The 66149-nt window shown below is 34.2% G+C and overlaps 2 protein-coding genes and 1 long non-coding RNA gene across 3 annotated transcripts; 1 reads left to right on the forward strand and 2 right to left on the reverse strand.

Annotated features, from left to right (window-relative positions):
* Positions 1-36217: 36217 nt before the first annotated feature.
* On the reverse strand, positions 36218-36731 carry LOC121807714. The gene is made up of 2 exons (XR_006052021.1): positions 36563-36731; positions 36218-36469 (listed from the first exon to the last, which is right to left on the reverse strand). It is a non-coding gene; the product is annotated as an uncharacterized LOC121807714 (long non-coding RNA).
* Positions 36732-59268: 22537 nt separating this feature from the next.
* On the forward strand, positions 59269-60695 carry LOC121808983. Its single transcript, XM_042209537.1, has 3 exons — positions 59269-59884; positions 60004-60167; positions 60255-60695. The coding sequence occupies exons 1-3, from the start codon at positions 59269-59271 to the stop codon at positions 60693-60695; spliced, it is 1221 nt and encodes a 406-aa protein (XP_042065471.1).
* A 1935-nt stretch (positions 60696-62630) lies between these two features.
* LOC121808984 lies at positions 62631-63533 on the reverse strand. Its single transcript, XM_042209538.1, has one exon. The coding sequence runs from the start codon at positions 63531-63533 to the stop codon at positions 62631-62633; it is 903 nt and encodes a 300-aa protein (XP_042065472.1).
* Positions 63534-66149: the final 2616 nt, after the last annotated feature.

Genomic DNA, 66149 nt, shown 5'->3' on the forward strand with positions numbered 1-66149 from the left:
CAAAATACATGTGTTGGAAACATAGATGCACAATACATATATTGTACATCATACTTAAACTATACACAAAATATACACTCGTACACAATAAACAAACTGAACACACTACAAAAAAAATAACATAATATATACTCAATGTATACTATACAGACAATATACATGCTCTGCACACACTTCACACAAAGTATACATACACTACAAAAAGTATTCCTAAACATATTATACATTCCACGTAAAATTCACACACTATACACAAAATACACTGCGCGTAAAATTCACACACTGTACACAAAATATACATAGTGTCCGCACACTACAAAACACAATACATATACATACAATACATCATAGCACAAAGTACAAAGTATATACAACACTCAAATACGCACACTTTATGCACATACATATTAAACAATCACTACACACACACTATACACAAAATAAATACAGAAAATATAAACATTATAGAAACACCACTTAGTATACATATGCTACACATAGTAATATATACTATACAACAAATGTACATATAAAATACTATATTTATACATACGTACCACATACTATAAACATTAAACATAGTATAAATAAAATCACTACACATTAAATGGATGATAAAATACATAAACACAATATAAATAAAATACACTACACGCTAAATGGATTGCACATACCACACGCATTATACAGAAAATACACACTAGTGCGCAATTCACAAAATAAACACATACACAAAAGAAAATAACACACTTTACACACAATATATAGAAAAAATACACTTTTTATACACTATACAATACACAATTTATACATACGTCGCACATACTACAAACATTAACCACGGTACACAAAAGACACAAAGACAATATAAATAAAACATATACACACTATTACTACATAAAATGAACATACTACGCACTAAACAAAAAATAACACACACTTGATACACATTACGTACTATATGCATACTATATATCATAACACAAAGTTCAAATTGCACACAAAGTATATATACCACGCACAATATACTTACAACGCACATGCTGCTTACTACACAAAAAAACACATGTTCTATACAGACCATACACACGCAAGACATTATAGACATACTACACACACTATACACAAAACACATGCGCATGCACGCATAAACAAAATACATGTGTTGGAAACATAGATGCACAATACATATATTGTACATCATACTTAAACTATACACAAAATGTACACTCGTACACAATAAACAAACTGAACACACTACAAAAAAAATAACATAATATATACTCAATGTATACTATACAGACAATATACATGCTCTGCACACACTTCACACAAAGTATACATACACTACAAAAAGTATTCCTAAACATATTATACATTACACGTAAAATTCACACACTATACACAAAATACACTGCGCGTAAAATTCACACACTGTACACAAAATATACATAGTGTCCGCACACTACAAAACACAATACATATACATACAATACATCATAGCACAAAGTACAAAGTATATACAACACTCAAATACGCACACTTTATGCACATACATATTAAACAATCACTACACACACACTATACACAAAATAAATACAGAAAATATAAACATTATAGAAACACCACTTAGTATACATATGCTACACATAGTAATATATACTATACAACAAATGTACATATAAAATACTATATTTATACATACGTACCACATACTATAAACATTAAACATAGTATAAATAAAATCACTACACATTAAATGGACGATAAAATACATAAACACAATATAAATAAAATACACTACACGCTAAATGGATTGCACATACCACCCGCATTATACACAAAATACACACTAGTGCGCAATTCACAAAATAAACACATACACAAAAGAAAATAACACACTTTACACACAATATATAGAAAAAATACACTTTTTATACACTATACAATACACAATTTATACATACGTCGCACATACTACAAACATTAACCACGGTACACAAAAGACACAAAGACAATATAAATAAAACACATACACACTATTACTACATAAAATGAACATACTACGCACTAAACAAAAAATAACACACACTTGATACACATTACATACTATATGCATACTATATATCATAACACAAAGTTCAAATTGCACACAAAGTATATATACCACGCACAATATACTTACAACGCACATGCTGCTTACTACACAAAAAAACACACATTCTATACAGACCATACACACGCAAGACATTATAGACATACTACACACACTATACACAAAACACATGCGCATGCACGCATAAACAAAATACATGTGTTGGAAACATAGATGCACAATACATATATTGTACATCATACTTAAACTATACACAAAATATACACTCGTACACAATAAACAAACTGAACACACTACAAAAAAAAATAACAAAATATACTCAATGTATACTATACACACAATATACATGCCCTGCACACACTTCACACAAAGTATACATACACTACAAAAAGTATTCCTAAACATATTATACATTACACGTAAAATTCACACACTGTACACAAAATACACAGTATGTAAAATTCACACACTATACACAAAATACATATAGTGTCCACACACAACAAAACACACTACATATATATACAATACATTGACACAAAGTACAAAGTATTACAACACTCAAATACGCACACTTTATACAATACATATTAAACAATCACTACACACACTATACACAAAATAAATACAAAGAATACAAACATTATAGAAACACCACTTAGTATACATATGCTACACATATTAATATATACTATACAACAAATGTACATATAAAATACTATATTTATACATACGTACCACATACTATAAACATTAAACATAGTATAAATAAAATCACTACACATTAAATGGACGATAAAATACATAAACACAATATAAATAAAATACACTACACGCTAAATGGATTGCACATACCACACGCATTATACACAAAATACACACTAGTACGCAATTCACAAAATAAACACACAAACAAAAGAAAATAACACACTTTACACACAATATATAGACAAAATACACTTTTTATACACTATACAATACACAATACACAATTTATACATACGTCGCACATACTACAAACATTAACCACGGTACACAAAAGACACAAAGACAATATAAATAAAACACATACACACTATTACTACCTAAAATGAACATACTACGCACTAAACAAAAAATAACACACACTTGATACACATTACGTACTATATGCATACTATATATCATAACACAAAGTTCAAATTGCACACAAAGTATATATACCACGCACAATATACTTACAACGCACATGCTGCTTACTACACAAAAAAACACACATTCTATACAGACCATACACACGCAAGACATTATAGACATACTACACACACTATACACAAAACACATGCGCATGCACGCATAAACAAAATACATGTGTTGGAAACATAGATGCACAATACATATATTGTACATCATACTTAAACTATACACAAAATATACACTCGTACACAATAAACAAACTGAACACACTACAAAAAAAAATAACAAAATATACTCAATGTATACTATACAGACAATATACATGCTCTGCACACACTTCACACAAAGTATACATACACTACAAAAAGTATTCCTAAACATATTATACATTACACGTAAAATTCACACACTATACACAAAATACACTGCACGTAAAATTCACACACTGTACACAAAATATACATAGTGTCCGCACACTACAAAACACAATACATATACATACAATACATAATAGCACAAAGTACAAAGTATATACAACACTCAAATATGCACACTTTATGCACATACATATTAAACAATCACTACACACACACTATACACAAAATAAATACAGAAAATACAAACATTATAGAAACACCACTTAGTATACATATGCTACACATATTAATATATACTATACAACAAATGTACATATAATACTTGCTGCTTAGCGGACAAAACCAATGCCTCAAAATTCAAAATCAAAAGTTACCACAAGATCAAAAGCTGTCATGCCACAATTCCCAAGAATTCACAAAAGAACAAAAGTTGCCTCCAAGGGGACCACCACTTCTCAAAATGATCAGCACGTAGCATTTGGTGTAATCATCTGCAATATAATAATGTTGTAATAGTTAGGAAAGTTTTCCTATAAATAGCTTGTAAATCTAAGAGGAAAAGGCACACCGGTCTTAGAGTTTTCAGACCATTACTCTCTTCCTCCTCCCTCTGTAACCCTTGAAGTTTTAAGCCAAGTTAGTTTTCAAAACTCATACTTTGTCTTATTTACTATCTTTCATATTGCCTAGTTTATCATGTTTAATCAATACACCATCCAAGTGGAGACCATTTTGATATACTTGCCCAGCTGCAAGATGATCTTGGTGGATTTTCCATTGGATTTCAATACTGTGGAAACCATTTTGATATACTTGCCCAGTTGCAAGATGATCTCGGTGGATTTTCCATACGTTCTTTACTTGTCATCATATCTCTTCATTCATATTTCTTATTCAAATAACGGAATAATTAATCTGGGAATGATTCAAAGTGGTATCAGAGCCATTTCGATGGCGGTAATGTATATTAACCGGTTTTCTATGTTTACTTGTCATGTAACTCAAAGCAGAATAGATGAGGACTATTTTAGATCTGAACCTAGTAAAAGAAGCGTTGGAATTCAGGATTGGTAAACTTGTAAATCGGTTGGTAAGCCTTGAATTTAGGTGTTCCACGTATAGTGTTCCCCTGCGACCAGCTTCTTTCTACTAAAACAGATCCTTTTAAAAACCCTTATCCCTCTGTTTGTCCATGGCCAGTAAATTGGTAAACCTGTTAAGACCCAAAACTGAAAAGAAATATGATAAAAATATTGTTTCAAGTAATGAGATTCATGCACCCATTAATTACTCAGATTGGAGTATCCCCAAAGAAAAGGTTGAAAATTTTTATAACATAGGACTTATAGATTTTAGGACCGCCTTTTCAATAAGGACTCATGAAGAAACTAGAAGTATCTTGCGCAAATCGGAAAGCTTTCCTCTCCTCAATAAAGATTCTATAAAAAAATATATAGAAAAAGGCCATAGGTACGCCCATTTTGGTCTCGCCCAAGTTGCTGTCAAACCTTTAGTCCATATAGGAGTTGACACACCCATTTACCTAGCTTTAAGAGACAAAAGACTGAAGAAATATCAAACGTCAATTTTAGCTATGGTCCAAACTAATATTTGTAATGGCCCAATATACTTCAATTGCTCCCCAAACTTTTCTGTTGATCTAACAGACCCCATGATTTTAGAATCCCTTGTTCTTGATATTCAGATACAGGGAAACGAGTTTCATAATTGTAAGAATTTTGCTGTCATGTTCAGAGCCTACCTTAGGCTTATGTCTTCGAACTTGAACCCTAAATTTAGTAAGAACCCTTTCGTGAAAGGAGAAACTATTCTCTTACAAATAGATGCTGAACAATCCACGACATACACTCCTAAACGTCTTAAATGGAATCAAATGACAATCCCAAGTCAGTTCATCATAAAAGAACCTCAATTCCCCAGTGATATTGAAAGGAGAGAACCATCTCAAATAATTGAAGAACCTGATGGTACTGTAACAGTTAAATTTGATAGGACAAATTCTTTCTCAAACTATAGTAGAAGTTTTAGATATGAGAATAGTAGAGCATCCTGTTCGGATATTCCTAGTCCCTCAGAACGAAACTGGACGTTCAAAACACCTATACCACAGCCAAATTCTACGTCTGAAGAAAATATAAGTGACCCTTACTCACCCACTAGAAGTACTATGGTCATAACTCTTAATGAAGAATTTACCCCAGATATGGAGTATTTGAATAAAGAATTAAGTTCTCCTTTTTACAAAGAAAAAGAAAGATGGTTTAATAAATTAGATAATAAGATTAGAATCAAAATAAAGAATGAATGGATAGATGAAATGAAGAAAATAAAATCGAACTTTCTTTTTTATGATTTTATAGCAATATACCTCTCTTCAGAAGGATGGTATGATTGTTTCAAAAAACCTACCATTGAAGTTAATTCAAGTCTTATAAAAAAATGGTGTTTGTCAAGTAATGATACTATAATTTCGGCAGTTCATCCTCCTCTTCAATCTTTAAAAATTCAAACTTATAAAGGAGAAATTATTGCAGACCCTTGTAAACAAACTAAAAAGCCTAATGAAAAGGATCCTGCTGAAAACGAAGAATTACAGAGGATTATCCAGCAAAATAATTATTCAAACCAAATTCTTAACACTATTGCTAACCAATTAGATACTATTTCCACCAAGAGTCCTTCACCAGTCAAACAGAGTATCCTGAACGATACTTCTTAACAGGTTTACCAATTTACTGGCCATGGACAAACAAAGGGATAAGGGTTTTTAAAAGGATCTGTTTTAGTAGAAAGAAGCTGGTCGCAGGGGAACACTATACGTGGAACACCTAAATTCAAGGCTTACCAACCGATTTACAAGTTTACCAATCCTGAATTCCAACGCTTCTTTTACTAGGTTCAGATCTAAAATAGTCCTCATCTATTCTGCTTTGAGTTACATGACAAGTAAACATAGAAAACCGGTTAATATACATTACCGCCATCGAAATGGCTCTGATACCACTTTGAATCTGTCACGCCCGCATTTTCTAAGGATAGAAAACACGGTTGATCGCGACTAGGGGAGGATTAAAGAAGCGGGGAAGAAAGGGGAAAAACAACACAACTCGACCATAACTTGAAACAACTGGGAATAGCTCGAATAAAATCAGAGTATCTCAACAATCAACAACTCAAAAGAAACAATATTTAGCGGAAGCATTTCGAGAGTAGAATAATGCTCTGTATGAAGACACAACCTATTCTAGACATTTGATAGACATTCTTCACTTTTATGCTCAACACCCACCGCGCTCGTCACTGCTCAACCTGCATATTTTTAAAAAAGAAATGCAGGGCTGAGTACTTGATGCACTCAGTGGACTCATGCCGAAAACATTTTATAAAAAGTATTTATCATGCCACCATTGAGTGACCTTGGGGTTTTAACTTTAGAAATCGCCCAAGACACTAAAATCATTTCCATCGTAAAACTCGTGACTGCAGTCATTTTCCCATAGATGTCTACCGTATCTGATCCATTGATGACAAGGAATGTGGCCACATCCCAAGTCACTAGACCGGCCGACCCAAAAGACGGCTCACGATCTCCATAGGTGTACACTAGCCTGAATAGGGACTCACTCCCTAGACAGACCCGAATTCGATTATCCATTGATGGCAAAAGCCACATCAGATAGGTTCCATAGAATAAAACAAAACACGGCATGACAAATATTCATATCATTTTCACATAAAAAATATACTTAGGGCATTGCCCTTATTTAAAAAGAAAGCCCACCTCGTTCGTTAAATTTTCTGAATTTGAATTCTTTACTTCGACTTCAAATTGATTCTCGGAAAATTCCCTTCCTTAAGTCCATGCTTCCCGTCTTTCAATTATTGTTGAGGCTGCCCGAGCTTGACCCAACAAAATGAATGCTTCAGCCCACTTAACTCATTAACAACTTGGCCCAAAATGAATAAATCCTCCAATTTTAATTTATTAGCCCAATTTCTCTAAACAATACAAAGGCCTAATCTTTAACTCTTGTCTCCAAATTGAGGCCCAATACTCCCATTCCATCTCCTTCACGCCATCTCTCTTTCTCTCCATCTTCACCATTTCACACCATATCGCAACCCTCAATTCCGTCGCCATCCTCAACTCGCCGGAGATGGCGACTGCCGCTGCCACCGTCGGGTCCCCTGCACCTCGTTTTCCATCTCCAAAATCAGCCACCGCCGTCGTCTCCTCCGCGGAAAAACGCCGACGCAGCAAGGGGGATGGGCAGTCGTTGCTCAGCCGCTGCCGCTGTGGTTAATAACCCGCTGCTGCTCCACATCGAGACAACCGCTGTCCGCCGTGCAGCCATCGTCGCGACCGTAAACTCTTCATCTTTTCCGTTTCAATTGCACAGCGTTGTCTTGCTTTCTCCACCGTCGTCGTGGGCTGCGCAGTCCGCTCGCCGCTGCTGTCACGGTGCAGTCGATGTCGCATCGCCGCTGCTGCTCGTGTCTCTCTGTCGCCGCTGCCTCCAAGCTCGTCGCTGAACGGTCGCACACGGCTGCTGTCAGCCGCTGTTCGGTTGTCGCCGCTGATCCGTCGCCTTCGGTATTGCTTCAGCCGCAACAATCTTCTTTGGAGTGCGACGCCAACCATTCATCTCCGTCATCTCTCTTCTATCTCCAAACTGAACAAGCTCGTTGCCGTCGTTCACATGGCGCTGAAGTCCTTTCTTCTCTAATCTGTTATGCTACTCTTGATGAAACTCTCCCCTCTCTAACTCTCTATTTTCTATGAAGTTGATTCCAAAATACCCCAACGTGGAGTCGTGGGCAGATTTATGTAAATTGAGGAGTTGTATTCTGTTGGGATTTGGCTTATTTGTTCCAATTTCCAAGGCATGGCTAATAACCGATTGTTGAGGAGAGGTTTCGACGGTTTTCACGTCAACACAAGTAGGGCTAGAAATTAGTATGTGACTTGGGCTCAAACAAATGGGTTTCGAATTGGGCTTCAAAAGGAATAGTTCCAAAAAGAATTGGGCTTGGGAATAAATAAATTGAGATAGAAAAGAATACTTGTTATAGGCCCAAAATGATATATTTTTTTCTCGACAAACAAAACAAAGCCGAAATATTTCCAGATGCACAAACAATGTCACTACGAGAACAAATGAAAAGGGTAGAAAAAGTCGGGGTGTTACAATCTACTCATCTTAACAAAAATTTCGTCCCGAAATTTGATTACGTTTTTCGAATATAGAATTTCTCCATCATCTTGTCTTCAAAATTTCGAGCAGCTTCCTCATATCGTTTAATTAACAATTGTAGTTGAAAGTCACATCGCTGCCACCCTTAATAAATTACGTGAGATTAGACTATATTAAATTAAATCGCGCACTTCGCATCATCCCTCCTTGTCTTGCACCCTCTTTTGCGTTTGAACTTCATTTCATCTTCGCTATCCTCCACTACTTGAAATCTTCATCGTATTCTTTTTGTTCTTGTCGTTCAGGGAAAACGTAGGAAATAGTAAAATAGTTCACACATCAAGCTTGCTCCAACGTTTCACTCAATTCCAAGAAAGAGTTTCATGGTCGCCTCCATTCGCACTCTCGATCTCCTTGCCTCGTCGTGCCTTGACAAATTAGGGGTTCACCCCAACCTTTCAGATTCTAGCTCGTTTTCGTCACTCGGGAAAGTGATAGATTAATTCAACTTAAAACTACGGTTCGCGCATACCCAGTCTAGCCTACAACATAAGCACTATATGTTCGCAACATACTTCATCATCTCACATCTCAACATCTACCACAATTAACGTCATTCATACCATAAGATAAACACACAATATTTTCACATCACATAGCAAAACACTTTCGAACTTCACATTTATATTCAAAACTTTTGAAACAAAATTTTCTTTACACTTTCACACTTTCCTTAAAAATTTCCACATCTCACTTTTAAGGTAAAAGTTTTGACTCAAAACTAAAACGTACTTTCGCATCAACTTTCATCCTTCGTATAAAACACTTCATAGAATAACGCATCATACTTTGCACCTCATAACATAAATATCATCATACTTTCATAGCTCAATTTTCCAAACGAAAAAGTTAAAACTATTTTTCTCGAAACTCAAATATTTTCGAATAATTCATAAACACAGTATTTCCATTGATCATTTTTTTTTCATAAAAGATAAATCACCCCATTGCATAACATACATCTTTCTATCACCATAGATTTTCATCTTCTCGCAAAACACACACCCACATATATATATCATCGCTCCTCTATCCCATTGTAAAACATACTTTGTTTTCATAACCATAGCTCTTCTATCCCATTGTAAAACAAACTTTGTTTTCATAACCATAGCTCATATATCCCATTGTAAAACATACTTTGTTTTTCCTAACCATAGTTTCTCTTCTCCTTTCCTGAAAACTTTCTCATAAATTTTTTTCATAAAATTAAATTACCTCTTTCTTGATTGAGCGTGGCGAAGCGGGATGTTGAGCCTTCAATGCATAATTATTATTATCATTATTATTATTATCACTATTATTTTAGTCTAGCGAAACAAGTCTAGACTAAGACTGAAAAAGACTCTCGGGTCCAGAGCGGAAAGAAAAATTGCTCTGATACCACTCTGTCACGCCCGCATTTTCTAAGGATAGAAAACACGGTTGATCGCGACTAGGGGAGGATTAAAGAAGCGGGGAAGAAAGGGGAAAAACAACACAACTCGACCATAACTTGAAACAACTGGGAATAGCTCGAATAAAATCAGAGTATCTCAACAATCAACAACTCAAAAGAAACAATATTTAGCGGAAGCATTTCGAGAGTAGAATAATGCTCTGTATGAAGACACAACCTATTCTAGACATTTGATAGACATTCTTCACTTTTATGCTCAACACCCACCGCGCTCGTCACTGCTCAACCTGCACATTTTTAAAAAAGAAATGCAGGGCTGAGTACTTGATGCACTCAGTGGACTCATGCCGAAAACATTTTATAAAAAGTATTTATCATGCCACCATTGAGTGACCTTGGGGTTTTAACTTTAGAAATCGCCCAAGACACTAAAATCATTTCCATCGTAAAACTCGTGACTGCAGTCATTTTCCCATAGATGTCTACCGTATCTGATCCATTGATGACAAGGAATGTGGCCACATCCCAAGTCACTAGACCGGCCGACCCAAAAGACGGCTCACGATCTCCATAGGTGTACACTAGCCTGAATAGGGACTCACTCCCTAGACAGACCCGAATTCGATTATCCATTGATGGCAAAAGCCACATCAGATAGGTTCCATAGAATAAAACAAAACACGGCATGACAAATATTCATATCATTTTCACATAAAAAGTATACTTAGGGCATTGCCCTTATTTAAAAAGAAAGCCCACCTCGTTCGTTAAATTTTCTGAATTTGAATTCTTTACTTCGACTTCAAATTGATTCTCGGAAAATTCCCTTCCTTAAGTCCATGCTTCCCGTCTTTCAATTATTGTTGAGGCTGCCCGAGCTTGACCCAACAAAATGAATGCTTCAGCCCACTTAACTCATTAACAACTTGGCCCAAAATGAATAAATCCTCCAATTTTAATTTATTATCCCAATTTCTCTAAACAATACAAAGGCCTAATCTTTAACTCTTGTCTCCAAATTGAGGCCCAATACTCCCATTCCATCTCCTTCACGCCATCTCTCTTTCTCTCCATCTTCACCATTTCACACAATATCGCAACCCTCAATTCCGTCGCCATCCTCAACTCGCCGGAGATGGCGACTGCCGCTGCCACCGTCGGGTCCCCTGCACCTCGTTTTCCATCTCCAAAATCAGCCACCGCCGTCGTCTCCTCCGCGGAAAAACGCCGACGCAGCAAGGGGGATGGGCAGTCGTTGCTCAGCCGCTGCCGCTGTGGTTAATAACCCGCTGCTGCTCCACATCGAGACAACCGCTGTCCGCCGTGCAGCCATCGTCGCGACCGTAAACTCTTCATCTTTTCCGTTTCAATTGCACAGCGTTGTCTTGCTTTCTCCACCGTCGTCGTGGGCTGCGCAGTCCGCTCGCCGCTGCTGTCACGGTGCAGTCGATGTCGCATCGCCGCTGCTGCTCGTGTCTCTCTGTCGCCGCTGCCTCCAAGCTCGTCGCTGAACGGTCGCACACGGCTGCTGTCAGCCGCTGTTCGGTTGTCGCCGCTGATCCGTCGCCTTCGGTATTGCTTCAGCCGCAACAATCTTCTTTGGAGTGCGACGCCAACCATTCATCTCCGTCATCTCTCTTCTATCTCCAAACTGAACAAGCTCGTTGCCGTCGTTCACATGGCGCTGAAGTCCTTTCTTCTCTAATCTGTTATGCTACTCTTGATGAAACTCTCCCCTCTCTAACTCTCTATTTTCTATGAAGTTGATTCCAAAATACCCCAACGTGGAGTCGTGGGCAGATTTATGTAAATTGAGGAGTTGTATTCTGTTGGGATTTGGCTTATTTGTTCCAATTTCCAAGGCATGGCTAATAACCGATTGTTGAGGAGAGGTTTCGACGGTTTTCACGTCAACACAAGTAGGGCTAGAAATTAGTATGTGACTTGGGCTCAAACAAATGGGTTTCGAATTGGGCTTCAAAAGAAATAGTTCCAAAAAGAATTGGGCTTGGGAATAAATAAATTGAGATAGAAAAGAATACTTGTTATAGGCCCAAAATGATATATTTTTTTCTCGACAAACAAAACAAAGCCGAAATATTTCCAGATGCACAAACAATGTCACTACGAGAACAAATGAAAAGGGTAGAAAAAGTCGGGGTGTTACAGAATCATTCCCAGATTAATTATTCCGTTATTTGAATAAGAAATATGAATGAAGAGATATGATGACAAGTAAAGAACGTATGGAAAATCCACCGAGATCATCTTGCAACTGGGCAAGTATATCAAAATGGTTTCCACAGCATTGAAATCCAATGGAAAATCCACCAAGATCATCTTGCAGCTGGGCAAGTATATCAAAATGGTCTCCACTTGGATGGTGTATTGATTAAACATGATAAACTAGGCAATATGAAAGATAGTAAATAAGACAAAGTATGAGTTTTGAAAACTAACTTGGCTTAAAACTTCAAGGGTTACAGAGGGAGGAGGAAGAGAGCAATGGTCTGAAAACTCTAAGACCGGTGTGCCTTTTCCTCTTAGATTTACAAGCTATTTATAGGAAAACTTTCCTAACTATTACAACATTATTATATTGCAGATGATTACACCAAATGCTACGTGCTGATCATTTTGAGAAGTGGTGGTCCCCTTGGAGGCAACTTTTGTTCTTTTGTGAATTCTTGGGAATTGTGGCATGACAGCTTTTGATCTTGTGGTAACTTTTGATTTTGAATTTTGAGGCATTAGTTTTGTCCGCTAAGCAGCAAGTATTATATGGATAATTCTAATTCTCCTTTTGCATGCTTCAATAATTTGTTCTCTTTGCCAATCTTCATCATTATCCCAACAACAAAAAGATTTGCTTCTGCTCCGTCTAATTTTATGGAAAACTCTGATCCTTCTTCTTTGCTCTCTGATTTCTGCTTCTAATCTTTTTATTTCTATACCATAATCATTATTATATAAGCCGTTTCTTCTTGGCATATCTATGCAGCAAGTATTATGTGGATAATCTTGATTCTTCTGTTTTGCTCTTTGATCGCTGTTTCCCTGAAAATTTAAAATTCATAAGGGTCTTGATCCCTTATAGGGTCTGAGGAGACAGATTCTTCAGATTTTGATCTTGAAGAGACAGACTTTTGCGCCAGATATTCAAAGAATTCTTTCTTGATATTATCTGGAAGATGATCCATATAACTTCCAATTTTCGGTTCTGGACTGCTGGCTGTTCCTGTTTTTTCTTTTCCTTTATCATTTTTTTGATAAACCACTTTTTCACCAGTGTTTAAAAAATGCCTAATGGCCAGTTCAGTTCCAATATGATTTTGGAACCTCGACCACCATTTGACTTTATAGACCCTTGTCAAAGAATAAGGGGTAGGGTCTGGATAAATTTTTTCAAAATTGAAATCCCATGCAAAAATCCAAGGAATCTTGAATTCAGCGTGGAAGATGATGAACTTTTGATAATTTTTTAGAGTTGAAAACTCTGCAAAGACCTTAAAACCTTCTTGAATTTGAAGAGGAAGAATTTGGATAGAAGACCCCATTTTTCTCCACCAATCAACAAACCAGACAGGAGGTTGTTTATCACAGTTGTGGTGGAAAGTTATGAACCAAGAGTGGTTGAAGGGTCTAACTAGAAAAGCTCTAAACCAAGCATTCTTATAATCAATGTAATTATACCCCTGAGCTGGGTGGTTGACTGGGAATATTTTGAATTCATTTTGACCACCAAAAGTGGTGAGAGTATGTACTCTTTTGATAACACATTTTGAGTATTCAATTTCTTTAGATCTATTGTAATTATGAGTTATTTCTACTGAATCAGAATCCACTAGAATAAACTCATAATACTTTTGATCTTTCAAACGATCGTCGGATTCCCAAAATTGGGAAGGATTTGGAAAATGATTTCTAATAAAATCTTTTTGAGAAAGAGTCGCTGGATATTCAGAAAAAGAAGTCATCCCACAATCATCATGCCAATCTTTGGCAGTATATTTGTATACCTCAGGAGTGTTTGGGATTTGGATATTAGTGGGTTTTGGCAGGTTTGAGGCAAGAACCGTTTTATAGGGAATTTCTGGTATATTTTGGATTGGAGAGAATCTGTTTGGGATAATTTGATTGGATTTTTGAGGAGTGACAGGAGTTGTGGGTGAAACAAGGGCTTTTGAGGTATGTTTTGCAGCGAAGACTTCATAATCTTTAGCACTTTGTATTTTCTTCCTTGTAGAGTCCATTACTGTTCCCTTGTAAAAATTCTCTAGTTAGAAAATCAGGTAGAGAATTGTTTTCTCCTTTTATAAATTCAATTTCAAAATCAAAAACAGAAAGAATAGCTTGCCATCTGGCAAATATTTGTTTTGAAACAATATTTTGAACATCTTTCGTAAGAACTTCTTTTGCTGATTTGCAATCTATTCTGAGTAAGAACTTTTTATTGTAAAGGTCATCTTGAAATTTTGAAATGCATAAAACTATGGATAAAATTTCTTTTTTGATAACGGAATAATTTATCTGTGTATTATTCCAGATTCCCGAGTGGTATCTAACTAATTGTTCTTTTGAATTAATTTTTTGTTTTAAAATTCCTCCATAACCTAGATTTGAGGCATCTGTTTCTATGATCATAAAGGCTTTTGATAATATTAGTGTGTTCTTCTGTCCAATTAGGGGGGTCTTTCCTAAGCCTTTGGTAAAGAGGTTTACAGGTCTCCCTAAGATTAGGAAAAAAGTCTGAAATGTAATTCATGCATCCTAAGAATCTCTGTAATTAATTTTTATCTTTGATTTCATCAGGGAATTTATCTGTAAAGGAAATCGACCTACTAATAGGTTTGAAAGTTCCTTTACTAATTTCATGTCCTAAAAATCTAATATTGGTTTGGAATAATTTTAATTTGGGGGTGGATATAGCTAATCCATTTTTTTCTATGGTTTTTAAGAGAGTGTCCAAATGTTTGATATGTTGATCAATATCTTGGGAGAAGATTAAAATATCATCGATATAGACAATACTAAAATGACTAAGAGGATTCATGATATCATTCATGATTTTTTAAAATTCTGAAGGGGCATTTTTTAGGCCAAAAGGCATGACATTCCATTCATAATGTCCGAAAGGAACTGTGAAGGCTGTTTTATATCTATCTTTTTCAGAGATTTGGATTTGCCAAAATCCAGACTTAAGGTCAAATTTGGAAAAAATCTTAGCATTAAAGTGTCTTCCTATTAAATCCCTTTTGTTGGGGATAGGGTACCTAATCCACTGTAGAACTTTATTAAGAGGTTTGTAATTTATGACAAGCCTAGGTGTTCCTCTTTCAAGCTCTGCTTGTTTAATAACATAGAAGGCAGAACAACTCCAAGGAGATTTTGAAGGTCTTATAAGTTTTTTATCTAATAATTCTTTAATCTCCTTTTTACAAATTTCTAAGAGTTCTTGGTTCATTTGGATAGGTCTTGATTTTGTCGGGATATTATCTTCATTGAAACCCTTTTCATAAGGTAGTTCAATGACATGGTGCTTTCTATCCCAGAAGGCATTAGGTATTTCATTACAAACTCGTTTGACAAAGTTATTTTCGATTTCTTTAATCTTTGATATGATCTTAGGAGTTCTAAGTTGGTCTTCAATTCTTTGAAAAGGTAATTCTTCTTTTAGAAAATTAATTTGTTTTCGTTTTTGGGTAATATTATTAATTTGTCTAAATATAGAGTTATTCTGAAGATTAAGAATTTCTTGCTTTTTAATGGGAGAGATGAATTTAAAATTTATTTCTCTTCCCTGAACTTTGGAGGTAATACCACTATCACTGACATAGAAAGGATAATTTTGAGTTAGGAAAGGCGTTCCAAGAATCATATTATATGTGATATCTTCAACAATAGTAAAGATATTCTTGAAACAGTAGCCATTATTACAAATATGAGCTTTAGAGAGTTTGTATTTAATTTTTAGTAGGTTATTGTTAGCAGTATAAAGTTTTTCTTTGGATTTGTCACAATACTTAGTAGGGACTATTCCTTCTCTGATAATATTATGGTCAGCTCCTGAATCAACTAGGGCCATAATACTGGTTTTGAAGTCATTAACAGCAAGGGTGATGCCATTTTTGATATTCAATTTCTCGGATGACTTTTATAAAATTATTTTCTGGATCAAGATCCTTCCAGTTACCAATTTCTTTATTATTTTCAATAATAGAGAGTCTTGTTTCTATTTCAAAGTCCTTTTCTTTTAATTCATAAAATTCTTTATTGATTTGTTTTTTAAGGCTATTAATTTCACTCTGGAGGTCTTTTGTTGTTATTTGTTTAGATATGCTTTGATAGGGATATTTGTCCCAAAGTTTATTCAGACTAAATTGTTCACTGATATTTATCTTTTTGGAAGTAGAAGGTTCTTCAAGAATTAAATCTTTTAATTTATTAAGGTAATTATCTCTTATATCGGTATCTGGGATTTCTTGGATAAGGTCAAAGATGACTTCTTTCTTTTCTTTAGAGATGACTTGGATACAATTTTTGCAAATATCTTTTTCATGTTCAAAACTACTATGATAATCACTTTCGTCAGAGGTATTTAGCATTTTTTCTATTTCTTGATTGGATTCACTTTCTGAGTTAGAAGAGTTATCCTTTTCTCTTAAAAGATTATTGATTTGTTTGCTTATTAGTCTAATGTTCTTCTTCTTTTTCTTCCAACATTGTTCTTCAGTGTGTCCTAATTTTTTACAATACCAACATTTTATATCACTTTTCCCCTTATCATTGGTCGGTTTATAAGTTCTTTTAGGTTTTGTTCTTCTAAATTTATTTTTGTAAGGTTTATATTCAGACTTTTGTGATTCTTTTTTAAACTTTCTATTCTTCCTTTTAATTCTAGAAGAAGGGGCTTCAATCTTTTCAATCCCAAACATTTCACAGAAGCATCTTAATTCACTCTTCTCTTTTTGTTTATCTTTTCTATTTTTGTTTTGTATCTTTATTTCCATACATAGGGCTAAGCCTTCTTTCTTGATGAAAGCAAATAATTGCCCGAACGTAATATTTTCAAAAGGAATATTCTCAGAATCTATATCATCTTTGATTTTCTGTATTATTCTTTCACTAAAAAGTTTGGGTAATCCTGCAATGAACCTTTCTTTCCAGAAAGCTTGATTGCAATCATTCCTTTTGAGAACCTGTGTTATGAAGACATCTTTATACCACCTATAATCAGATAAGGAGGGGCATCTAAGATTGGTCGGGACAATAGAAGAACTATTATATTCCTCTCTTGGGTTTCCTATAAAATACATTGAAATAGTGACTACCAGGAAGTCACAAGCATCGCTTGTTTCTTTTATTTCTCCGTCTTGGTCTTCAATACTCACAACATGGTTTAAAATTTGTTCCTTGCTTCCAAGATCTAAGGCATTATCCCACCAATTTTTTAATTGGCCGGTAAAACCATTAACAAGAAGGATACAAGCTTCTTTTTCAGAAATTCCATTGTACCTATAAGCAATTTTTGCCATTCCCATTTCTTGTAAAGTATTAAGGATTTCATATTCAGATTTTCCATCTATGTTCCATTCTGTTATTGCATTTCCATCATAACTAGATTTATGAAATTGTCCTCTTTCTTCATAAAGCATATCTGCAGGTGAAGGTCTATTGTAATAATTTTTATTGTTGTTAAACCTTTTCCCTTTAAATATTCTGTTTATCTTAAAGGGGGAGTTATCAGATTTTTTGAAAACTTCTTCTAAATTTTTAACAGAATCATTCTCCGTGTCAGAAGAAGAAAAACTTGTTTGTTCAGAACTTGATTCATGATTTTCTCTGATGACATTAGTATTAGAGGTACTTGGCTCACTAAGTTTTTCAGAAATTTTTGTTAATAATTTCTCTGTCTTTGGGTTAAAAGTTACACTCTTATTTTTAAAAATATCATTACTCTTAAAAAAAGGTTTAGAAGTATCGTTCAGGATACTCTGTTTGACTGGTGAACTCCCTCTGTCCCATAAAAATTTATGCACTTTCCATTTTCTTTTGGCCCACAAAAATATGTGCATTCCATTTTTGGAAAGTTATCCCAATTATTACCTTCATACATCAACTTATTTACAATTTGTACCACTATTAAACACTACTAATAATATGGATCTCCCTATCCACTAACAATACTTTAATTAACATTTTCCTCCTCTCTATTATTTTACCAATTCTGCATTAATTTCTGTGCCACATCAATTTGCTCATATTTTTATGGGATGGGGGAGTAACACTTTATTAGATACTGATAATTTGGAAATAAATGACAGTTTTGGTTAACAAAGCCTAAAATTAAGGTAGTTAATGTGTGAGGTTATTAGTCACTCATATGTGCACTTCCCAATTTAGTCCATCCCTTAAAAATATGGATAGTTTCCTTTTATGGAAAGTTGTTCCTAGCTCAATACCCATATATATCAATTTATTTACAACTTATACAACTATGACGCATCATTACAAATCATTAAACACTAATCCTCCCATGCTTACCAATTATGCATTAATTTCTGTGTTATAATTTCATTAAGTACTTCATTCTTTAAAAAATAAATTAGTTTCATTGATAAACAATGTAGTTTTAATCCAAGATAAATATAACTTCACGGAACACTATATATGTTGCATCTTCTAATAAATTTGATGGACAACCTTTTTTAGAAACCTATTCGACCACAATACCTAGGTAAAAGTAGTAAAGTTTTGAACTTTAAATAAACAAACTTCCTCGTCAACTCCCACACACAAAGAAATCAAGATAAAAAACTTAACCATTACGCCCTACGCCACTCAACCTCTCAACCCCTCTCGAAACCTCAAATAATTGAAGAAACTATAATTGTAACAGATTTCCAACAACTCCTTTAATTGTGACACCTGATAAATTTTTAGAAGTCTGTAAAAAAGAAATTAAAGACTTATTAGAAAAGAAACTAATAAGACCTTCAAATTCCCCTTGGAGCTGTTCAGCTTTTTATGTGATGAAACAAGCTGAACTTGAGAGAGGAACACCTAGGCTTGTCATTAATTATAAACCTCTCAATAAAGTTTTGCAGTGGATCAGACATCCAATTCCGAATAAAAGGGATCTCATCAATAGACTTTATAATGCCAAAATATTTTCTATGTTTGATCTCAAATCAGGTTTCTGGCAGATTCAAATAGCCGAAAAAGATAGGTACAAAACTGCCTTTACTGTTCCCTTTGGACATTACGAATGGAAAGTAATGCCCTTCGGTCTCAAAAATACTCCTTCAGAATTTCAAAAAATCATGAATGACATTCTAAATCCTAATAGTCAATTTAGCATTGTTTATATAAATGATGTCTTAATCTTTTCCCAGGATCTAGACCAACATATAAAACATTTAGGAATTTTTTTAAAAACCATTGAGAAAAATGGATTAGTTATCTCTACACCTAAAATGAAACTCTTCCAAATTAATATTAGGTTTCTAGGTCATGAGATTGACAAAGGAAGTTTCAGACCCATTAGTAGGTCTATATCTTTCATAGATAAATTTTCCGACGAAATCAAAGATAAAACCCAATTACAAAGATTTCTATGATGTCTGAATTACATTTCAGATTTCTTTCCTAATCTTAGAGAAACTTGTAAGCCTCTCTATCAAAGACTTAGGAAAAACCCTTCAAATTGGACAGAAGAACATACTAATGTTGTTAAAACCATAAAGCAACAGATCAAAACTCTCCCTTGCTTAGGTATTCCTAATCCTAAAGCCTTCATGATTGTTGAAACTGATGCTTCAAACATAGGTTATGGAGGAATATTAAAACAGAAATTGGATTCAAAAGAACAATTAATAAGGTATCATTCTGGTATCTGGAATAATGCACAAATAAATTATTCCGTTATTAAAAAAGAAATTTTATCCATAGTTTTATGCATTCAAAAATTCCAAGATGACCTTTATAACAAAAAAATTTTAATTAGAATTGATTGCAAATTTGCAAAAGAAGTCCTTACAAAAGATGTTCAAAATATTGTTTCAAAACAAATATTTGCCAGATGGCAAGCCATTTTATCTGTCTTTGATTTTGAAATTGAGTTTATTAAAGGAGAAAACAATTCTCTACCTGATTTTCTAACTAGAGAATTCTTACAAGGGCACAGTGATGAACTCTAAGACAACAAAGTGTGAAAGACTATGAAGTCTTCTCTTCAAAATCAACTTCAAAAGCCCTGGTTTCATCCTTGACTCCAACAACTCCTCAAAGACCCAATCAAAGACACCTTTCCAATCAAATTGTTCCTAATAGGTTCTCTCCAATTCAAAACATTCCATAAATCCCTTATAATACTGTCCTGACCTCAAACCTTCCAAAACCCACAAATGTCCAAATCCCGAATATGCCTGAAATTCATAAATATATTGCCAAAGATGAACATGAAGATTGTGGAATGACCACTTTCACGGAATTTCCAGCAAATTTCTCTAAAAAAGATTATATCAGAAATCGTTTCCCAAATCCATTTCAACTCTGGGAATCGGATGATTTTCAAAAAGATCAAAAGTATTATGAGTTAATTTTAATTGATTCTGATTCTGTTGAAATAACTCATAATTATAACAAATCCAAAGAGGTGGAATTTTCTAAATGTATTATCAAAAGGATTCACACTCCAACCACCTTTGGTGGCCAAAATGAATTCAAAATTTTCCCTATTAACCACCCGACTCAGGGGTATCATTACATAGATTACAAAAATGCTTGGTTTAGAGCCTTTTTGCTCAGACCTTTCAACCATTCTTGGTTTTTCTCATTTCATCATAATTGTAATAAAAATCATCCAATCTGGTTTATAGATTGGTGGAAAAAGATGGGTTCTTCAATCCAAATTCTTCCCTCCCAGGTCAAGAAAGGATTTGAAGTATTTGCTGAATTTTCAACTCTCAAAAATTACCAAAAATTCATCATATTTCATGTAGAATTTAAAGTTTCTTGGATTATGGCATGAGACTTTAATTTTGAAAAAATGTATCCAGACCCCGTTCCTTTCTCTTTGACAAGAGTTTTTAGAATTAAATGGTGGGGCCGGTTTCAAGAAAATATTGCTTCTGAGACACTCAGACAGTTCCTAACCACAGGAGAAAAGGTGATTTATCAAAGGGACAAAGGAAAAGGAAAAGTTGAAGCATCCAAGGAATTAATGCTTCAGAACCAAAAGTTGACAATTACATGGATAGTCTCCCTGATAATATCAAAAATGAGTTCTTTGAATACCTTGCTCAAAAGTCTGTCTCCTCAAAATCAAAATCTGATGAGTCTGTCTCTTCTGATCCTATTGGGGGTCAAGACCCCTTTGATTTCTGATGACAGGATTCTTTAGAAAAAAGAGCACCGAAGCATATTCTAGATTTCTCATTGATGAAATCAGAATTCAAACCAATATTGTTGAATCTCTCTATGGAATAGCAAAAAAAGCTCTGGAATTCCATCCGGAAGAAGTAGATTGTCCGTACCTTTTGGAAATAATTGATAGAATTCATCATAGAAACCTTAGAATCAAGCAAATGAAAAGAAATCTCAAAATAATTTTCACTATTACTGCAGCTTGATTGTGATCATCATTCAGGATGCATCCTCTTTCTCATTTTAATTTTGGCAAAGAAATCATAAGATTAGAACAAGCAATAAAAGACGAAGAAGAAAGTCTCCAGGTTTACTATGAAGTAAGTTATCGAAGAAATCACCATTTCGATTATTATTATGATGATGAAGAGTTCAGACATGCTCAGTATATCAAGAGATGCAAGAATAAAATCCTAAGGCTCCACCATATCATGGCAGCATGATATGGTCCATTTTCAAAAGAATGTTCAAAGGTCAAGAATGACGGCCATCTTCTTCAAAAGATACACCACGTTTCCACCAATAATGTAATTTACTGTTTGTAATAGTTGTTTGCCACTGTATAAATCATTGTGGTTTACGTCATTGCTGACGCTTATGTAAATTATTAAGCTCCTATGTAGCCAGGGATGTTGGCTATAAATATGAGGTTTTCAAAGGAGAGAAGCACCCCGGTCTTTGAGTTTTCGGACCATTGCTCTTCTCCCTCCTTCCCTCTGTAACCTTGAAGTTTAATCCAAAGTTAGTTTTCAAAATCTCTTTTCTTTCATACTGTTTTCTTACATTATGCAAACTGTTTTCAATATGTCTTTTATACTCCACATGCTGTTAAATAACGGAATAATTTATCATAACATTTTAATCACAAACAATACGGTTTTGACCAATACGTTATTACACAACAAGGCTTTTGCCAATACGCGTTCTAACAACAAGGTTTTAACCAACAAGTTTGGTGATTCAAAGCTATCAAGAAAGATATATTAAAATAAAAATATTGAGTAGAGAATGAATATAATAAAATAAAGGATAAAGTGGAAATAACGATATTTCCATTTTAGAAAATGTAATAATTAGAATAAGATATTAAAAATATGCACTATTGTCGAATAAAGGGAGTATATACTCCACCGTCCTATAAAAATATGTGCAATTTCCATTTTCGTCTGTCCCATAAAAAAAGTGTATATACTCCCTCTGTCCCATAAAAATTTATGCACTTTCCATTTTCTTTTGGCCCACAAAAATATGTGCATTCCATTTTTGGAAAGTTATCCCAATTATTACCTTCATACATCAACTTATTTACAATTTGTACCACTATTAAACACTACTAATAATATGGATCTCCCTATCCACTAACAATACTTTAATTAACATTTTCCTCCTCTCTATTATTTTACCAATTCTGCATTAATTTCTGTGCCACATCAATTTGCTCATATTTTTATGGGATGGGGGAGTAACACTTTATTAGATACTGATAATTTGGAAATAAATGACAGTTTTGGTTAACAAAGCCTAAAATTAAGGTAGTTAATGTGTGAGGTTATTAGTCACTCATATGTGCACTTCCCAATTTAGTCCATCCCTTAAAAATATGGATAGTTTCCTTTTATGGAAAGTTGTTCCTAACTCAATACCCATATATATCAATTTATTTACAACTTATACAACTATGACGCATCATTACAAATCATTAAACACTAATCCTCCCATGCTTACCAATTATGCATTAATTTCTGTGTTATAATTTCATTAAGTACTTCATTCTTTAAAAAATAAATTAGTTTCATTGATAAACAATGTAGTTTTAATCCAAGATAAATATAACTTCACGGAACACTATATATGTTGCATCTTCTAATAAATTTTTGATGGACAACCTTTTTTAGAAACCTATTCGACCACAATACCTAGGTAAAAGTAGTAAAGTTTTGAACTTTAAATAAACAAACTTCCTCGTCAACTCCCACACACAAAGAAATCAAGATAAAAAACTTAACCATTACGCCCTACGCCACTCAACCTCTCAACCCCTCTCGAAACCTCAAATAATTGAAGAAACTATAATTGTAACAGATTTCCAACAACTCCTTTAATTGTGACACCTGATAAATTTTTAGAAGTCTGTAAAAAAGAAATTAAAGACTTATTAGAAAAGAAACTAATAAGACCTTCAAATTCCCCTTGGAGCTGTTCAGCTTTTTATGTGATGAAACAAGCTGAACTTGAGAGAGGAACACCTAGGCTTGTCATTAATTATAAACCTCTCAATAAAGTTTTGCAGTGGATCAGACATCCAATTCCGAATAAAAGGGATCTCATCAATAGACTTTATAATGCCAAAATATTTTCTATGTTTGATCTCAAATCAGGTTTCTGGCAGATTCAAATAGCCGAAAAAGATAGGTACAAAACTGCCTTTACTGTTCCCTTTGGACATTACGAATGGAAAGTAATGCCCTTCGGTCTCAAAAATACTCCTTCAGAATTTCAAAAAATCATGAATGACATTCTAAATCCTAATAGTCAATTTAGCATTGTTTATATAAATGATTTCTTAATCTTTTCCCAGGATCTAGACCAACATATAAAACATTTAGGAATTTTTTTAAAAACCATTGAGAAAAATGGATTAGTTATCTCTACACCTAAAATGAAACTCTTCCAAATTAATATTAGGTTTCTAGGTCATGAGATTGACAAAGGAAGTTTCAGACCCATTAGTAGGTCTATATCTTTCACAGATAAATTTTCCGACGAAATCAAAGATAAAACCCAATTACAAAGATTTCTAGGATGTCTGAATTACATTTCAGATTTCTTTCCTAATCTTAGAGAAACTTGTAAGCCTCTCTATCAAAGACTTAGCACGGAAGAGTTTTTACTTCTTGTTTTATGGTTTTGATAATATTAGTGTGTTCTTATGTCCAATTAGGGGGGTCTTTCCTAAGCCTTTGGTAAAGAGGTTTACAGGTCTCCCTAAGATTAGGAAAAAAGTCTGAAATGTAATTCATGCATCCTAAGAATCTCTGTAATTGATTTTTATCTTTGATTTCATCAGGGAATTTATCTGTAAAGGAAATCGACCTACTAATAGGTTTGAAAGTTCCTTTACTAATTTCATGTCCTAAAAATCTAATATTGGTTTGAAATAATTTTAATTTGGGGGTGGATATAGCTAATCCATTTTTTTCTATGGTTTTTAAGAGAGTGTCCAAATGTTTGATATGTTGATCAATATCTTGGGAGAAGATTAAAATATCATCGATATAGACAATACTAAAATGACTAAGAGGATTCATGATATCATTCATGATTTTTTGAAATTCTGAAGGGGTATTTTTTAGGCCAAAAGGCATGACATTCCATTCATAATGTCCGAAAGGAACTGTGAAGGCTGTTTTATATCTATCTTTTTCAGAGATTTGGATTTGCCAAAATCCAGACTTAAGGTCAAATTTGGAAATAATCTTAGCATTAAAGAGTCTTCCTATTATATCCCTTTTGTTGGGGATAGGGTACCTAATCCACTGTAGAACTTTATTAAGAGGTTTGTAATTTATGACAAGCCTAGGTGTTCCTCTTTCAAGCTCTGCTTGTTTAATAACATAGAAGGCATAACAACTCCAAGGAGATTTTGAAGGTCTTATAAGTTTTTTATCTAATAATTCTTTAATCTCCTTTTTACAAATTTCTAAGAGTTCTTGGTTCATTTGGATAGGTCTTGATTTTGTCGGGATATTATCTTCATTGAAACCCTTTTCATAAGGTAGTTCAATGACATGGTGCTTTCTATCCCAGAAGGCATTAGGTATTTCATTACAAACTCGTTTGACAAAGTTATCTTCGATTTCTTTAATCTTTGATATGATCTTAGGAGTTCTAAGTTGGTCTTCAATTCTTTGAAAAGGTAATTCTTCTTTTAGAAAATTAATTTGTTTTCGTTTTTGGGTAATATTATTAATTTGTCTAAATATAGAGTTATTCTGAAGATTAAGAATTTCTTGCTTTTTAATGGGAGAGATGAATTTAAAATTTATTTCTCTTCCCTGAACTTTGGTGGTAATACCACTATCACTGACATAGAAAGGATAAATTTGAGTTAGGAAAGGCGTTCCAAGAATCATATTATATGTGATATCTTCAACAATAGTAAAGATATTCTTGAAACAGTAGCCATTATTACAAATATGAGCTTTAGAGAGTTTGTATTTAATTTTTAGTAGGTTATTGTTAGCAGTATAAAGTTTTTCTTTGGATTTGTCACAATACTTAGTAGGGACTATTCCTTCTCTGATAATATTATGGTCAGCTCCTGAATCAACTAGGGCCATAATACTGGTTTTGAAGTCATTAACAGCAAGGGTGATATTAATATGCCATTTTTGATATTCAATTTCTCGGATGACTTTTATAGAATTATTTTCTGGATCAAGATCCTTCCAGTTACCAATTTCTTTATTATTTTCAATAATAGAGAGTCTTGTTTCTATTTCAAAGTCCTTTTCTTTTAATTCATAAAATTCTTTATTGATTTGTTTTTTAAGGCTATTAATTTCACTCTGGAGGTCTTTTGTTGTTATTTGTTTAGATATGCTTTGATAGGGATATTTGTCCCAAAGTTTATTCAGACTAAATTGTTCACTGATATTTATCTTTTTGGAAGTAGAAGGTTCTTCAAGAATTAAATCTTTTAATTTGTTAAGGTAATTATCTCTTATATCGGTATCTGGGATTTCTTGGATAAGGTCAAAGATGACTTCTTTCTTTTCTTTAGAGATGACTTGGATACAATTTTTGCAAATATCTTTTTTATGTTCAAAACTACTATGATAATCACTTTCGTCAGAGGTATTTAGCATTTTTTCTATTTCTTGATCGGATTCACTTTCTGAGTTAGAAGAGTTATCCTTTTCTCTTAAAAGATTATTGATTTGTTTGCTTATTAGTCTAATGTTCTTCTTCTTTTTCTTCCAACATTGTTCTTAAGTGTGTCCTGATTTTTTACAATACCAACATTTTATATCACTTTTCCCCTTATCATTGGTCGGTTTATAAGTTCTTTTAGGTTTTGTTCTTCTAAATTTATTTTTGTAAGGTTTATATTCAGACTTTTGTGTTTTGTGTATAGTGTGTGTAGTGCGTATTTGAGTGTTGTATATACTTTGTACTTTGTGTCAATGTATTGTATATATGTAGTGTGTTTTGTTGTGTGTGGACACTATATGTATTTTGTGTATAGTGTGTGAATTTTACATACTGTGTATTTTGTGTATAGTATGTGAATTTTACGTGTAATGTATAATATGTTTAGGAATACTTTTTGTAGTGTATGTATACTTTGTGTGAAGTGTGTGCAGGGCATGTATATTGTGTGTATAGTATACATTGAGTATATTTTGTTATTTTTTTTTGTAGTGTGTTCAGTTTGTTTATTGTGTACGAGTGTATATTTTGTGTATAGTTTAAGTATGATGTACAATATATGTATTGTGCATCTATGTTTCCAACACATGTATTTTGTTTATGCGTGCATGCGCATGTGTTTTGTGTATAGTGTGTGTAGTATGTCTATAATGTCTTGCGTGTGTATGGTATGTATAGAATGTGTGTTTTTTTGTGTAGTAAGCAGCATGTGCGTTGTAAGTATATTGTGCGTGGTATATATACTTTGTGTGCAATTTGAACTTTGTGTTATGATATATAGTATGCATATAGTACGTAATGTGTATCAAGTGTGTGTTATTTTTTGTTTAGTGCGTAGTATGTTCATTTTAGGTAGTAATAGTGTGTATGTGTTTTATTTATATTGTCTTTGTGTCTTTTGTGTATCGTGGTTAATGTTTGTAGTATGTGCGACGTATGTATAAATTGTGTATTGTATAGTGTATAAAAAGTGTATTTTGTCTATATATTGTGTGTAAAGTGTGTTATTTTCTTTTGTGTGTGTGTTTATTTTGTGAATTGCGTACTAGTGTGTATTTTGTGTATAATGCGTGTGGTATGTGCAATCCATTTAGCGTGTAGTGTATTTTATTTATATTGAGTTTATGTATTTTATCGTCCATTTAATGTGTAGTGTATTTTATTTATACTATGTTTAATGTTTATAGTATGTGGTACGTATGTATAAATATAGTATTTTATATGTACATTTGTTGTATAGTATATATTAATATGTGTAGCATATGTATACGAAGTGGTGTTTCTATAATGTTTGTATTCTTTGTATTTATTTTGTGTATAGTGTGTGTAGTGATTGTTTAATATGTATGTGTATAAAGTGTGCGTATTTGAGTGTTGTATATACTTTGTACTTTGTGTCAATGTATTGTATGTATATGTAGTGTGTTTTGTTGTTTGTGGACACTATATGTATTTTGTGTATAGTGTGTGAATTTTACATACTGTGTATTTTGTGTATAGTGTGTGAATTTTACGTGTAATGTATAATATGCTTAGGAATACTTTTTGTAGTGTATGTATACTTTGTGTGAAGTGTGTGCAGGGCATGTATATACTTACAATGCACATGCTGCTTACTACACAAAAAAACACACATTCTATACAGACCATACACACGCAAGACATTATAGACATACTACACACACTATACACAAAACACATGCGCATGCACGCATAAACAAAATACATGTGTTGGAAACATAGATGCACAATACATATATTGTACATCATACTTAAACTATACACAAAATATACACTCGTACACAATAAACAAACTGAACACACTACAAAAAAAAATAACAAAATATACTCAATGTATACTATACACACAATATACATGCCCTGCACACACTTCACACAAAGTATACATACACTACAAAAAGTATTCCTAAGCATATTATACATTACACGTAAAATTCACACACTATACACAAAATACACAGTATGTAAAATTCACACACTATACACAAAATACATATAGTGTCCACACACAACAAAACACACTACGTATACATACAATACATTGACACAAAGTACAAAGTATATACAACACTCAAATACGCACACTTTATACACATACATATTAAACAATCACTACACACACTATACACAAAATAAATTTTGGGTACTAAAAGACTTCTAAATTTACTGGCCATAGTCGAAAGGAGGGATAGATTAAGATTAGGAGATGGTTTAGATCTAAGAAACTGGTCGCAGGGGAACACTATGCGTGGAACACCTAAAATGGCTTACCAACCGTCTTACAAGTTTGCCAAACCTGAATTCCAACGTTTCTTTGACTAAGGTTATTCCTAAGGATAATCTGATCATCTCAATTTCACGTATTAAGACAGTTGAATTTATAGGTCTAATAACATCCATTACCGCCATTAAAATGGATAAAAACATTGTTCCAAGTACGGAAACTCATGCCCCTATAGATTATTCTAATTGGAGCATCCCTAATGAAAAAATAGAAAACTACTATGATATAGGACTTATTGATTTCAAAACTGCCTTTTCTATAAGAATTCATGAAGAAACTAGAAGCATATTGCAAAAATCGGAAAGCTTTCCTCTTCTTAATGGAGGATCAATAAAAAGATATAGGGAACAGAAATATAGATATGCACATTTTGGTCTTGCCCAAATTGCTGTCAAACCCTTAGTCCACATAGGAGTTGATGCTCCCATTTTGCTTGTTCTAAGAGATAAAAGACTCAAAGATTACAAAACTTCTATTTTAGCCATGGTTCAAACAAACATATGTAATGGTCCCATCTACTTTAACTGCTGTCCAAATTTCTCTGTCGATCTCACAGACCCCATGATCCTTGAATCTCTCATCCTTGATGTTCAAATTCAAGGGGATAAGTTTCATGTATGCAAAAACTTTGCTGTCATGTTTAGAGTCTATCTTAGACTAATGACGTCTAATCTGAATCCCAAATTCAGCAGGAATCCCTTTTCAAAAGGAGAAACTATCCTTCTTCAGGTTGATGCTGAGCAATCTTCAACCTATACTCCTAAAAAATTAAAATGGGATGAAATTACTATCCCAAGTCAGTTTACTATAATAGAACCGCAGGCTCCTAGAAATTTAGAAAAAACGGAACCATCTCAGATCATTGAAGAACCAAATGGCACTATAACTGTCAAATTTGATAGAACAAATTCTTTCTCAACCTTTAGAAACAATAGGAGTTTCAACTACGAAAGTAGTAGAGCCTCCTGTTCTGACATGCCTAGCACATCTGAAAGAAATTGGACCTTCAAAACTCCCATACCTCGACCAAATTCCCCTACGGAACAAAACATAGATGACCCTTACTCACCTACCAGGAGTACTATGGTCATAACTACCAATAAAGAATTTGAACCGGACATGGAGTATCTTAAGAAAGAATTAAGCAATCCCATCTACAAAGAAAAAGAAAGATGGTTCAATGAATTAAATGATAGAATTAAGAGTGAAATAAAAGAGAAATGGATGAGAGAAATGAAAAAGATCAAATCAAATTTCCTTTTTTATGATTTCATAGCAATTCATCTATCCTCGGAAGGATGGTATAATTGTTTCAAAAAACCAGCCATAGAAGTTGGATCAAGCCTTATGAAAAGATGGTATTCTTCTGAAAAAGATATAGTTATTTCAGCTGTCCATCCCCCTCTTCAAGCTCTGAAAATTCAAACAGCTAAAGGAGAGATTATTGCTGACCCTTTCAAAAGAACTAATGTTACTGACCCTGAGGAAAACAGAGAATTCCGGAAAATTATCCAACAAAGTAATTTTTCAAACCAAATTCTTGGTACCATTGCAGAACAACTAGATACTATTTCATCAAAGTTATTTACTGTTAATAAACAAAGCATCCTTAACGATACTTCCAAACCTTTTTTCAAAAGCAATGATAATTTGAAAAATAAGAATATTTCCTTCAATTCAAAAACAGAGGAAATTCTTAATAAGATCTCTGGAAATCTTGCCGGGCCAAGCAAGTCAACTACGAATGTTATTCAACATTGCCACGAGTCTAGTACTGAACAGTCAAGCTACTCTTCCTCTGAAAAGGAAGATAATTTTGCTGAAAAATTAGAAGATGTTTTCAAAGAGTCTAGTAACTCCCCTCTTAAAATAAATAAAATTTTCAAGGGAAAAAGATTTAACAGTAATAAACCTTATTACAGTAGGTCTTCGCCAGCAGATCTGCTGTATGAAGAAAGAGGTCAATTTCATAGGTCCAGTTATGATGGAACCTCAATTACTGAATGGAATATTGATGGAAAACCTGAATATGAAATTCTCAATACTTTACAAGAAATGAGAATGGCAAAAATGGCATTTAGATATGCGGGTATTTCTGAAAAAGAAGCTTGTGTCCTCCTTGTTAATGGTTTTACAGGCCAACTTAAAAATTGGTGGGATAATGCGTTAAGCCTAGAAAGCAAGGAAGAAATTCTTAATCATATTGTTAATGCCGAAGATCAAGATGGTGAAACACATGAAACAAGCGATGCTTGTGATTTCCTTATTATTACCATCTCCATGTATTTTGTCGGAAACCCTAGGGAAGAATATAATAGCTCCTCTATGGTTTTAAATAACCTAAGATGCCCTTCCTTATCCGATTACAGATGGTATAAAGATGTCTTCATAACTCATGTCCTCAAAAGAAATGATTGTAATCAAGCCTTTTGGAAAGAAAGATTCATAGCAGGATTACCCAAATTGTTTAGTGAAAGAATAATACAAAAACTTAAAGATGATATTGATTTTGAAAATATCCCTTTTGAAAATACAACTTTTGGTCAATTATTTGCTTTTATCAAAAAAGAAGGATTAGCCCTTTGTATGGAAATAAAAATACAAAACAAATATAGGAAGGACAAACAAAATGCCAAAAACGAATTAGGGTGTTTCTGTGAAATGTTTGGAATAGAAAAAATTGAGGCCCCTTCGTCTAAAAGCAAAAAGAAAATTAGAAAATTCAAGAAAGATACTCAAAAGCATGATTATTATAGAACGTCACGAAGTAATTTTACAAAATCAAAAAGAAAATTCAGACCAACTAAGGAAAAGGACAGGGATAAGATAAAATGTGAATATTGCAAAAAGATGGGTCACACCGAAGAACGATGTTGGAAGAAAAGAAATAAGAACATTAGACTACTAAGTAAACAGATTAATAACCTTCTAAGAGAAGAAAATAGTTCCTCCAATTCTGAAAGTGAGTCAGAAATGGAAGAAATTCAAAACACCTCTAGAAGTAGTAATTACCATAGTAGTAATGAAAATGAAAAAGATATTTGCAAAACTTGCATCAATACCATTTCTAAAGAAAAGAAGGAAGCTATTCTTGATCTCCTTCACCAAATCCTTGACACTGAAACTAGGGATGATTATCTTAACAAGTTAAAAGACTTAATTCTTGAAGAGCCATCTACTTCTAAGAAGGTTAATATAAAAGAAGATTTCAGCCTAAACAAACTTTGGGATAAATATCCTTATCAAAGTATATCAAAACAAATAACTACAAAAGACCTTCAAAGGGAAATTAATAATCTTAAAAAACAAATTAATGAAGAATTCTATAAACTTAAAGAAAAGGATTTTGAATTAGAAACAAGACTTTCTATCATTGAAAATAATACAGAAGTTAACAATTGGGAAAATCCGGAACAGAATTCAGAAAATAATTCCATAAAAGTCATCCAAGAAATGAATTATCAAAAATGGCATGTTAATGTAACTCTGGTTATCAATGACTTCAAAACCAACATAATGGCGCTAGTTGATTCGGGTGCTGACCAGAATATTATTAGAGAAGGAGTTGTTCCTACTAAATATTGTGACAAAACAAAAGAAAAACTTTACACAGCCAATAATAACCCCTTAAGAATCAGATACAAACTTTCCAAAACCCATGTCTGCAATAATGGTTATTGTTTCAGGAATATTTTTACAATTGTTGAAGATATCACTTACAATATGATTCTGGGAACACCTTTCCTAACTCAAATATATCCTTTTAGTGTTGATGATAGTGGCATTACTACCAATATCCAAGGAAGAAAATTAAAATTTAATTTCATTTCCCCCATTTTGAAACAAGAAATCCTTAACCTTCAAAGAAGTTCTATCTTTAAACAAATCAATAAGATAACCCAAAAACAAAAACAAATAAGTTATCTTAAAGAAGAAATTCCTTTCCAAAAAATTGAAGAGCAACTCAAAGGTCCCAGATTTGTTTCAAAAATCAAGGAAATAGAAAATAGTTTTATCAAAAGGGTTTGTAATGAAGTCCCCAATGCTTTCTGGGAAAGAAAGCATCATGTGATTAATTTACCTTATGAAGAAGATTTCCACGAAAGTAAAATCCCTACAAAGTCAAGACCCATTCAAATGAATCAAGAACTTCTTGAAGTTTGTAAAAAAGAAGTTAAAGACCTTCTTGATAAGAAACTTATTAGACCCTCAAATTCTCCCTGGAGCTGTTCTGCTTTCTATGTCATGAAACAAGCAGAATTAGAAAGGGGAACTCCCCGTCTTGTTATTAATTATAAACCCCTCAATAATGTTTTACAATGGATTAGGCATCCAATTCCTAATAAAAGAGATCTGATAAACAGGCTTTATAATGCAAAAATATTTTCCAAATTCGATCTTAAATCCGGGTTTTGGCAAATTCAAATCGCTGAGAAGGATAGATATAAAACAGCCTTCACAGTTCCCTTTGGACATTACGAATGGAATGTAATGCCTTTCGGTCTCAAAAATGCTCCTTCGGAATTTCAAAAAATTATGAATGATATCTTAAATCCTCATAGTCAATTTAGCATTGTCTACATAGATGATGTTTTGATCTTTTCCCAAGATCTTGATCAACATATAAAATATTTAGGAATCTTCTTAAGAACCATTGAAAGAAATGGATTAGTTATTTCTACTCCAAAAATGAAACTTTTCCAAACTAATATAAGATTCTTAGGTCATGAGATTGAAAAGGGAGCTTTTAGACCCATCAGTAGATCCATATCCTTTACAGACAAATTTCCTGATGAGATAAAAGAGAAGAATCAATTACAAAGATTTTTAGGATGTTTAAATTACATCTCAGATTTCTTTCCCAACCTTAGGGAGACTTGTAAACCTCTCTATCAAAGACTTAGGAAAAATCCTTCAAATTGGACAGAAGAACATACCAATGTGGTTAAAATCATAAAACAGCAGGTCAAAACTCTACCTTGTTTAGGTATTCCTAATCCAAAAGCCTTCATGATTATTGAAACAGATGCTTCAAACATAGGCTATGGGGGGATATTAAAACAAAAGCTGGATTCAAAAGAGCAACTGGTAAGATACCATTCTGGTATCTGGAATAATGCGCAAATGAATTATTCTGTTATCAAAAAAGAAATTTTGTCCATAGTTTTATGCATTCAAAAATTTCAAGACGACCTTTATAACAAAAGATTTTTAATCAGAATTGATTGCAAATCTGCAAAAGAAGTCCTCACAAAAGATGTTCAAAATATTGTCTCAAAACAAATATTTGCCAGATGGCAAGCCATTTTATCTTTCTTTGATTTTGAAATTGAGTTCATAAAAGGAGAAAATAATTCTCTACCTGATTTCCTAACCAGAGAATTTTTACAAGGTCGCAATGACGGACTCTAGGATGTCCAAGAAACAAAGTGTCAAAGATTATGAAATCTTCCCCTCAAACAAAACCTCAAAGGCCTTGGTTTCATCCTCGGCTCCCCTCACTCCTCAAAAACCCAATCAAAGACACCTTTCAAATCAAATTATTTCAAACAGATTTTCCCCACTTCAAAATACTCCCGAAATCCCTTATAATACTGTCCTTACCTCAAATATTCCAAAGGCCGCTAATATTCAAATCCTTAATGCTCCTGAAGAATTCAAATATTTTCCAAAAGAGTGGCATGAAGATTGTGGGATGACCCCTTTCACTGATTTTCCAGCCAAACTCTCTCAAACTGATTTCATTAGAAACCGTTTTCCAAATCCTTCCCAACTCTGGGAATCAGATGATTGCCTAAAGGACCAAAAGTATTATGAGTTTATTCTTGTTGATTCTGATTCAGTGGAAATAACTCATAATTACAACAGATCCAAAGAGATTGAGTATTCAAAATGCATTATCAAAAAAGTCCATACCACAACCACCTTTGGTGGCCTTAGTGAATTCAAAACCTTCAATCACCCAGCTCAGGGGTATAATTATATCGACTATAAGAATGCTTGGTTCAGAGCTTTCTTATTAAGATATTATAACCACTCCTGGTTCATGGCCTTTCACCATAACTGTGAGAAACAATTTCCAATCTGGTTTTCTGATTGGTGGAGGAAAATGGGATCTTCCATCCAAATTCTTCCTCTTGAAGTTCAAAAGGGTTTTCACGCCTTTGCGGAATACTCTACCCTCAAAAATTTTCAAAAATTTGTCATGTTCCATGCTGAGTTCAAAATACCCTGGATCTTTTCCTGGGATTTTAACTTTGAGAAAATCTACCCGGATCCTTCTCCTTACTCTTTAACAAGAGTCTTCAGAATCAAATGGTGGGCTAGGTTTCAAAATCATATTGGAACTGAATTGGCTGTCAAAAAATTCTTTACCACTGGTGAAAAGGCGGTTTTCCAAAGAGAACAAAAAGGAAAAGACAAAGCAGAAAAACCAGAAAAATCTAGCAAAACAGAATCAAAACCTGGAAGTTTCATGGATAATCTCCCAGAACATCTCAAAAGGGATTTCTTTGAATTTTTGGCTCAAAAGTCTGTCTCTTCAAAGTCCAGATCTGAAGAATCGGTCTCTTCTGATCCTATTGGGGGTCAAGACCCCTTTGATTTTTGATGACAGGTTACTTTAGAAGAAAGAATACTGAAGCCTATTCTAGGTTTCTTGTTGACAATATCAAAATTGATACCGATATGGTTACCTCTCTCTCAGAAATAGCATTGTTCTCGAAGCTCCTCCTGAAGAAGTGGATTTTCCTTTTATTAGAGAAACCATTGATGAAATTTTTCATAGAGTCAATAGGATCAAAAGGATGAAAAGAACTCTCAAAATTATCTCCATTATGACTGCAGCCTGATTGATGCATCCCTTCCAACGGTTCGATTTTAGATCAGAACTCAGATGGCTCCAGGCGGCGATTATTAATGAAGAAAGATGTCTTGAAGAAATGTATAAGCACCGCTTCAAAAGAAGTCATCATATGGATGTCACGACCGCCCATACTGACGCGGCGATCGCGACTAAAACATGCAAGGTAGACTTTTATCGAAAACTTAATTACTTAAATGATGAAGAAAACGTTATATATATATATATATATATATAATTTTAAAGAAACTTAGAGTTATACTACTACTATTAAACAAAAACAGCTTATGAAAAACATTTTAAAAAGGAAGCAGCGGAAAACCACAATTTAGAACTCATCCAACTCCTAAGAAAATAACATTTAGTTTAAGTTGTGAAAAACATCATTTTCAAGTAACATTGTAACAACTCGTTTCAAGCCTAACACAACCAAAACATGCTTGACATAGTACGGAAAAGATTTATGATAAAGAAACATAGTTCAGAAAAACACAGCAGCGGAAATAAGGTTCAAAGAGAGAGTCAAGGATCACGCCTATGTATGAAGACACGACGCATCCTAAGGCTAGCTCAACATCCTCCGCAACATCCTGCTCAACCTGCACATAAGAAAATAATATGCAGGGCTGAGTACTTGATGTACTCAATGGGCTCATGCCGAAAACATTTTAATTTAATTATGTCACCCATACCAGTGATCTCGAGTTTTAGATAGCAGAAAAATATCACGAGAACACAAAACTTTTCAAGACTGGCCAGTCAATTTATCTCCCCACTTTCCACATCATTCCATCAATCACAAACATCATCACGATGAGACGAAAGTGTGGCCACACTATTCGCCCCCGAGACCGGCCGACTAGCAAGGACGGCTCACGATCCCACCAGTGTACACAGCCTGATAGGGTTTGCGGCCCTACTCAGACCCGAATTCATTTCACAACACAGCCCTATAGCCTAACGGAGCAAGCTCAGACGAACTAGGCATCAGGCAACATTCTCACAAACAAAAACATGGCATGACATAATAGTTAAACCACCCTTATAACTCCACGTAATATTTTCGGAAAATAAAGAAGTTTGAAAAGAAAGCCCACCTCGTTCGCTTAACAATTCAATTCCAACTTATGCAACTTTCGTTCCTCGAGCTCACGTATACTCAATCACCCTTGCCAACGACAACACAATCAGTCTTTCATAAACTTATATTTTCATGCATGTCCTATTGTTCCTTTTTATCGTTCTCTTACCCATCCCAACATTCATCAACACAAGAAAGACATGTCATAATACTTTTCTCAACGAGTCACACAAAATCACGTCATAGGATGCTTTCTCAAATCACACATGCATCATATAATTCATCAAAACTTAGCACAAATGATATTTTCGTAAAACAGCAAAACTGGCAGAACTGCGCGGTTGGTTTGTAAAAATCACCAAAAATTCACCCGACCTCATATGAAGCTGAAATTTGGTCACAACACAGTAGACACATTAAAGTTCATCCAGGTAAAGTTTCACGCTCAAATCATCCAGGTAAAGTTTCACACTAATACAACACTCTGGTCGGAACATAAAAATTCTGGCAGTATTGCGCAGTCCATTTTAAAAATTCACCATAAATTCATACGATGTCCAAAGAAGCTGAAATTATTACACGACTCAGAAAACACTTCACACTTTCATATGGTTTAAGAATCACATCAAACGGAGGTCATTTAGTTGGTCAAACAGAATACGAAACTTTCTGGTCGAGAACACACGTTTCAGGCAGAATTGCGCAGTCGACTTCAAACATTTTTCAAAAATTCATTTTTCAACATAATGGGCTGAAATTTACATGAGACTCAGAAAACACCTTGAAATTTACTCAGTAAAATGTTCACATCAAAATTCGACCGTTTGATAGGTCAATTACACATCAGAAGCTACTGGTCGAAAGTCACAGTTATCAGACTCACAATTTCGAAATTAAGGTTTCCTTCTCAATCACCCAAACATAAATTCTCATGCTTATAACACACATTCATGCTTGATAAGACTCTCTTAAACATGTTTGCACATAAACTTACATCATTCACCAAAGATTCAAAACAAACATCACACAATTCAATCGAAAACGTATAACTATCAAAGTTCTCAAGCAAACTCACTTTTCCCCCCGATTAAATTTGCGATCTACGATTCCTACACCCACTACATGCATGTAGGATTCAAGAACATGGTTCAAACAAAAAGAATGAGGAAAAGTGAAGCCAATATACCTTCTTTGACAAGAATGAATCGGTAGATGCAAGAAACAATGCGATTCGTCGGAGATTCTTGAAAATTAACTTCAATGGATGCAAGAACAAGGATTGGATGGAGGAGGAAGAGTGGGAGAGGGGAGAAAAACGTGTAGGGAGGGAGAGAGAGAGAGGTGGACGAAAATGGTGAGTAGAATGGTGGCTAGGGTTTGTTTAGGTGCTACTTATAGTCTAGGTTTAAGTCCATGAATAAATTAATTAATTAATTGTGGAGGAATAAAATATAGGCAAATAAATAAAAAAAATTCCACAATTATAAAAGGCCTAATTATCAAAAATTATGGCTGCAATTAAACAAGGAATTATTTGATATTTACTTGGAGAGAAATAAATCCACAATTTAGGAAATAAAGACAATGAATATTCCATAAACAAGGGAACAAAATAAATTAAATCTCCAAGTAAGAAAAATAATTGGGGGGGGGCCGAAAATTCCATGGAGGAATGCACAAGGAAATTATTTAAATCCTCCAAAAATTAGTGAAGGGGCCAAAAATTTATTAGGCTTAAATAGCCAAGGAAATATTTCAATTCTTTATTTATTTTGGGTGAAGAAATAAAATGTGACATGATTTAATTGGATTTAATTCAAAAGAAAGGAGTCAACAAGGCACCAATTAAATCAAAGAAAAATAATTCATCCTCCTATTTTAATTAGGGGATTTTTGAAACTCCCAAAGGTAATAGGCTAGAGTTCGAATTTCATGTATTACAATTTAGGGATCATTTGGTTTGGATTTAATTTGGATAAATATCCCAAGCAATTAATTAAATCCAAGAAATGAAATACTAATTCAATAATTAGAAAGGGCCGAAAATTCCAAATGACTTGGCTTGAAAATATTAATGCATGATCCTAATAATTATTTCCCCACATTGGAAAATATAAAATATCAATCACTTCATTCCACATCACCCACGACCATTATTTCACGAAATTCACTTAATCACATATAAACAAAAGTTTCATAATCGAAATTCCAAATTAATACATATAAAAAGGGTCAAAAGTTTGGGATGTTACAATGGATTTCTACTATGATGATGAAGAATGGAGACGTTGTCAATACATCAAACGTTGCAAAAACAGGATTCGGCTTATCAATATCATATTGGCTGCATAATTGCTTCATGGGTCACCCTCTTCAAAAGCTCTCTTCTCAAATGTCAAAAGTTACGGCTATCTTTCAAAAGTGATTTCAAAAGCTTCTCAAAAGTCAGAAAAGACGGCTACTTTCTATTATAGTTATGTAAAAGCGTGTGAATAGTGAATAGTGAATAGTGACTTTTTGTAATAGTACTATGTAAATTAGTGTGATTTTCGTCACTGCTTACGTATTTGTAAGATACTGTTCTCCTATGTAGCCAGGGTTGTTGGCTATAAATAAGAGGTCTGGAATGTAGAAAAGCACACCGAGTTCTGATCTCAGACTCATTGCTCTTCTCCCTCCTTCCCTCTGCTACCTTTTCAAGTTTTAATCCAAAGTGAGTTTTTCACAATTTCATATCTTCATACTGCGATTTAACTTCATTTTCCATATAAGTTATAATCTGTATTTTCCTTTTCAAATGTGTTTTCATCTGTGTTTTCTTAATCAAATGACTTCCGATAACAGAATAATTCATAATAACTCTTTCATAAACAATATGATGTTAACCAATACGTTATTACACAACACGGCCACGACCAATACGTGTTTTAACAACAAGGTTATAATCATAATGTTCATGTTCAAAATAAAACTGGAACAAGATTTAATCATAATGTTCATACTCAAAATACATCTGGGACAAGATGGTATCAGAGCCATTTTAATGGCGGTAAATATAAAGAGTTATGTTATAAAATAAGCTTATATGATATGACATTTCTATGATGTTGGACTGACCAAAATGATCCTATTTTTATTTCATTTAGTACCTTATAAAGATCGTATAGTGAAACTTTGTAGGTCATTTGGATTGAAATTATTTACTTGTCGGGCAAATACACTAAAATATAAACAGTTATGTTATAAAATAAACTTATATGACATGACATTTCTATGATGTTGTAATAACCAAATTATCCTATTTTTTATGTCATTTAGTACCTAACAAAGATTGTAAAATGAAAGTTTGTAGGTCATTTGGATTGAAATGGTTTACTTGTTGGCCAAGTAAACCCAAATATAAAGAGTTAATTTTCAAAATAAGCTAATACGTTATGACATTTCTATGATGTTGTAATGACCAAAAGATCCTATTTTTTTATGTCATTTAGTACATAACAAAGATTGTATAATGAAAGTTTGTAGGTCATTTGGATTGAAATGGTTTACTTGTTGGCCAAGTAAACCCAAATTCAAAGAGTTATGTTATAAAATAAACTTATTCGATATTACATTTTTATGATGTTGTAATGACCAAAATGATCCTATTTTTATGTCATTTAGTATAATGAAAGTTTGTACGTCATTTGGATTGAAATGGTTTACTTGTTGGCCAAGTAAACCCAAATTCAAAGAGTTATGTTATAAAATAAACTTATTCGATATTACATTTTTATGATGTTGTAATGACCAAAATGATCCTATTTTTATGTCATTTAGTACCTAACACATATTGTATAATGAAAGTTTGTAGGTAATTTGGATTGAAATGGTTTACTTGTTGGCCAAGTAATCCCAAATATAAAGAGTTATGTTTCAAAATAAGCTTTTACGTTATGACATTTCTATGATGTTGTAATGACCAAAAGATCTTATTTTTATGTCATTTAGTACCTAACAAAGATTTTAAAATGAAAGTTTGTAGTTCAGTTGGATTGAAATGGTTTACTTGTTGGCCAAGTAAATCCAAATATAAAGAGTTAAGTTTCAAAATAAGCTTATACGTTATGACATTTCTATGATGTTGTAATGAACAAAAGATCCTATTTTTTTATGTCATTTAGTACCTAACAAAGATTGTATAATGAAAGTTGGCAGATCATTTGGATTGAAATGGTTTACTTGTTTGCCAAGTAAACCCAAATATAAAGAGTTATGTTATAAAATAAGCTTATATGATATGACATTTCTATGATGTTGGACTGACCAAAATGATCCTATTTTTATTTCATTTAGTACCTTATAAAGATCGTATAGTGAAACTTTGTAGGTCATTTGGATTGAAATTATTTACTTGTCGGGCAAATACACTAAAATATAAACAGTTATGTTATAAAATAAACTTATATGACATGACATTTCTATGATGTTGTAATAACCAAATTATCCTATTTTTTATGTCATTTAGTACCTAACAAAGATTGTAAAATGAAAGTTTGTAGGTCATTTGGATTGAAATGGTTTACTTGTTGGCCAAGTAAACCCAAATATAAAGAGTTAATTTTCAAAATAAGCTAATACGTTATGATATTTCTATGATGTTGTAATGACCAAAAGATCCTATTTTTTTATGTCATTTAGTACATAACAAAGATTGTATAATGAAAGTTTGTAGGTCATTTGGATTGAAATGGTTTACTTGTTGGCCAACTAAACCCAAATTCAAAGAGTTATGTTATAAAATAAACTTATTCGATATTACATTTTTATGATGTTGTAATGACCAAAATGATCCTATTTTTATGTCATTTAGTATAATGAAAGTTTGTACGTCATTTGGATTGAAATGGTTTACTTGTTGGCCAAGTAAACCCAAATTCAAAGAGTTATGTTATAAAATAAACTTATTCGATATTACATTTTTATGATGTTGTAATGACCAAAATGATCCTATTTTTATGTCATTTAGTACCTAACACATATTGTATAATGAAAGTTTGTAGGTAATTTGGATTGAAATAGTGTACTGGTTGGGCAAGTAAACCAAAATATAAAGAGTTATGTTTCAAAATAAGCTTTTACGTTATGACATTTCTATGATGTTGTAATGACCAAAAGATCTTATTTTTATGTCATTTAGTACCTAACAAAGATTTTAAAATGAAAGTTTGTAGTTCAGTTGGATTGAAATGGTTTACTTGTTGGCCAAGTAAATCCAAATATAAAGAGTTAAGTTTCAAAATAAGCTTATACGTTATGACATTTCTATGATGTTGTAATGAACAAAAGATCCTATTTTTTTATGTCATTTAGTACCTAACAAAGATTGTATAATGAAAGTTGGCAGATCATTTGGATTGAAATGGTTTACTTGTTTGCCAAGTAAACCCAAATATAAAGAGTTATGTTATAAAATAAGCTTATATGATATGACATTTCTATGATGTTGGACTGACCAAAATGATCCTATTTTTATTTCATTTAGTACCTTATAAAGATCGTATAGTGAAACTTTGTAGGTCATTTGGATTGAAATTATTTACTTGTCGGGCAAATACACTAAAATATAAACAGTTATGTTATAAAATAAACTTATATGACATGACATTTCTATGATGTTGTAATAACCAAATTATCCTATTTTTTATGTCATTTAGTACCTAACAAAGATTGTAAAATGAAAGTTTGTAGGTCATTTGGATTGAAATGGTTTACTTGTTGGCCAAGTAAACCCAAATATAAAGAGTTAATTTTCAAAATAAGCTAATACGTTATGATATTTCTATGATGTTGTAATGACCAAAAGATCCTATTTTTTTATGTCATTTAGTACATAACAAAGATTGTATAATGAAAGTTTGTAGGTCATTTGGATTGAAATGGTTTACTTGTTGGCCAAGTAAACCCAAATTCAAAGAGTTATGTTATAAAATAAACTTATTCGATATTACATTTTTATGATGTTGTAATGACCAAAATGATCCTATTTTTACGTCATTTAGTACCTAACACATATTGTATAATGAAAGTTTGTAGGTAATTTGGATTGAAATGGTTTACTTGTTGGCCAAGTAAACCCAAATTCAAAGAGTTATGTTATAAAATAAACTTATTCGATATTACATTTTTATGATGTTGTAATGACCAAAATGATCCTATTTTTTTATGTCATTTAGTATAATGAAAGTTTGTAGGTCATTTGGATTGAAATGGTTTACTTGTTGGCCAAGTAAACCCAAATTCAAAGAGTTATGTTATAAAATAAACTTATTCGATATTACATTTTTATGATGTTGTAATGACCAAAATGATCCTATTTTTATGTCATTTAGTACCTAACACATATTGTATAATGAAAGTTTGTAGGTAATTTGGATTGAAATGGTTTACTGGTTGGGCAAGTAAACCAAAATATAAAGAGTTATGTTTCAAAATAAGCTTATACGTTATGACATTTCTATGATGTTGTAATGACCAAAAGATCTTATTTTTATGTCATTTAGTACCTAACAAAGATTGTAAAATGAAAGTTTGTAGTTCATTTGGATTGAAATGGTTTACTCTTATTTTGAAACATAACTCTTTATATTTTGGTTTACTTGCCCAACAAGTAAACTATTTCAATCCAAATCACCTACCAACTTTCATTAGACAATATGTGTTAGGTACTAAATGACATAAAAATAGGATCATTTTGGTCATTACAACATCATAAAAATGTAATATAGAATAAGTTTATTTTATAACACAAATCTTTGAATTTGGGTTTACTTGGCCAACAAGTAAATCATTTCAATCCAAATGACCTACAAACTTTCATTATACAATCTTTGTTAGGTACTAAATGACATAAAATAATAGGATCTTTTGGTCATTACAACATCATAGAAATGTCATAACGTATTAGCTTATTTTGAAACACAAGTCTTTATATTTGGGTTTACTTGGCCAACAAGTAAACCATTTCAATCCAAAGATCTACCAACTTTCATTATACAATCTTTGTTAGGTACTAAATGACATAAAAAATAGGATCCATTGGTCATTACAAAATCGTAGAAATGTCATATCGTATAAGTTTATTTTATAACATAACTCTTTATATTTTTGTTTACTTGGCCAACAAGTAAACCATTTCAATCCAAATGGACTACAAATTTTCATTATAAAATCTTTGTTTGGTACTGCAAGACATAAAAATAGGATCATTTTGATAAATAGAACATCATCGAAATGTCATAACTTATAAGCTTATTTTGAAACATAACTCTTTGAATTTGGGTTTGCTTGGCCAACAAGTAAATCCATTTCAATCCAAATGTAATATTTTGGTTATTACAACATCATAGAAATGACATAAAAATAGGATAATTTGGTTATTACAACATCATAGAAATGTCATAACGTATAAGCTTATTTTGAAACATAACTCTTTATATTTTGGTTTACTTGCCCAACAAGTAAACTATTTCAATCCAAATCACCTACAAACTTTCATTAGACAATATGTGTTAGGTACTAAATGACATAAAAATAGGATCATTTTGGTCATTACAACATCATAAAAATGTAATATCGAATAAGTTTATTTTATAACACAACTCTTTGAATTTGGGTTTACTTGGCCAACAAGTAAATCATTTCAATCCAAATGACCTACAAACTTTCATTATACAATCTTTGTTAGGTACTAAATGACATAAAATAATAGGATCTTTTGGTCATTACAACATCATAGAAATGTCATAACGTATTAGCTTATTTTGAAACACAAGTCTTTATATTTGGGTTTACTTGGCCAACAAGTAAACCATTTCAATCCAAAGATCTACCAACTTTCATTATACAATCTTTGTTAGGTACTAAATGACATAAAAAATAGGATCCATTGGTCATTACAAAATCGTAGAAATGTCATATCGTATAAGTTTATTTTATAACATAACTCTTTATGTTTTTGTTTACTTGGCCAACAAGTAAACCATTTCAATCCAAATGAACTACAAACTTTCATTATAAAATCTTTGTTTGGTACTGCAAGACATAAAAATAGGATCATTTTGATCAATAGAACATCATCGAAATGTCATAACTTATAAGCTTATTTTGAAACATAACTCTTTGAATTTGGGTTTGCTTGGCCAACAAGTAAATCCATTTCAATCCAAATGTAATATTTTAGTTATTACAACATCATAGAAATGACATAAAAAATAGGATAATTTGGTTATTACAACATCATAGAAATGTCATAACGTATAAGCTTATTTTGAAACATAACTCTTTATATTTTGGTTTACTTGCCCAACAAGTAAACTATTTCAATCCAAATGACGTACAAACTTTCATTTTACAATCTTTGTTAGGTACTAAATGACATAAAAATATGATCTTTTGGTCATTACAACATCATAGAAATGTAATATCGTATAAGCTTATTTTATAACATAACTATTTACATTTTGGTTTACTTCCCCAACAAGTAAACTATTTCAATCCAAATCACCTACAAACTTTCATTATACAATATGTGTTAGGTACTAAATGACATAAAAATAGGATCATTTTGGTCATTACAACATCATAAAAATGTAATATCGAATAAGTTTATTTTATAACATAACTCTGTGGTGAAAAGGTGATTTTCCAAAAGGACAAGAAAGAGAAGAGTAAGGCAGAAAGAACAAAGAAGGCCAGTACCTCGGAGCCAAATAATTTTCTGGAAAACCTTCCAGAACATATCAAGAAAGATTACTTTGATTTTATGGCTCAAAAGTCTGTCTTTTCAAAATCCAGGTCTGAAGAATCGGTCTCTTCTGATCCTATTGGGGGTCAGGACCCCTTTGATTTTTGATGACATGTTTCTTTAGAAAGAAGAATACTGAAGCCTATTCTAGGTTTCTCATTGATAATATCAAGATTGATACCAAAATGGTTATCTCCCTTTCAAAGATTGCAAAGATTGTTCTTGAAGTCCCTCCGGAAGAAGTGGATTTTCCATTTCTTAGAGAAACCATTAATGACATTTTTCATAGAATCAATATAATCAAAAGGATGAAAAGAACTCTCAAAATTATCTCCATTATTACTGTAGCCTGACCGATGCATCCTTTTCAACGGTTCGATTTTAGATCAGAACTCGGATGGCTCCAGGCAGCAATTCTTAATGAAGAAAGATGTTTGGAAGAAATGTACAAATACCGAATAAGCAATAAGAGGTTTTCTCATTGATAATAATGAGCCCTATATCATAGAAACCATTAATGACGTAAGCAGTGACGTAAAACACAATAATTTACATAGTGGGAAAACTATTACAAACATTTATTTACAAAAGAGTGGCTACGTGGTGATTTCTTCTGGAGTAGCTGTCATTTTTTACTTTTGAGATGATAGCTTTTTTGAAGAAGGTGGCTCATAAAGCAATTATGCAGCCAATATGATGTTAATCCGCCGAATCTTATCTTTACAATTCTTGATGTATTGGCAATTTCTCCATTCTTCATTATCATGGTAGAAATCCATATGTTGATTTCTTCTTATTCGGTATTTGTACATTTCTTCCAAACATCTTTCTTCATTAAGAATTGTTGCCTGGAGCCATCCGAGTTCTGATCTAAAATCGAACCGTTGAAAAAGATGCATCGGTCAGGCTACAGTAATAATGGAGATAATTTTGAGAGTTCTTTTCATCCTTTTGATTCTATTGATTCTATGAAAAATGTCATTAATGGTTTCTCTAAGAAATGGAAAATCCACTTCTTCCGGAGGGACTTCAAGAACAATCTTTGCAATCTCTGAAAGGGAGATAACCATTTCGGTATCAATCTTGATATTATCAATGAGAAACCTAGAATAGGCTTCAGTATTCTTCTTTCTAAAGAAACTTGTCATCAAAAATCAAAGGGGTCCTGACCCCCAATAGGATCAGAAGAGACCGATTCTTCAGACCTAGATTTTGAAGAGACAGACTTTTGAGCCATAAAATCAAAGAAATCTTTCTTGATATGTTCTGGAAGGTTTTCTAGAAAATTATTTGGCTCCGAGGTACTGGCCTTCTTTGTTCTTTCTGCCTTACTCTTCTCTTTCTTTGTCCTTTTGGAAAATCACCTTTTCACCAGTGGTGAAAAATTGTTTGACAGCAGATTCATCTCCAATATGATTTTGGAACTTAGCCCACCATTTAACTTTATAGACCCTTGTCAAGGAGAAAGGAGTAGGATCTGGAAATATTTTTTCAAAATTGAAATCCCATGCAAAAATCCAAGGGACTTTGAATTCCGCATGGAACATGATGAATTTCTGGAAATTTTTGAGAGTAGAATATTCAGCAAAAGTATGAAACCCTTGTTGAACATCAGAGGGGAGAATTTGGATTGAAAATCCCATTTTTCTCCACCAATCAGGGAACTAAACGGGGAACTATTTTTCACAATTATGATGAAAGCTTATGAACCAAGAGTGATTATAATATCTCAATAAGAAAGCTCTGAACCAAGCATTCTTATAATCGATATAATTGTACCCTTGAGCTGGGTGGTTAAAAATTTTGAACTCATTGAGACCACCAAAAGTGGTTGTGGTAAGGACTCTTTTGATAATACATTTTGAATACTCAATTTCTTTGGATCTGTTGTAAATATGAGTTATTTCAACTGAGTCAGAGTCAATTAAAATAAACTCATAGTACTTCTGATCTTTTAAACAATCATCAGATTCCCAGAGTTGGGAAGTATTTGAAAACCGGTTTCTTATGAAATCAATTTGAGAGGGTTTGGCAGGAAACTCAGAGAAAGGAGTCGTCCCACAATCTTCATGCCAGTCTTTAGAAAAGTACTTGAACTGATCAGGCATGTTTGGTATTTGAATATTAGTGGATTTCGGAATATCTGAGGTAAGAGCAGTTTTATAAGGTATTTCAAGGGAATTTAGAAGAGGGGAAAACCTGTTAGAAAGAATTTGATTGGGTTTTTGAGGAGTTGTTGGGGTCGAGGAAGAGACCAGGGCTTTTGAGGTTGCTTTTGAAGGGAAGACTTCATAGTCTTTGATACTTTGTCTCTTGGATGTCCTACAGTTTGTCATTGTGACCTTGAAGAAATTCTCTAGTCTGAAAATCAGGTAGAGAATTATTTTCTCCTTTAATGAACTCAATTTCAAAATCGAATACGGATAAAATGGCTTGCCATCTGGCAAAAATGTATTTTGAAACAATATTTTGGACATCTTTGGTAAGGACTTCTTTTGCGGATTTGCAATCAATCCTTATTAAGAATTTTTTGTTGTAAAGGTCATCTTGGAATTTTTGGATGCATAAAACGATGGATAAGATTTCTTTTTTAATAACGGAATAATTTATCTGTGCATTATTCCAGATACCAGAATGGTACCTGACAAGATTTTCTTTTGAATCTAATCTTTGTTTTAAAATTCCTCCATAACCAATGTTTGAAGTGTCTGTTTCAATGATCATAAAGGCTTCTGGATTGGGGATGCCAATACATGGAAGAGTCTTGACTTGTTGTTTGATAGTTTTGACAACATTAGTATGTTCTTCTGTCCAATTTAAGGGGTTTTTCTTAAGCCTTTGATAAAGAGGTTTACAAGTTTCTCTAAGGTTGGGAAAGAAATCTGAGATGTAGTTCAAACATCCTAAGAACCTTTGCAATTGGGTTTTATCTTTAATTTCATCAGGAAATTTGTCTGTGAAGGTAATAGACCTACTGATGGGTATAAAGGTCCCTTTGTCAATCTCGTAACCTAGGAACCTAATATTAGTTTGAAAGAGTTTCATCTTTGGGGTGGAGATGACTAAACCATTTTTCTCGATAGACTTTAGGAAAATTCCTAAATGTCTTATGTGTTGGTCAAGATCTTGAGAAAAGACGAGAACATCATCAATATAGACAATGCAGAATTGACTATATGGATTTAAAATGTCATTCATGATCTTTTGGAATTCAGAGGGGGCATTTTTTAAACCAAAGGGCATTACATTCCATTCATAATGTCCAAAGGGAACTGTGAAAGCTGTCTTATATCTATCCTTCTCAGCAATTTGAATTTGCCAGAATCCTGACTTAAGATCGAATTTGGAGAATATTTTGGAACTATAAAGTCTATTTATGAGGTCTCTCTTATTTGGGATTGGATGTCTAATCCATTGTAAAACCGCATTGAGAGGTTTGTAATTAATAACCAGTCTGGAAGTTCCTCTTTCTAATTCTGCCTGTTTCATAACATAAAAAGCTGAATAGCTCCATGGAGAATTTGAAGGCCTAATAAGTTTTTTATCTAATAAGTCTTTAATTTCTTTTTTACAAACTTCAAGAAGTTCTTGGTTCATTTGAATGGGCCTTGATTTCGTAGGAATTTTACTTTCATGAAAACCTTCTTCATAAGGTAAATAAATCACATGGTGTTTTCTTTCCCAAAAAGCATTGGGGACTTCATTACAAACCTTTTGGATAAAATTATTTTCTATTTCTTTAATTTTTGAAGTAAATTTAGAAGTTTCGAGTTGCTCTTTAATCCTTTGGAAAGGAATTTCTTCTTTTAGATAGCCTATTTGTTTTTGTTTCTGGGTTATCTTATTGATCTGTCTAAAAGTAGAGCTATTTTAAAGATTAAGGATTTCTTGTTTTCGAATAGGAGAAATGAATTTAAATTTTATTTTTCTTCCTTGGACATTGGTAGTGATGCCATTATCATCGACATAGAAGGGATAGATTTGAGTTAGGAAGGGTGTTCCTAGAATCATATTATAAGTAATATCTTCAACAATTGTGAAAATATTTTTGAAACAATATCCTTCATTACAGATATGGGCTTTGGAGAGTTTGTATCTAATTCTCAAAGGGTTATTATTGGCTGTATAAAGTTTTTCTTTGGTTTTATCGCAATATTTAGTAGGAACAATTCCTTCTCTAACTATGTTATGATCAGCTCCTGAATCAACCAAAGCCATAATATTAGTTTTGAAATCATTTATAACAAGAGTTATGTTAACATGTCATTTTTGATAAATTACCTCTTGGATGACTTTTATGGAGTTATTTGCTGAATCTTGTTCCGGAATTTCCCAATTATTTACTTCTGCATTATTCTCAATGACAGAAAGTCTTGTTTCCAACTCAAAATTCTTTTCTTTTAATCCATAAAATTCTTTATTAACTTGTTTCTTAAGATTGTTAATCTCACTCTAGAGGTCTTTCGTTGTTATTTGTTTTGATATACTTTGATAAGGATATTTATCCCATAGTTTGTTTAAACTAAATTGTTCCTTGATATTAATCTTTTTGGAAGTAGAAGGTTCCTCAAGAATTAAGTCTTTTAACTTATTAAGATATTCATCCCTTGTTTCAGTGTCAGGAATTTGATGGACGAGATCAAGAATAGCTTCTTTATTTTCTTTGGAAATGACATTGATGCAAATTTTGTAAATATCCTTTTCATTTCAACACTACTATGATAATTACTACTTTCAGAAATGTTTTGAATTTCTTCAATTTCTGACTCATTTTCTGAGTTTGAGGAATTATTTTCTTCTCTTAACATGTTATTAATTTGTTTACTTAATAGCCTGATGTTTTTCTTCTTTTTCTTCCAACATTGGTCTTCAGTGTGACCCGATTTTTTGCAGTACCAACATTTTATTTCATTTCTATCTTTATTATTAGTTGGTTTAAATTTTCTTATAGGCTTTGTTCTTCTAAAATTACCTTGGGGTGGTTTGTAATTATCTTGCCTTTGCGATTCTTTTTTGAATTTTCTAGTTTTCCTTTTGATCTTAGAAGAAGGAGCTTCAATTTTTTCGATCCCGAACATTTCACAGAAACATCCTAATTCATTTTTCTCCTTTTGTTTGTCTTTTCTATATTTGTTCTGTATTTTTATTTCGATACAAAGGGCTAGCCCTTCTTTTTTGACAAAAGCAAATAATTGGCCAAACGTTATATTTTCAAAAGGGATATTTTCAGAGTTAATATCATTTTTGAGTTTTTGTATTATTCTTTCGCTAAAAAGTTTAGGTAATCCTGCTATGAATCTTTCTTTCCAAAAGGCTTGGTTACAATAACTTCTCTTGTGGACATGAGTTAAAAAGACATCTTTGTACCATCTGTAATCAGATAAGGAAGGACACCTAAGGTTGTTTAAAACCATAGAAGAGCTATTATACTCTTCCCTAGGATTTCCTACGAAATACATTGGAATGGTGACAACAAGAAAGTCACAAGCGTCGCTTGCTTCTTGTATATCTCCATCTTGATCTTCAATATTAACAACATGATTAAGTATTTCTTCTTTGCTTTCCAAACTTAAAGCGTTATCCCACCAATTTTTAAGTTGACCTGTAAAGCCATTAACAAGGAGGACACAAGCTTCTTTTTCAGAAATACCTGCGTATCTATACGCCATCTTTGCCATTCCCATTTCTTGTAAAGTATTGAGAATTTCATATTCAGGTTTTCCATCAATATTCCACTAGGTAATTGAAGTTCCGTCATAACTGGATTTATAAAATTGACCTCTTTCTTCGTAGAGTAAGTCTGCCGGCGAAGGTCTATTATAATAAGGTTTACTGCTGTTAAATTTTTCCCTTTGAAAATTTTATTTATTTTGAGAGGGGAGTTATTAGAATCTTTGAAAACATCTTCTAATTTTTCAACAAAATTATCTTCCTTTTCAGATGAAGAGTAACTTGATTGCTCAGTACTCGACTCATGGCTCTTATGAATAACATTTGTAGTTGACTTACTTGATTCACCAAGGTTTTCAGAGAGTTTTTTAAGAATGTTCTCTGTTTTTGAATTAAAAGAAAAATTCTTATTTTTTAAAATTTCATTACTTTTGAAAAAAGGTTTGGAAGTATCATTAAGGATACTTTGTCTGTTAGCAGGAAACTTATTTGAAGAAATAGTATCTAATTGATTTGCAATAGTATGAAGAATCTGGTTTGCATAATTATTTTGTTGAATGATTTTTCGGAATTCACTATTTTCTTCAGGGTCATTCACTTTAGTTCATTTGAAAGGGTCAGCAATAATTTCTCCTTTGGAAGTTTGTATTTTGAAGGATTGAAGAGGGGGATGAATTGCTGTAAAAATATCATTATTTTCAGAAGAACACCATTTTCTCATAAGGTTTGAGCCGACTTTAATAGCCGGTTTTTTAAAATAACTATACCATCCTTCTGATGATAGGTATATTGCAATGAAATCATAGAAAAGGAAATTTGTTTTAATTCTTATCATTTCTTTCATCCATTCATCTATTAGTTTATTTTTAACTTTAATGTTTAACTTATTGAACCATTTTTCTTTTTCTTTATAGAAAGGATTGTTTAATTCTTCGTTTAAATAAGCCATATCAGGTTTAAATTCTTCATTAAAAGTTATGACCATAGTACTTCTAGTAGGTGAGTAAGGATCATTTGGATTGAAATGATTTACCTGTTGGCCAAGTAAACCCAAATATAAAGAGTTATGTTTCAATATAAGCTTATACGTTATGACATTTCGATGAGGTTCTATTGACCAAAATGATCCTATTTTTATGTCAAACAGTACCTAACAAAGATTGTATAATGAAAGTTGTAGGTCATTTGGATTGAAAGGGTTTACTTGTTGGGCAAGTAAACCCAAATATAAAGAGTTATGTTATAAAATAAACTATTTGGGTTTACTTGGCCAACAAGTAAACCATTTCAATCCAAATGACCTACAAACTTTCATTATACAATATGTGTTAGGTACTAAATAACATAAAAATAGGATCATTTTGGTCATAACAACATCATAAAAATGTAATACCATATAAGTTTATTTTATAACATAACTCTTTATATTTAGGTTTACTTGCCCAACAAGTAACCCTTTCAATCCAAATGACTTACAAACTTTCATTATACTATCTTTGTTAGGTACTAAATGACATAAAAATAGGATCATTTGGTCATTACAACATCATAGAAATGTAATATCGTATAAGTTTATTTTATAACATAACTCTTTACATTTTGGTTTACTTGCTGGGCAAATAAACCATTTCAATCCAAATGACCTACAAACTTTCATTATACAATCTTTGTTAGGTACTAAATGACATAAAAAATAGGATCTTTTGGTCATTACAACATCATAGAAATGTCATAACGTATAAGCTTATTTTGAAACATAACTCTTTATATTTGGGATTACTTGGCCAACAAGTAAACCATTTCAATCCAAATGACCTACAAACTTTCATTATACAATCTTTGTTAGGTTCTAAATGATATAAAAAATAGGATCATTTGGTTATTACAACATCATAAAAATGTCATATCGTATAAGTTTATTTTATAACATAACAGTTTATATTTAGGTTTACTTGGCCAACAAGTAAACAATTTCAATCCTTGGGCGAAAAGAAATGATGTACCGAACAACGAGATATACTATGGGAATCTCTCATTTGGCTTACGCGGATGATATAATTGTATTCTCACAAGCTCAGAGAGCGTCAGTTTTGGAGCTGTTTGAGTGTCTAGAACATTACATGAAGGTCTCGGGTCAGAAAGTAAATGTGGGAAAGAGCTGTTTTTATTTAGACAAAAAACATCAGTCATGGGCAAGTGAAGTCGTGGAAGCTAGTGGTTTCCAGCAAGGAGAACTCCCATTTCTTTATCTTGGAGTGCCTATTTTCAGAGGCCCGAAGAAAACAAGTTTGTTTATGTTCCTGTGGGATAAGATCTCGGCACGAATCCATAGTTGGAGTCACAGGCACTTATCCTTTGGCGGCCGGCTAACTCTGATTAAAAGTGTCCTTGGGGCTCTTCCCATTCATATCTTCCAAGTTCTTGATCCCACCAAGGGGGCCTTAAAACAGATTGAACAAGTCATGGCTAGATTTTTGTGGGGCTTATGCAATACGTCAAGGAAAACACATTGGATTAAATGGCAGCGGGTATGTCTTCCGATAGAGGAAGGGGGTGTGGGGATTCGGAACTTGGCAGATGTTATTGAGGCTTTTAGCATCAAGATGTGGTGGAGGTTTCGGGAGCAAAGGTCGTTGTGGGCGCGGTACATGCATTAGAAATATTGCTCCAAACCTGTAACACCCGTAAAAAAAAAAGAAAAAAAAATCAAATAAATGTAATTAAATCTTTTCCTAGTTGACTTGGTCAAATATATTTCTCTAAACCATATCACCAAACGATTTCCCCATATCTATACTCCCTAAAATCTCTCCAACCACCAAATCCATCAATATCTATCAGTTTTGCCTATATATATCCAATCAATCCCACGATCTTTCTACACATAAATTCAATACCAAGAAAAACCAGGAACTAAAATTTAGAGAAAGAACCGAGTTGGAGAAGTGAGTTTTCTGCCGCCTAAGAAGGTAATCACCGATCAATTTCCAGCATTGATTTCCTTGCATTCATTTAGGATAACTCTAATTTTGGAGCATGAAATCTGTAGTATTCGGGCAGTAGGTTCCGACGCATGTTTGACAGACCAAACGAACTCCTTTTTATACGATTCTTTTTTCTTTAAGGTGTCTTCTGTGTGGTGTGTGAATTTCAACCTATTTGGACGAAAGATGTATTTTTGGTGAATTTTTGAAGTTGACTGCGCAGTTCTGCCAGAAATTGTTTTTCTCGACCAGGGAGTTACGTTTTCGATTTGACCGACCTAAAAAGATTATTTTGATGTGAAATTTTAATTGAATGATATTTTATGTGTCTACTGTATTGTGGAAAAGTTTCAGCCCCAACGGAGACCGGATGAATTTTAAATGATTTTCACAAACCAACTGCGCAATTCTGCCAGTTTTGTTGTTAGGTGAAAATATCACTTGTTGCTAAGTTTTAATGAATTATATGATGCATGTATGATTTAAGAAGGTATCCTGGCCTGATTATGTGTAACACGTTGAGAAATATTGTGGCATGTTTTTCCTTATGTTGATGAACGTTCGGGAATGGACAATCTAAGAAAACAATGAAAGGAACGATAGGACATGCATGATAATTGTAATAATGGAAAACCTGATTGTGTGGTGATATTGACAAGGGTTGTTGCACGTACGAGGGTACCAAGAGTAAAAGGTTGCGTAAAGTCGTGATTGTGTGATATAAGCAAGCGAGGTGGGCTTTCTTTTTAAATAAGGGCAATGCCCAAAGTATATTTTTATGTGAAAATGATATGAATATTTGCCCTGCCATGTTTTGTTTTATTCTATGGAACCTATCTGATGTGGCTTTTGCCATCAATGGATAATCGAATTCGGGTCTGTCTAGGGAGTGAGTCCCTATTCAGGCTAGTGTACACCTATGGAGATCGTGAGCCGTCTTTTGGGTCCGCCGGTCTAGTGACTTGGAATGTGGCCACGTTCCTTGTCATCAATGGATCAGATATGGGAGATAGCTATGGGAAAATGGTTGATCAACCGAATTTTACAATGGAAAAGATTTTAGTGTCTTGGGCGATTTCTAAAGTTAAAACCCCAAGGTCACTCAATGGTGGCATGATAAATACTTTTATAAAATGTTTTCGGCATGAGTCCACTGAGTGCATCAAGTACTCAGCCCTGCTTTTCTTTTAAAAATTGCAGGTTGAGCGTGACGGGTGCGGTGGGTGTTGAGCAAGACCGTTGAAGAAAGTTAAGTGTGTAGAATGTGTCATGTCTTCACACGTGGCATATTCCTTCTCTCAAATGCTTCCGCTAAGTAGTTGTCCTTCTTTTGAGTTCTTGTATCGTTGAGATAGTATTCATTTTTGAGTTGTTGATTGTTGAGATACTCTGATTTTATTCGAGCTATTCCCATTTGTTTCGAGCTATGGTCGAGTTGTGTTGTTTTTCCCCTTTCTTCCCCGCTTCTTTAATCCTCCCCTAGTCGCGATCAACCGTGTTTTCTATCCTTAGAAAATGCGGGCGTGACAGAGTGGTATCAGAGCAATTTTTCTTTCCGCTCTGGACCCGAGAGTCTTTTTCAGTCTTAGTCTAGACTTGTTTCGCTAGACTAAAATAATAATGATAATAATAATTATGCATTGAAGGCTCAACATCCCGGTTCGCCGCGCTCAATCAAGAAAGAGGTAATTTATTTTTATGAAAAAATTTTATGAGAAAGTTTTCAGGAAAGGAGATGAGAAGCTATGGTTAGGAAAACAAAGTATGTTTTACAATGGCATAGAAGAGCTATGGTCATGAAAACAAAGTATGTTTTACAATGGGATAGAAGAACTATGGTCATGAAAACAAAGTATGTTTTACAATGGGATAGATGAGCTGTGGTTATAAATATATATATATATATATATATATATATGTGTGTGTGTGTGTGTGTGTGTGTTTTGCGAGAAGATGAAAATCAATGGTGATAAAAAGATGTATGTCTTGCAATGGGATGACTTGTCTTTTATGATAAGATTTGATCAATGGAAATATTGTGTTTATGAATTGTTCAAATTTTTTTTAAGTTTCGAGTAAAATAGTTTTAACTCTTTTGTTTGGAAAATTGAGCTACGGAAGTGTGATGTTATGAGGTGCAAAGTATGATGCGTTATTCTATGGAGTGTTTTATACGAAGGATGAAAGTTGATGCGAAAGTACGTTTTAGTTTTTAGTCAAAACTTTTACTTTAAAAGTAAGATTAGAAATTTTTGAGGAAAAGGGCGAGAGTTTGAAGAAAGCTTTTGTGTCAAAATTTTATGAATATAAATGTGAAGTTCGAAAGTCTTTTGTTATGGATGTTGTGTGTTTTATCTTGTGGTATGAATGGCGTTAATTGTGGTAGATGTTGAGACGTGAGATGATTAAGTATGTTGCGAACATAGAGTGCTTACGTTGTAGGTTAGGTTGAATACACGCGAACCGTAGTTTTAAGTTGAGATAATCTATCACTTTCCCGAGTGACAAAAATGAACGAAAATCTGAAAGTTTGGGGAGAACCCCTAATTTGTCAAGGCACAACGAGGCAAGGAGATCGAGAGTGCGAATGGATGCCGGTGGACCATGAAACTTTTTCTTGGAATTGCGTGAAACGTTCGAGCAAGCTTGATGTGTGAACTATTTGACTATTTCCTACGTTTTCCATGAACGACAAGAACAAAAAGAAGACGAAGAAGATTTCAAGGAGTGGAAGATAGCGAAGACGAAATGAAGTTCAAATGCAAAAGAGGGTGCAAGACAAGGAGGGATGATGCGAAGTGCGCAATTTAATTTAATATAGTCTAATCTCGCGTCATTTATTAAAAGTGGCAGCGATGTGACTTTCAACTACAATGTTAATTAAGCGACATGAGGAAGCTGCTTGGAAGACAAGATGATGGAGAAATTCTGTATTCGAAGGACGTAAGCAAATTTCGGGACGAAATTTTTGTTAAGATGGGTAGATTGTAACACCCGTAAAAAAAAAAGAAAAAAATCAAATAAATCTAATTAAATCTTTTCCTAGTTGACTTGGTCAAATATATTTCTCTAAACCATATCACCAAACGATTTCCCCATATCTATACTCCCTAAAATCTCTCCAACCACCAAATCCATCAATATCTATCAGTTTTGCCTATATATATCCAATCAATCCCATGATCTTTCTACACATAAATTCAATACCAAGAAAAACCAGGAACTAAAATTTAGAGAAAGAACCGAGTTGGAGAAGAGAGTTTTCTGCCGCCTAAGAAGGTAATCACCGATCAATTTCCAGCCTTGATTTCCTTGCATTCATTTAGGATAACTCTAATTTTGGAGCATGAAATATGTAGTATTCGGATAGTAGGTTCCGACGCATGTTTGACCGACCAAACGAACTCCTTTTTATACGATTCTTTTTTCTGAGTAAACCTCAAGGTGTCTTCTGTGTGGTGCGTGAATTTCAACCTATTTGGACGAATGATGTATTTTTGGTAAATATTTGAAGTTGACTGCGCAGTTCTGCCAGAAATTGTTTTTCTCGACCAGGGAGTTACGTTTTCGATTTGACCGACCTAAAAAGATTATTTTGATGTGAAATTTTAACTGAATGATATTTTATGTGTCTACTGTATTGTAGAAAAGTTTCAGCCCCAACGGAGACCGGATGAATTTTAAATGATTTTCACAAACCAACCGCGCAATTCTGCCAGTTTTGTTGTTAGGTGAAAATATCACTTGTTGCTAAGTTTTAATGAATTATATGATGCATGTATGATTTAAGAAGGTATCCTGGCCTGATTATGTGTAACACGTTGAGAAATATTGTGGCATGTTTTTCCTTATGTTGATGAACGTTCGGGAATGGACAATCTAAGAAAACAATGAAAGGAACGATAGGGACATGCATGATAATTGTAATAATGGAAAACCTGATTGTGTGGTGATATTGACAAGGGTTGTTGCACGTACGAGGGTACCAAGAGTAAAAGGTTGCGTAAAGTCGTGATTGTGTGATATAAGCAAGCGAGGTGGGCTTTCTTTTTAAATAAGGGCAATGCCCAAAGTATATTTTTATGTGAAAATGATATGAATATTTGCCATGCCGTGTTTTGTTTTATTCTATGGAACCTATCTGATGTGGCTTTTGCCATCAATGGATAATCGAATTCGGGTCTGTCTAGGGAGTGAGTCCCTATTCAGGCTAGTGTACACCTATGGAGATCGTGAGCCGTCTTTTGGGTCGGCCGGTCTAGTGACTTGGAATGTGGCCACGTTCCTTGTCATCAATGGATCAGATATGGGAGATAGCTATGGGAAAATGGTTGATCAACCGAATTTTACAATGGAAAAGATTTTAGTGTCTTGGGCGATTTCTAAAGTTAAAACCCCAAGGTCACTCAATGGTGGCATGATAAATACTTTTATAAAATATTTTCGGCATGAGTCCACTGAGTGCATCAAGTACTCAGCCCTGCTTTTCTTTTAAAAATTGCAGGTTGAGCGTGACGGGTGCGGTGGGTGTTGAGCAAGACCGTTGAAGAAAGTTAAGTGTGTAGAATGTGTCATGTCTTCACACGTGGCATATTCCTTCTCTCAAATGCTTCCGCTAAGTAGTTGTCCTTCTTTTGAGTTCTTGTATCGTTGAGATAGTATTCATTTTTGAGTTGTTGATTGTTGAGATACTCTGATTTTATTCGAGCTATTCCCATTTGTTTCGAGCTATGGTCGAGTTGTGTTGTTTTTCCCCTTTCTTCCCCGCTTCTTTAATCCTCCCCTAGTCGCGATCAACCGTGTTTTCTATCCTTAGAAAATGCGGGCGTGACAAAACCCTTCCCTCTGGTAACCTACCGCTCAAACCGATTTAGCCCGATGTGGAGACGGTTGTTTAAAGTAGGAAGCCTTTGTCGGGAGCAGGTTCGGTGGGTTCTGGGGAATGGTGAGATCAGTGTTTGGTATGATTCCTGGGTGCTGAGTACGCCACTTGTAGAGATGTGTGACCCAGGTGTGGTTAGTTCCACATTAAAGGTTAAGGATTTATGGTTGGATGATCATTGGAATGAGGAGGGACTCTGGATTCTGGCAGAGGAGGCGGGGTTACCGGATAGAGTTATTGATAAGATCTTGCAAATCACGTTTGATGGAAGGAGTAGAGATGTGGGAAGATGGAAACTTACAGGAAATAGGGATTTTTCCCTGGCATCAGCATGGAATCTGGTGCGGGATAGAGGTGAGAGGCGGTTGATCCATAGTCTGGTCTGGGGGATATGTATTGGCCCATCAATTTCCTTGTTCCTTTGGCGTCTCTTGTCGAACAGAATCCCGGTGGATATGAAGATGCAGTGGAGGGGGATTACGCTTTCTTCGAAATGTAGATGCTGTGAGAAGTCTCTAGTGGAATTAAGATTACATTTGTTTGTCAATGGTGAAGCGACTAGGAGGGTCTGGAACCACTTTGCAGAATGGTTCCCTCAGGTGCCTCCGTTTGGTGAGATTGGGGAAAATTTGGAATTGAGATTCAGATGGTGGCAGAGGTCCATGGCGTTAATTCTAATCAGCACGTGGCTGTGATCCTCCCTTGTTTAATCCTTTGGTTTATCTGGACAGAACGCAATGAAAATGTTCACAGGGATAAGGCTTTTGATGTGGCAAATGTGATCAAGAGAGTTAATGTGAAGTTGAGGCATTTGGTTGTGGCCAAGTTACTAGGACCTGAACATTGGAAATATTGTAGTCCTAAGCTGGATGAGATGGTGAGTAGGGATCCGAAGGTGCGAAGGAAGAAGGTGGGTAGGGTATAGTGGCGACCACCGGACCCCCTGTGGATAAAAATCAATGTAGATGGTGCTTTCAAGCAGCTTCCTCAACGGGCAGGGGGAGGAGGGGTGCTTAGAGATAGTGAGGGGGAGATCCTTGCCGCCTTTGCTGCTGATCTGGATGTCGGGTCAGGGCTGGAGGCTGAAGCCATGGCATTGATGATAGGCGTGAGGCTTGCGAAGCAACATAGCAACCGTATCTGGATTGAGTCAGATTCGGAAACAGTGGTCCGGTGGCTTCACACAGGCCATCTTGGCCCGGCTGAAATATGTAATGTTTTGGCTAGAGTAAGGAAAGAACTGGAGGGTTGCGTTTGGAGAATCTCCCATATTTTTAGAGAAGGGAATAAGGTAGCAGATTTTCTTGCAGGCTTGAGCCTGCAGGCTGGTGCGATCCAGTACTACACAAGGGGCTCGTCGCCAGCTCGTGTAAAGGCTTTATGTAGATTGGAGCAGTTGGGAATGCCAAATTTCCGGTTTTGATGATGCGGGTGGAGATGGGGTTTGCTGTGTAGGTGCTTTAAGGCTGGCCGAAATTTTTTGTTTGATGTTGCAGGGGGTTCAATGCTATGCAGGTGGAGATGTGAGAGGGGATGATGAACAGGAAGTTATCTGCTGGTGGAGGGGATGATGAACAGGAAGTTATCTGCTAGTTCAAGCACAGGCACATATCCTTGGACCAGATGGTTTTTTGCTTTAGATTGGATAGCTTATTTTCTGCCTTCCTTTGTTTTTGTTGATAGTAGTTTGTTGCCTTTGTGTGACTGTCCACTTTTGGGATAGTTGGTATATAAACTTTTCATTTCGATGATATATAGGGGATGAGGAACCAACTCAACCCTCCACCGTGAAGGTGTTCGATAAAAAAAAAAGTAAACAATTTCAATCCAAATGACCTACAAACTTTCACAATACGATCTTTGTTAGGTACTAAACGAAATAAAAATAGGATCATTTTGGCATAGAAATGTCATATCGTATAAGCTTATTTTATAACACTACTCTTTATATTTTGGTTTACTTGGCCAGCAAGTAAACCATTTCAATCCAAATGACCTACAAACTTTCATTATACAATCTTTGTTAGGTACTAAATGACATAAAAAATAGGATCTTTTGGTCATTACAACATCATAGAAATGTCATAACGTATAAGCTTATTTTGAAACATAACTCTTTATATTTGGGATTACTTGGCCAACAAGTAAACCATTTCAATCCAAATGACCTACAAACTTTCATTATACAATCTTTGTTAGGTACTAAATGACATAAAAAATAGGATCTTTTGGTCATTACAACATCATAGAAATGTCATAACGTATAAGCTTATTTTGAAACATAACTCTTTATATTTGGGATTACTTGGCCAACAAGTAAACCATTTCAATCCAAATGACCTACAAACTTTCATTATACAATCTTTGTTAGGTTCTAAATGATATAAAAAATAGGATCATTTGGTTATTACAACATCATAAAAATGTCATATCGTATAAGTTTATTTTATAACATAACTGTTTATATTTAAGTTTACTTGCCCGACAAGTAAACAATTTCAATCCAAATGACCTACAAACTTTCACTATACGATCTCTGTTAGGTACTAAACGAAATAAAAATAGGATCATTTTGGTCAGTGCAACATCATAGAAATGTCATATTGTATAAGTTTATTTTATAACATAACTATTTATATTTGGGTTTACTTGGCAAACAAGTAACCATTTCAACCCAAATGACCTACAAACTTTCATTATACAATCTTTGGTAGGTACTAAATGACATAAAAATAGGATCTTTTGGTCATTACAACATCATAGAAATGTAATATCGTATAAGTTTATTTTGTAACATAACTCTTTATATTTTGGTTTACTTGTCCATTAAGTAAACCATTTCAATCCAAATGACCTAATGAATTCAAAATATTCCCAGTTAACCACCCAGCTCAGGGGTATAATTACATTGATCATAAGAATGCTTGGTTTAGAGCTTTTTTAGTTAGACCCTTCAACCACTCTTGGTTCATAACTTTCCACCACAACTGTGATAAACAACCTCTCGTCTGGTTTGTTGATTGGTGGAGAAAAATGGGGTCTTCTATCAAAATTCTTCCTCTTCAAATTCAAGAAGGTTTTAATGTCTTTGCAGAGTTTTCGACTCAAAAAAATTATCAAAAGCTCATCGTCTTCCACGCTGAATTCAAAATTCCTTGGATTTTTGCATGGGATTTCAATTTTGAGAAAATTTATCCAGACCCTACCCCTTATTCTCTGACAAGGGTCTATAAAGTCAAATGGTGGGCGAGGTTCCAAAATCATATTGGAACTGAACTGGCTGTTAGACATTTTTTAAGCCAACCTATTTTTATGTCATTTAGTACCTAACACATATTGTATAATGAAAGTTTGTAGGTCACAGCCTTAACAGATACTCTGCCGTGGTTCTATTCATCTCAGACCTCAGCGAAGGAGAAGGCTCCTTCTCATAAGTTTCTAAAGCCTCCTTGGCCTCTGTTTCAGCTTTCTTCAACCTCTCAAAGATATCCCCAAAAATAACACGATTCCAGATTTTCAAGCTTCTTTTAAGCCGGCTCAGCTTAAGTTGCACAATTGTCATTCCCCTTGTGCCAGTATCCTCCTTCCAACATCTTTCCACCTCTTGCAAAAACAAATGATGCCTTACCCACATACTCTGAAAGCGAAAGGATGGCCTAATTCTCGGGCCAGGGACTCGGCTCACTATCAAAAGAGGGCAATGATCTGACAGAATTCTTGGAAGATTGGTAACTCTTGTTGCTTCAAACACATTTGCCCAGCCTTCTCCAATAAGCACTATGTCCAACCTCTCAAAGGTATCTCCCCTCGCCCATGTGAACTTAGGTCCATCAGCCCCTACATCCAATAGCTGGCAGTCACTGATGGTTTCCACAAACTCCATCATCTCCCTAGTTCTCTTCTTATTACCTCCTTGTCTTTCCTCTTCAGAAACAAAAATGTTAAAATCGCCCCCCACCAACCAAGGCTGACCATCCAGCTTCGCAGCAAGCTTTCTGAGCTTGCTCCACATCCCAATTCTTCCTTTTCTAGAGCATTTCCCGTAAGCCACCGAATCAAAGAAAGGGACAGGTATCATAGAAGTAATGAACCGAGCATGCAAGATCTGCTCTGAATCATCCCACCTATCAACTTCCATTCCTTCAGCCACAAAAATCCAAATCTGCCCATTGCAGTTGCATCCCTTGAATTGAAGACCAAAGATCCTGCTAAAGAAATCCGGCTTCGGCTTTATCAGAGGTTCAATAATGGCCAAAACCATAATCTTATTATCTTTCACTAAACGCTTGATGATGCTTTGAGTGTTAATGTTTGCCACACCCCTAGCATTCCATATTAATATGTTAAGAGACATATCAACAAAGTACAGGTGGAGCCAGGGAGTTAGGCTTCCCCTTCTTCCCTTTACTATCCTCATTACCCTCCTTCCCCAGAATCAAAGAAGCCTCTCTTTTTTCAGCCTGAAGTCCAGCTTCATTCTCAGTATCTTCCTCACATTCCCAGTCCTTTTCATCTTCATATGCTTCATAATCATAATCCCCATTCGGTAAAAGTTTCAAGTAACGAACTCGGGGTGATTCACTAACCAACTCCATCAGAGAGCTTCCCACAGAATCCCCTGGGAGGGAACTCAGCAGCGAGAACCTGTTAGAGACACATCCTGGCGAAGAGAGCCCTTGTACTTCCTCCCCCATCCGACCACTACCCCCACCAGAACCCCTCTCCTCCGAACTCCCTCTTGGCGAATCCCCAGAACCCCCAGACCCTTTCCCCATTTTCCCTCTTTTCCCCCTTGAGTTTGGAAGCCATCCCCCTGCTCCCGGTAACCAGAAAAGGCAGACCCCAGTCCCTTACCCCAACCAGGCTGCCCTATAAAGCTCATTTCATTCAGCACCTCAAAACCACTCTTCACCCCATATTCAACCACTCCTGCAGTCGCCTTCTCCAAAACAGAACTCTCAACTTCCTTACCCATGCTATTTCCCTGTTCATCCAGATCCCTCAAAACACCCCTACCCAGCAGAGGTTTGTAGTTCCTTCTCATTGGCCTTTCCCTCTCCCCATTAGCATAGCAACCATCCTTGGAATGACCGACATGCTTGATTGAAATGGTTTACTTGTTGGCTAAGTAAACCCAAATATAAAGAGTTATGTTATAAAATAAACGTGTACGATATTACATTTTTATGATGTTGTAATGACCAAAATGATCTTATTTTTATGTCATTTAGTACCTAACACATATTGTATAATGAAAGTTTGTAGGTCATTTGGATTGAAATAGTTTACTTGTTGGGCAAGTAAACCAAAATGTAAAGAGTTATGTTATAAAATAAACTTATACGATATTACATTTCTATGCTGTTGTAATGACCAAATGATCCTATTTTTATGTCATTTAGTACCTAACAAAGATTTTAAAATGAAAGTTTGTAGGTCATTTGGATTGAAATGGTTTATTTGTTGGCCAAGTAAACCCAAATATAAAGAGTTATGTTTCAAAATAAGCTTATACGTTATGACATTTCTATGATGTAGTAATGACCTAAAGATCCTATTTTTTATGTCATTTAGTACCTAACAAAGATTGTATAATGAAAGTTTGTAGGTCATTTGGATTGAAATGGTTTACTTTTTTTTTATCGAACACCTTCACGGTGGAGGGTTGAGTAGGACCCTCATTCCCTATATATCATCAAAACCGAAGAGTTTTACCAAAGACCATCCCAAAAGTGGATTGTCTTGCAAGAAGCAACAAACAAACAAAACAACTATTACAAAGGGAAACAAAAAGTAAGTACATATCAGATGAAACCGCATAGTCATCAAACCAGCAACAATCCCCAGCGCCACCCCAGGCCAGCACCGCGCCTTCTACCCCTACCTCCCCATCTCTGTCTGCCAAGTAACCAAAGGGAAAATCCAGCTGATCCACAAAATCAGAACCTCCGTCCATTCGGCCAGCCTCACCAGGAACCCTGCAGCAAAAACCGAAACCAGCAGCCACTTCCAGACACCGAACCAGCCACGACTTCCTACACATCAGCTTCCAGCGCCAGCCCCGCACCTTCCTCACCAACCTCCCCACCTCTGTACCCCATCAAAATCAAAAATTCGGTAACCCTAGTTGATCCAGTCTACAAAGAGCCTTGACCTAAGGAGGCGCCGTGGAATCCGTAAAGACAACCTGTTCACCAGCCTGCAGTCCAGCCCCAGCCAGGTAATCTGCCGCCTTGTTGCCTTCCCTGAAAATGTAAGACACCTTCCACTCCAAATCATGCAACGCTTTCTTGATCTTTAGCAGATCAGCACAAACCTCCATTGGACCGAGCTGCCCTGAAGAAAGCCAGCGCACCACCTTTTCAGCATCCATCTCGATCCACAGCCTGCATCCCTGCTGCTTGGCCTGAGACACTCCAAGGAGGAGAGCCACAACCTCAGCCTCCACACCTGAATTCCTTTCAATACCTGCAGAAAAGGCAGAAATAATATCGCCCTTAAAATCCCGCAGAACCCCTCCGCCACCAGCTCTTTGTGTTGTCTGAGAAAATGCACCATCCACATTGAGCTTCAACCATCCCGCATCTGGAGGCCTCCAAAGCACCCTTCCCACTGCCCTCCTTCTAACCTTACGTACCCCATCAGCCATCACCCCCAGTTGCGGGTAGCAGTTCTCCCAACTTTCTGGACCTAACACCTTAGCCAAAACCAAGTTTCTCAAGTGAGAAGTAACCCTCCTAATCACATTCTCCACTTCAAAAATTTTCTCCCGGTGCACATTTTCATTTCTTTCCGACCAGATAAACCATAAAATCAAGCAAGGAATAATGGTGCATAGATGGTACCCAGCCCGAATTCCCAAATTTCTTTGCCACCA

This window comes from Salvia splendens, chromosome 6, assembly GCF_004379255.2.
Source record: "Salvia splendens isolate huo1 chromosome 6, SspV2, whole genome shotgun sequence".
Classification (NCBI taxonomy): Eukaryota; Viridiplantae; Streptophyta; class Magnoliopsida; order Lamiales; family Lamiaceae; genus Salvia; species Salvia splendens.

Excerpts from the sequence above, each read along its gene's own strand:
- LOC121808983 (XM_042209537.1), top strand. The coding sequence starts at position 59,269 with ATGTGGAGACGGTTGTTTAAAGTAGGAAGCCTTTGTCGGGAGCAGGTT. Across the intron at positions 59,885-60,003 it reads CCCTCAGGTGCCTCCGTTTG|AACGCAATGAAAATGTTCAC; the intron begins GTGAGATTGGGG and ends TTATCTGGACAG. Across the intron at positions 60,168-60,254 it reads TGGTGAGTAGGGATCCGAAG|CTTCCTCAACGGGCAGGGGG; the intron begins GTGCGAAGGAAG and ends GCTTTCAAGCAG.
- LOC121808984 (XM_042209538.1), bottom strand. The coding sequence starts at position 63,533 with ATGGTTTTGGCCATTATTGAACCTCTGATAAAGCCGAAGCCGGATTTC.